Raw genomic sequence first — 72,089 nt, 5'->3', positions numbered from 1 at the left:
TAGCAGATCGACATCTCCATGACACATGACAAGTTGGAATCACAACAGAGGCAAGTATGGTGTACTGGTGAGTTTATTTTTAAACATGTGTGAGGAAAGTGCACAGGATGGTGGGTGCTGTACATTGGTTTTGGAATCCAAAGTCCACATTAGAGTTTAATGTGCTGGTAGATGAAATGTCCAGAGTAAAGTCCACAGTCATCTGCTACATTGGCCTAACATGAACCCTCCATGTCATGTGGGCGAGTTGTGTGCAATTAGACAAGGTGAACGGGTTGCGCACAAGGAACATTGTCCAGAACAGGTTTAGAGGCCCTGGGGGATGTGCTGGGACATCTGCCTCTCACATGTCCTTCTTCGGACGACCCCTCTTCTTCCTGGGGGGGATCCTCAGGTGCAGGCCTCTGCAGTGCAGGGGACTCTCCGCCAGAGTCCTCCTCCCTCCCTTTGGCGCTGGCAGATGGTGTTGCAACAGATGTTGTGGCCACACAGGGAGGTGTGGACAGGTTTGTGTTGATCTGGCGGAGGCATTGGAGTATGTCCCGATGCCCCGCAGTAAGGGAATCCCACTTGGCCTCCATGCGGGCATGGTGGGCAGCCTACTCCTGTTGCATGTCCTTGAGGATCCCCACTACCTGGCCAAATCCTCCGGTGCTATCCTGGTATGCATCTATGATGCGTGCCAGGTGGGAGTCATCATGCAGTCCAGACCCCTCTGCAAGGCGCGCCCTCTGCCTCCCACCCCTCCCAGTACCCCTATCCACACGGGCAGGACCAGCGGCGGGACGCACAGGTGACACTGGGACCCCTTGGGTGGTGTTGCTGGTGATGTTTGCTGTAGCTTCCGGCGGTCCTGTGTCCCTGTGCTGTGGGTGTTCAGTGGCCTTGGTCTGTCCGTGTTGGCGAGGGTGCCGTGTCGGTTTCCAGATGCTGGAGGCGTGGGTACAGGGGGTGCAGATGTTGATGCTGCTGGTGCTGCATGATGACTCACACCGGAGGGGCCAGGTTGGTCGTCGTCACCTGAAGAGGGCAGAGTCAGAGGGCATAACCAGAGAGCTCAGTGTCCACCAGAGTCTGGGACTGGGAATCCTCTTCATTTGGTGCTGGGTGCCCAGCACCACCTGTGTTTGGAAGAGACACACGATGTGAGTTATGTTTCTACATGCATTGATGGTTCACAAACATGACATTTTCTACTTTACGAACAGATGCCTGCCTGTACACTGCTTTTTCCCAGCTTGTCACGCACAGAGTTTGATATTGTTGTTGCCCATTTCCCAGCATTGCCTTGTGCTCCCCACAACAGAGCCCAGTGTCAGACATCCTGTCAGTCCCTTCCCACTCCCTGTGGGGCGAGTATGGTTTAGTGTGAGCTTTCTGGGCCATGTGGGTGGGTGTAGATTGTCTGTGACTGCAACTCCCATCATGCTCCTGGCTACACCCCCCTTCCCAGCATGCTCATACTTCCTTCCTCTTGATTCTGCTTCCCTGTGAGGGGGTGTGACAGCAATGGCAAGATGGCTGACTGTGTAGTCCTGGTGTTTGTTGGTACCCATTTCCCAGCATGGCCTTGTGCTCCCCACAACAGAGCCCAGTGTCAGACATCCTGTCAGTCCCTTTCCACTCCCTGCGGGGTGAGTATGGTTCAGTTATAACTTGCTGGGCCATGTGGGTGGGTGTAGATTGTCTGTGGCTGCAACTCCCATCATGCTCCTGGCTACACCCCCTTCCCAGCATGCCCATACTTCCTTCCTCTTGACTCTGCTTCCCTGTGAGGGGGTGTGACAGCAATGGCAAGATGGCTGACTGTGAAATCCTGGTGTTTGTTGGTACCCATTTCCCAGCATGGCCTTGTGCTCCCCACAACAGAGCCCAGTGTCAGACATCCTGTCAGTCCCTTTTCACTCCCTGCGGGGTGAGTATGGTTCAGTTATAACTTACTGGGCCATGTGGGTGGGTGTAGATTGTCTGTGACTGCAACTCCCATCATGCTCCTGGCTACACCCCCTTCCCAGCATGCCCATACTTCCTTCCTCTTGACTCTGCTTCCCTGTGAGGGGGTGTGACAGCAATGGTAAGATGGCTGACTGTGAAATCCTGGTGTTTGTTTGGCTACAAGTCCAAAGAGAGCCCCTGTGCTTCACACAGCAGCACCCAGTATGGTGTATCTTTTGCTGATATTTCACAGAGGTGTGGGTCAATGCATTCTACCCGGTGAGTTGTGTGGAGTTTGTGTTGAGGGGTGTGTGTGTCTCCACATGCTGGTAAGTATGGTCAGAGCTGTCAGTCCTCCTTCCCACCCGGCCAGACATCCCACCATGAAACGTGCTTCCATTGTGGGGCGTGCAAGTTGTCTTTCAGGATGTCAGTCAGTGGTGTCCTGCTTCTGATTTGTGCACATGCCCTAGCAGGGCCTTGTGCTTCCCACAGCAGGAGCCAGTGCCAGCCATCTTGTCAGTCATTTTCCACTCCCTGTGATGTGGGCATGTTTCAGAGAGGTCTTGATGGGTCAATCAGGAGGGGGAGCATTATCTGTGACTACAGGCCCCATCATGCTTTTGGATACGCTCACTTCACCTGCATCCCCACAATTCCTTTCTGTCAGTCAGCTGCACTGTGAGGTAGTGTGTTTGTGGTGGCAAACTGTCTGGCAGTGTCTATTTAGCTTTGTGCCACTGCCTTGCTCTATATGTTTGCAGGTTGGTGCATGTCATGACACAGTTCCAAGTCACTAGGAGATGGCAGGCATTGTGTTTGTCTGACTGGCATACACATCTTGGTATGATCATCTATTGGTTAGTGTAGCTTTGCTTGCGGTGCATGGTTCCACTGTCCCCTTGCCACACAATCTTGGGTATGTTGTTTGTGCACTCACCAGGCTCTGGTATGTCTGGTAGCCCATGGACGCTCTCTGGTGGTAGGCTATCCCGCACCTTCTCCTCCCAGGTCCTGAAGTAGAATGGTTTTGCAGGAGGGCCACCGCCGGTGCACTGACTCAGGGCGTGATTTTTTTTGATGAGTTTCTTGACCCTCCTGCGCATGTCATACCACCTGTTCTGGATATCGTCCTTTGTGCGCCTTGCTGGTGCTTGAGCGTTCACCTTGTCCACAATACTCGCATACATCTTTGTTTTCTGTGACATGGGGGTCCTTTGGACCAATGTACCAAACAAATGTGGCTCTACTCTGATGATCTCGTCTACCAGCACTTCTAACTCACTATCTATGAACTTTGGATTCTTCTTTGGGGGCATGGTGATGGGTGGTGGTGGTGAAGGATGTGTGTGTGAGGGTGCAAGTGAGGGTGGGTTGGTGTTGGTTTTGCTGGCTGTATGTGTGTGTTCTTTTGGATGAGGTGCTGATGGTGTGTGGGTTGTGTGATGGGTGAGTTATGAGTGTGTCTGTGGTTGATGTGTAATGGTGTTTGCTGCTGGCTGTGTCTCCTGTTTGCAAGGGATGATGGTAGTGATTGTAGTCCTTTATATAGTTGGAGTTGTGGGTGTGTCTTTGTCCCAGTTTTTTTTTCTTTGATATTTATTGGCTTGTTTGGTCCTTTTTTTGTCTTTTTTCCTTTGGGATTTTGTAGGCATGAAAGAGACGTTCATCTGCTGGAAACGGATGCTGATGTTGGCTCGTGCAGGCTTCTCCACCTCGTTCACGCTGCCTATCTTCTGTGTTTCATACGCGTCGGTCGCGAAGGTCTTTATTGCTTGTGGGCCCGGTTGTCTGTGCGTGTCGGTCATGCGGCTTGGTCTCCGTGCGAGTCGGTCTGGGTTTACACGCATTGCATCGTACTGCGCGGATTGGACATCGCGGGTACGGGTCGGTCGGGTTCATTCCAGGTTCGTGTCGGTCGGTGAAATTTGCGTCGGTTTTCCGTCCGGATCACTATTTTCCCTACGGCTCGGTCGTACAGCTTGTATTCCGTACGTGTCGATTGTAATTCACACGCGTTGCATCGTACTGCACGGGTCGTACGGCGCTGGTCCGTGTTGGTCGGTATCCGGTCCGGGTCTGTGTCAGTCTGCAATCTCATTGTCATCTCCATACGAGAATTCATTTTGTCACTGATTATTTTATGAAGACGCTTGAGGAACAATTACATTGCCAAAATTACACGTACAAAAGTTAACTGGAGACATTACTTCATGGTCCATTACACAGCAGTAATGCTAAGTATGCAAAATACATTCACCTAATGAAGTAGCACTCACTAATTAAGCATTAGAAAGTACTCCAGTTGGCTAGCTCTTTTTTATATAACTTTTGGCCCTGGGATTCTTGGGGTCAAATTAGGCTCAGCAAAGTGGCGCACGCCCCCTTCTATTTACAATTTGGACCAAGGGATGCAGTTTCCAGGGCATAATTAGGCGCAAGGATAGGGGCCACATGCCTCCTTCCCTTTATTAATTACTTGGGCTCAGGGGATGGGATCCCCAGGGCCAGTTAAGGCTTGGAAGGGGGGCCGCATGCCCGCTCCCCTATTAATTGGTACTGGCCCCAGGGCATGGGGTCCCTGGGCCCAATAAAGGGTTGAGGAGGTGGCTGCATATCCCCTCCTTTTAATATATATATTTTTTGGCCCTAAGGGATGGAGTCGCCGGAGCCCGAAGGCTAACCCTATACTGCGCATGCCAAAGAATGTGTGTGATGTGTGGTTGGCAGCCTGCTGGGGGTTGGGCCACAGGACCTGGTGGCAGACCAACACACTTACACAGCATGGGGTTGGCTGCCTGCGCTGAAACATATTCAGGAGCAAGTAAAAGAATTAGAGAAGGAACTGGCTACCATGGACTTATCTACTGAAATGAAAACATTCAAGGAAGATTTAGAAAAGCAGATAGATAAACATGAGGAAACTGTACAAGTACATAAACAAACAAAATTCCAAAGAGACAATTAGGATTATATTGAAGGTCGTATCTTAACATATGCCAGGAAATTCAATGCCCTGAAATATCAAGGCAAACTGGATACCACAACAAATGTGTCAGGAAGCTTATCGTTGTTAACAGACACAGACCTAAGTGAAGGAGAACCAGAAACAACAGGAGAAAGAGTAAAACACACTTTTTTAGGCAAAATGAGATTAGCTGTACAACAACAACAATGGGAGAAAAATATGGGCCCCCCCATATAGACACCCAGAGGAAGAGGTTGTGGATGGAGTTGTGGAAGAGGAGCAAGACAAGAAGAGGAAAAAGAAACAAAGGACAAAGAAAAACTGTGTGTGTACGACCCGTACACTCACCCGCGTACGTATGGAGCGTACCCCCCATCCCACCAGTGTAAGTACGACCCGTACCCACACCCGCATACGTATGGAGCGTACCCCCAACCCCAACAGTGTAAGTACGACCCGTACCCTCACCCGCGTACGTATAGAGCGTACCCCCACCCCAATAGTGTCAGTACGACACGTCCCCCCACCCGCGTATGCAAGGAGCGTACCCCCCATGCCAACAGTGTAAGTACGACACGTCCCCCCACCCGCGTATGCAAGGAGCGTACCCCCCATGCCAACAGTGTAAGTACGACACGACCCCCACCCGCGTACGTATGGAGCCGACTCCCACCCCAACAGTGTAAGTACGAACCGTACCCCCATGGAGCGAACCCAAACACGTGTATGTACTAAGCGTACAGATTGTTAAATAGGAGGGGTGTGTGCCTATCACTCCCAGCAGTGCCCAGAGGCAGGAGGGGTGTGTGCAGAGTCCTCCCAGCAGAGCCCAGAGACAGGAGGGGTGGGTGCAGAGTCCTCCCAGCAGTGCCCAGAGACAGGAGGGGTGTGTGCCTATCACTCACAGCAGTGCCCAGAGGCAGGAGGGGTGGGTGCAGAGTCCTCCCAGCAGTGCCCAGAGACAGGAGGGGTGTGTGCATAGTCCTCCCAGCAGTGCCCAGAGACAGGAGGGGTGGGTGCAGAGTCCTCCCAGCAGTGTCCAGACACAGGAGGGGTGGGTGCCTAACACTCACAGCAGTGTCCATGAAACGCAAAGGGTGGAGTAGCCACAGATATCATGCCCACAAATGTCAGTCAGGTGCACAAAGACCCTGCAGTACATGTACCACATGTGTGCGAGGCTGGGAGTATACGCATGCATAGCGCAGAAAATAAAACATGTCCACATGAAGTCATGTCAATAGTCCACACACACAAGTACTATGACTACCAAGGATGCCACGAATGATGCAGGTGGAGACATCGCTCAGCATGCATGTGCAAAGTAGAAGGAGTCCGTCACACACCCAGCTGATGTAGACACAGCTCAGCACCACATATTGGGAACACCCTGCAGGGAAGATGTCAGGGTACACAGAGGAAGGAATACACCGTGGTACAATTCCACCATGCAGCAACTGCGTACATGGACAGAGAAACCTAGCTAACACCGTGTGATGGCACACAGATACCAGGGTCCCCCCTATGACCAGCACACTACTACATTTCCCACACAACCAACACATGATCACCACCCATAATCATGTAGCATCCCCACCAACAGCAATATCAGAAAAGCAGTAGTGTTCAAAGGAAACAAAAATGGCTTTAATCAGCATTTTCTTAAAGTGTTTGTTCTTAGAAAGTTCAATAGTAACAAAGCCCATAGGGCAGTCCAGAAGTCACAGCTGGATGGGGGACACAGTGGGATGCGTGTCCCCTAGCTTGCCTGCACAGTTACAAGTCATCGTCTTCCACAGGGGTGAGGGCATCATGTGGGGGGGAAGGAACAGGCACCGCAGGGACAGGAGGGCAAAGGGTAGGCGAATTGGGTGCAGGGAGGGAGGACTCCACCACAGGGGGTGGGGCAGGGCCAAAGGTGGATTCTAGGAGCGCGCTGCACACCTTGGCAAGGTCCTCCGGGGACTCCCCTGCACCCGAAGGAACCACAGGCCCCAAGGAGGGGGGGGGGTCAGAGGGATGGGTCGCAGCACCACTGGGGGTGGGTGTGGACAGGGGGGGGACTCAAGCACCCTGACCGGGGACTTCCTTGACCGCTTGCGGGGTGGTATCAATGTGGGGCTCAGGGATAGAGCGGCCATGAACGAGTCTTTGGGGGAGATGTGGCCAGGAGAGCTGAGGGGAGGGGATTTGGAGGGAGTGGATTGGGTGGAATGCGGACTCCCACTCTGGCTGCGTGTCACACGTTTTCCCCCCGACCCAGTGGGTGTGCCTACTACACCCTGTGTGTGCGTGTCAGGAGGTGTGCGGCGGACCTTCCCTGCTGGTGTGGTGCCTGTGTGTGTTGTGGTGGGTGCATGCTGATGTCTGGGTGTATGTGGGACAGGTATGGGAGTGGGAAGTGTGGAAGGGGCAGGGGTAGGGGGTGGGACGTAGCGCTGCAGGAGACCCACTGCTGCAGTCAGTGTCGAGTCTATCGACCTCAGCAAGTTGCGTTGGTCAGGCTGCGATGAATGAATGCCCTCCAAGTATGCCTCCATGTTGTTGAGGACCTGGCTGTGGGCATGGAGGACATTAAGGATCGCAGTCTGACCAACCTGCAACTGCCGCTGGATGTCCACAGACTCGGCATTGGCGGCAGCAGTGGAGACAGGGGCAGGGGGTGCGGTGCCTGGCAGGAAGGAGACATGCGGTGACTGGGGACGCTGGGAAGGGACACGAGCACGTGGGAGGCGGCTGATGCCAATGGAGGGGGCGGTGCGAGATGTAGGGCTGCTGTCAGATGGTGGTGCAGCCACCGCCCACTCGGAGAGATCATCCTCGAACCCATCAGCTTCATACTCTGTTGTGCCAGTCGACAGGTCCCCGGGTTCACTCTCCTCCGCCTCAGGCCCACTCGATGTGCCAGCCGCGATTTCACCGCTGGCACTGGTGCTCGGTCCCTCTGCGCCGTCTGTGTCCATGTCTCCCTCCGTGTCCCCCGACGATGCTGTGGGCAGGGTGAAGAGACAGAAATTAATCATACACCTGTATACATATGTCACATGAGTCCAATCTACTTAGGTTACAGTGCATAGCCTGAAACAAAAGAAGAGTTACAACTACTAAACAAGGTACATATGTAGGCCCTGCAAGACACAGTTGTTTGACCCACCATGCCACCGGAAAACTATGGAGAGCATGACAAAATAGCAAATGAGATGACATGGAATGTTGACTGAGGAGCAAGGCCCTGGGGACAATCCAGCACTGCATCTGCACCACACAGCGTGGCAGGAAATAGGGATGAGCAGGGACCATAGGCAGGTACTAGAGGCACATGCAGCATAGGTAATACTGATAACATGCCCACCCTGACTGGCACACTGCACCTTGAGTGTATGTCCAGGCAAACATCACACACTGGCCAGTCCTAGCAAGGAGATTTCAGGTCTTGACATGTCGGCCATGCCCGCACCACCCACCCCCTACATGAGACAAATCTATGGAGACACAGGAAGCACGTACATCTCTTAGTCTGGGTGAAATACACATGGGATGTGAAAATTCTATATTGGACACAAAATACCCAAGGTGCGCCTGTCCAAATAAGCATGTACAAATGGGCATCATGAGATGATTGTAACAAGACACACAGGCAATGGCCACCGTGAGTATGTACTGGGAAAATCAGGTCAGGCTGGACAGTGGACACTTGTACTACATTTCACGTCAATATACATGGTGCCAGGGGACACTGGCACAGAGCACAACCTATGCTGTAGACACAGAGATTGTCGACATTTTCGGATTACACACATGAGACCTAGGAAAAGATGCCCCTGGGGACAGTAGTGGCCACACAACTCCATGCTCCTGAATGGGAATGACTGCAACACACGCTAACATCCCTGCACTATGCGTACCGCACACTCATGCACATCATGTCACAGGCCACCACATAGGACATGCGTGCTGGAAGGCCTCGCACTTGAGAGATTAACTCCCATGTCTGGACTCAGCATTAGTGCCAACTGACATGGAACCCACAAGTCCAGAACGGGACAGGGCACAGGCAAGGTCCCAATACCTGTTACACACCACCCCCACACATGATGCTGCAGGCATAGAACACGTGGAGAAGGTGCCAGGCTACATAACCTTGTGACGGAGTGACTACACACAGACCAGGGAACACATTGCAATGAGGGGAAGGGAGGCAGGAGAGCACTGCAACACTGTGGGTAACAGGATCCGCACAGCACCATAAAACCCTGGCAGTGTACCCATGGAACAGTGCACGTACAAATGCTGGTGAAACACAACAAACACACATGTACCTACCCCCTTGCTGCTGCTGCATCTCCTGTAGGCGCCTGTCCAAGTCTGGAAAGACCACCGCCAGCACACGCTTGTGGATGTGGGAGAGACGGCGGCGCCCGCGGTTCTTATGGCTCTCAGGTGAGTCCCCCAGCAGGACCCATGCGATCCTCTGCGTCCAGCACTGGATATCCTGCCAGCGTTTCCTCTCCTGGGACAGGTGCCATCTCCGACCATCCGCACTCCTCACGGCGCTGACGGCGTCCAGCCATATCTGCTCCTTGGCAGAGGCGTCTACCTGTGAGGATGAACAAGTGACACTACATCAATACACCTAGCACATGTCACAGAGACACAGATTAGAACACATTTGCTGTTTACAACAAGGCATAGTATGCATCCAACGCATTGGACCTTTGTCATAGGGACATGATCCTCTGGGGAAGGCCAAAAGCAGTACGTGCCATTGAAAGGACACAGGTGGAATGAGGGCAACTACACAATCAATGATCCAGGCTCACACTGTGCATCACACCCACCCCTCCTGTCTCTGGGCACTGCTGGGAGTGATAGGCACCCACCCCTCCTGTCTCTGGGCACTGCTGGGAGGACTCTGCACCCACCCCTCCTGTCTCTGGGCACTGCTGGGAGGACTCTGCACCCACCCCTCCTGTCTCTGGGCACTGCTGGGAGTGATAGGCACCCACCCCTCCTGTGTCTGGGCACTGGTGGGAGGACTCTGCACCCACCCCTCCTGTCTCTGGGCACTGCTGGGAGGACTCTGCACCCACCCCTCCTGTCTCTGGGCACTGCTGGGAGGACTCTGCACCCACCCCTCCTGTCTCTGGGCACTGCTGGGAGTGGTAGGCACCCACCCCTCCTGTCTCTGGGCACTGCTGGGAGTGGTAGGCACCCACCCCTCCTGTCTCTGGGCACTGCTGGGGGGACTCTGCACCCACCCCTCCTGTCTCTGGGCACTGCTGGGAGTGATAGGCACCCACCCCTCCTGTCTCTGGGCACTGCTGGGAGGACTCTGCACACACCCCTCCTGTCTCTGGGCACTGCTGGGAGGACTCTGCACACACCCCTCCTGTCTCTGGGCACTGCTGGGAGACATCAGGCATTCCCACCCCTGGGACCCACCCTACAGTACATGGCATGTGGGTCACACCTGGACACAATGCCAGAAGTCACAGTCACGAAAAAGGGGCACAGTCTGTGCCAGTGGACACTGCACTCACCTGATAACCTGGTCACCCATACAGCATGGGGTACTGTGGGAGGATCACATCCACCAAAGCCATGTTCTCCTCCAGGGTGAATGGCTGTGACCTCTCCACAGCCCTTGACATGGTTCCAGGGAATCAGTAGCAGCAGCTGGGTCGTGGAATACAGAGATGTGCAGGCAAGTGCTCCCTCATGGGACCTGGCTGCCTTATATCTGCCTTGCTGGCCCATTTCATTCACAGGAGTGCAGAGTGATTGGTCACTCACATTTGCATCCTATGTTTCCTCCAATCCCTTCAAACCTAGCAGTCAGTGGGTTCTTATTCTGTTTTTTTCGTCAGCATGATGTCAACCCCACAAACACATTGCAACAATGTAGATTCATTCCAACTGACTTCTGCTGTGCACCTTCCAGAACAAATTCAAACTTAAAACTTGGTCTCCATGACAACCAGCATGCATGTAGGCCTTAATACTTGTCCCCCATGTGTCCCCTATGTAATTTGGAGCTTCACACACAGGTACGGTGCGTTCCGGGGCCCTAGGGCACCCCAAATGCATAGCAACGGCCCGTACACACGCCTGTACGCTCCCTATCACTATGGGTGTCCTCGCGTATGCGTACTCGTAGTGGTACGGCTCGTACACACGCCTGTACGGTCCCCATCACTATGGGTGTCCTCGCGTATGCGTACCCATAGTGATAGTGAGCGTACAGGCGTGTGTACGGTCCGTACCACTACGAGTACGCATACGCGAGGACACCCATAGTGATAGGGAGCGTACAGGCGTGTGTACGAGCCGTACCACTACGAGTACGCATACGCGAGGACACCCATAGTGATGGGGACCGTACAGGCGTGTGTAGGAGCCGTACCACTATGGGTGTCCTCGCGTATGCTTACTCGTAGTGGTACGGACCGTACACACGCCTGTACGCTCACAATCACGATGGGTACACATACGGCAGCACTCCCATAGTGATACGCGAAGGTACACAGGCCCTCTTAGCAGTAGTACGGTGTTTTTCACACATCACAGTGGTGACAGGCAGCACACAGGAAGGGATAGGGCTGACATACTTGTCCATGGATGGACATCAAGGCATTGTCTGGCCAGTACTACATGTGTGGGGCACAGGTGTGAAAGGGTGTGATGTGGCACAATACTCCTGAGTGGAGAAGGCACCAGATGTATGATGAGATGTGTACATATGTAATGTGCGACGGTGCAATGTGTGCCAGGCATGCCCTTGACTCCTTTGACATGTGTGCATGTCATACTGCACACTTGGCATGAGCGTCACTGGCATGGCATGGACACCAACTCACGGAAGTGTCCCCTGAGGCCTGGTACAGGGGTTACCACACCTGACATGTCACTACCCACGGTGCACGATGTGACTATGTCATGTATGTGTGGGGGGTTCACATTAGGTAGATGTTTGAGCTCCCTCAAAAGCTGCAGCCGTTGCAGCAACCAACATGTGTCTGTGTGTAGATGGCCATGGCACACTGTTACGCACACCAGGCCACATGTGGTCTCGGATGTGAGGTGCGTATGTATGCATGGGACACGGATTTGCATAACAAGGACATGTCTGCATCCTCTCTATGAATGTGTGGTGAGTCATCACATGTGCACCTTCATGGCAAGGTGTGTGGGCTGTCCTAGTGTAATGTCATGTGACCTGTGGCTCTAGTGTTCCGCTACCAGTCTCTGCAATCGACATCCTACTACTGCTGATGTGTGGGTGTATGTCACTCCTGTCTTGCGTCTGGCTGTTCACTTGCACTGGGACACAGCTAATCCCATGCCATGGCATGTGGAGGTTCTCAATCTGCGTGTGTCGCTGGGTCTTGGGAGGAGTGTCACCTGCCAGCCATACGTGTCCAGGGCATGTGGCACATACCTCACTCCATCTCACTCCTGCCTGTTCTAGGTAAGATCACTGAACGGATGGTGCATCTGGAGCTAAAAACATATGTGGAGAACCATAACATCTTACATCCCCAGCAATCTGGGTTTCGCCGTGGCCACTCCACCGAAACGGCCCTGATAGAACTCTCTGACTCCATCAAGTTCCTGCAGGATGAGGGAAAGCAGGCCGTCCTCATCCTGCTCGATCTAACAGCAGCATTTGACACTATCTCTCATGTCATCTTGAATGACAGGCTGCGAGAGATTGGCGTGACAGATACGGCTCTGGCATGGGTTACATCCTTCTTGTCCAATAGGTCCCAATCTGTATCTTTGAGTCACTACCTATCCAGCGAAAAAACCATTACATCTGGTGTACCGCAGGGATCCATATTAAGCCCACATCTTTTCAACATCTATATGGCACCCCTCCTCGCTGTGATAGAGTCACACGGGATCCTCGTCACGTCATATGCTGACGACACTCAATTGGTCGTCTCCATTGACAAAAACAGCACGGATACAGAATTGCGTTTTCAGAAATATCTCACTGAGGTATTTCAGTGGTTAAACAAAAACCACTTGAAGTTCAACAGTGAGAAAACTGAAATCATACCATTAGGCCAGGATCTACTTTTCTGCCCGAGGGATTGGTGGCCCAAAGACTCTGAGGCTCCTCCCAGTGCTGTGTCTTCCGCGCGCAATCTGGGCGTACAATTTGATGCTACCTTATCTTTTGATGATCATGTTAGGATCACGGCTGGCTGCTGCTTCGGTCTTATTAAATCTCTAAAGAAATTTTTCGACTTCCTCCCCATTGCCTCCAGGAAATCGGTCGTGGTCGCACTGATACTCTCCAGACTCGATTATTGCAATGGGTTGATGGCAGGAGTGAAGAAGTCCACTTTGAAGAAGTTACAAAGTGTCCAACACGCGGCGGCACGGTTAGTGTTAAAACTTCCTAGGAAATCTTCAGCCTCAACTGCATTAAATTCTCTGCACTGGTTGCCACTGCATAAGAGAATCCTTTTTAAACTCTTACTCACAGTTTTCAAATCTTTGAAAAATACAGGTCCTAAATACCTTGTTAATCGTTTTATTCATTATGATCCTGTACGATGTCTGCGATCCTCAGGGGCCAATCTTGCTAAGATCCCGAGGTATAAATATAAAACTAGGGGCGGAAAAACGTTCACAGTCCTAGCAGCAAGGGCTTGGAATAATCTACCCGTAAATCTTAGACTGATTGGGTCTGAGTGCCCTTTTAGGACACAACTGAAGACCTGGGTCTATCAGCAATCTGATACCTATGTGTTGGCAGCTATCTAGATCTTTTCACCACACATCCCTTATACGCATGCTCAGCGCCAAGATGCTCCTTCCAGAGCGAAAGTTGCGCTTTACAAATATCCAAATAACAATAACAATGTAGCATATGTGTATAGACAGATTAACATGTGCTCAGGGCAAATTATTTGTTGTTTTGGTGCACTCACTCCTCCTTGTCATTTCCAATTTCCTGCAGAGCGCGGCCTCTTCCCCGAGCAATTCCGGACTTGGCTGACATGCGGGAGAATGATCGTATCCGGTGCTACCGCTTCCCCCAACGGTTGATTCTGGAGTTGACGGCGAGACTGGCACCACACCTGCAACCGCTGCACAGGTATCCTACGGCACTGACACCCAAGCTGAAGGTAATGGCAGCCCTACATTTTCTAGCCACGGGTACCTTTCAAAATACCATAGCTCATGTTGGTGGCATGTCCCAGAGCATGTTCTGCCGTGTGCTGCATGATTTCTTAGAGGCCATGTTGATTCACCTGGATGAGTTTATCCATTTCCCAACCCCTGAAATGTTGACTGTGGACAAGCGTGGATTCTATGCCCTGGGAGGGATGCCCCATGTCATTGGGTCCATAGATGGGACACATGTAGCTTTGGTACCACCACACGCACAGGAGGTAGCGTTCCGCAATCGCAAGCACTACCACTCCATCAATGCCCTTGTGGTGTGTCTGTCCAACATGGTGATTTCACATGTCTGTGCTCGTTTCCCAGGATCAGCACACGATGCCTACATCATGAGGCGTAGCAGGATGCCTGAAATGATGACGCAGCTGCGCAACGAACGAGCATGTGTTGTTGGTGGGTACACTCTGTCTGTCCTGTATTTAGCGTTGACTTCCAGCACGACCGCTTCTCCTGTTCTAACGATGTCCATGTGCTTCCCATGTAGGGGACGCTGGCTATCCCAACATGCCATGGCTGATCACACCTCTCCGCAACCCCATCACGCCGGCCCAGCTCCGCTACAACACCGACCATGGCCTGACAAGGCGAGTGATAGAGAGGACGTTTGGCCTGCTGAAGAGCCGATTCAGGTGCCTACACAAGACCGGCGGCGCACTCCCATATGCCCCGGCGAAGGTCTGCAAAATCTTCATGGTCTGCTGCATGCTGCACAACATGGCAGTTGAGAAAGCTGTGCCACTCATCCTGGATCAAGATGACGAGGACCATCCACCCGTGGAGGACGAAGGGCTTGGCAATGGGGCTAGTGATGTGGAGGATGTGGAGCCGCAAGAGGACATCCGGACTCGGCTCATACGCGACTTCTTTGCTTAGTGGTGAGTACCAGTGTCTGAGTATGCACGCATTGGTCCCCGTGTGGCATGTGTTGTGATTTGTGTCTCCACCTGCATGTATGCCACGTGAGTCAGAGGTGTGTGTGGGTGTGTCACTGGAGTGATGGTGCCAGTGATGGTTGTATTTCCCCAGTCATAATTGTGACCTAGCATGTTGTCATCCATACATGTGTCGAGTAAATGCACATGCAAGTGGCTGTGCTTCTTGTGTCTGACTGCTTGTGTGTCTCTCTTCCCCAGGTACTTGAGCATGCCGTCTGCTGATTGCATTGTTGTGGCACTGCTATTCCTCATGGACACGTCATCGTGTGCTGACTCAGCGTTACAGGCACGGACAAGTTTGGAAGTCTCCTTAGGGTAAGGGATGCATCAGGGGTGTATTGGGTGTGGCAGTTGTTCACGATGTATGCACACTTGTTAAATGGTAGCGGCAGTCGTAGTCGATAACCTTTCAAGTATTGCCCGGCGGTAATCACCTCTTATACCATTCGATGCTAAACCAATAAAGAGGCAGGCGCCGGAGACTGGAAGGCAGGAAACAAAGTTTTATTCCGTCGGAGTGGAACTCATCAGATCAGACAGCGAGGTATCGTCACGAGGTGCTCTAACTGCATCTCTGAGGCCTGGCCTCTTATACACAGGTTTATGACTTTATTGCAGGTTTATCATACATGACACATTTTTGAGATCGCTTTGATACATGAAAGAACATCCTCACAATCCCCACTTCAAGCTCGTTCCCACACATATCTACAGTGGAAGTCCCCACCCCACCCACAGTAGGAGATGGCTATCACACAGCTGGACATTCCGCCAATTCCCGGGGGTGTGTGCGACCGGTCGGGTCTCAGGGGGTGGGGGGCCTTGATCTACTGTAATCCCTTTGATGTGGGGTGTTTCCCTTACAGTAGGGGCAATAAACTGCATCCGCAGGGCTAGGTGATGGCCTGGGATCGGTTCGGACAATGGGGCGCAGAGGAAGGGGGTTATCAAAGAGATGCATGACCATGTATGGGATGTCGGTCAGGCGTGGGATGTGGTTCCATGGCAGGGTCGTGCAGAAGGAGAGGGTTTATGGCCCGTGTATGAGAGAGCGGGGGTGGCCGGCGCGCGGGGGAATGCTTGCAGCGCCAGGGGGACGCGCTGGCGATCGGCAATGAGCAGGGAGAGACCAGGGTGCCTAAAATGGCTGCCGTGCGCTTTCCTGTGTGTCGCGCTGGGGAGAGACAAGATGGCGCAGATAATGTTCAGTTCGCAAGCTAAATTTCCACAGTCCTCCCTTTTAACATATCTCGCCAGCTTGTTTAGTTCGGATCTATCCCCATAATACTACGAACTTCCACCTCATACAAAGCTTTCATTCGCTCCGCTTCAAAGTTCAAAGTCTTAGGGCAGATGCAGTTCATAAAAAGCGAACATAAAGGTGGCAGACACTGAATCCCCAAGCAACATCCACATAGTATCACAATTGGTATTAGGATAAATGAAAACAGCCTCCATCCCCAACTTCTAATAGTGTCCCAAAACCAACTTCCCAGTGACCATTCTTCTTGCTCCTGATGAACCTCTGCGGAAAGTCTGTGGAGGTGTTCAATTGCTTTGTAGACTGAGGGTGAGTTATCCGGTACGTAGGTACAACAGCTGGACCCAATGATGCGGCATGCTCCTCCACGATCAGCCAGAACCACATCTAGAACGAGGCGGTTCTGAAGAGCCACCAGGCGGACGGCCTGAAGCTCGGCGGTGTTGTTGGCGAGGATGCCAGCCGTAATGTTCATCGCCGTTTCGACTGCCTGGGTTAAGTGGCGGATGGCACGGCTGTTTGCCATTGGACCCCAGAGTGGAACAAGACCTTTTACTGCGTCCATGAACTGTGCTCCGGTGGAGTCGGCTTGCGCAATGTCTTTGGCACGTTTCTGTCGGTGATGGTTTGCTGGAGCCACATATGTCGGAGGAAGGACAAAAGCGATGTAGCAGGTGCCTCCCCAACCTTTCGGAAGCCAGGTGTAGGCCTTAGTACCACAGACGAAGTACATATTCGGGGAGGCAACAAAGGAGGGTGGATCAACTGAGTCCAATGTTCGGGTGATGAGGCAGGAGCTGTGGCCCACCAGCTGCGCCCCCAGGCCTTCGAGGCACACAAGTCCAGTGATGTTGATGACGGATAGGGCCACTGTTAGGGTGGCGGCCGTTCGTTTCCGGAGGTAAGAGAAGGTGGGTCTGGCTGGGTTGTTAAACACCTGCAATTCAACTCGTTCTTTGGCAGGGATGTCCATGTGAAAGGAAGTGTTTGATCTCAGAGGACAGAAGGGGGCAGAAGTTTTTCCAGTTTTGTTCAGCCAGAACCCATGGTAGAAGTGTGACACAGTTTTGCCGGAAGTGGCATTGTCCTTGTAGCTTTCCTGCAGGAGGATTAGCCAGGCGAGGCAGGAACCATGGACCGAAAAAGGTGAAGGGATGAAAGGGATAGAGTGTCCGGTGGCATGTGGTAGCAATCCAGAGATCCAGCAATTAGTGGCATTGGAGGCAAGATTGTGTTGGTGGAGCAACTGCACAAAAGAGTTATTCCAGAACTCCTTACGCCTTTCTCGGAGTTGGGGTGAAAGTGAGATCAGATGGTGTTCTTTCATGGTGGTAGGTGGAACGGTGGTCAGCAAAATCTTATGGGCGGGTGCGCTCTCCTCCATGATCCAGAAGGTGACCATGAGGAGAAGGCAAAAGAGAAGGGTAATGAAAAGTGCAATAGTCTTTGAGCTGTGCATTTTGTCAGTCTTTGGGATTTTGTAGTGGATCTTTGGGCGTCCGGTTGCTTCCATCATATTCATGTCGGATGCTTCCATCACCTTCAAGGGACTCGGTAGCGGGCAGAACCACAGACTTTGTTTAGTTTCTCTCCTGGTGGCCTTTGAGGTGGCTAGGCAACCGCTCTTGAGATTTCAACTTAGTTTGTGGTCTGCTTAGCCGAAGTTCCCTCCTTTCGTCGTAGGTTATACCCTTCTTTGGATGGGACAGTGGGATCGGGATATTTCGTTAATTCAAGTGTCTCTGTATCCGGGCAGTGGCTCAGGGATGGTCGGTCTTTGTCCAGTAGTTTCTCTTGGGCGGTGATGTTGTCCGTGGTCGTCAGGGTCGATGATACCTTCTTGCAGTGGTGTGCATGCAGCCAATTGCGCTTCCCCTCCACACGAAGAGCTGTTCGGGTGGTGATCAGGACTTGCAGAGGGCCCGTCCACCGGGGCTCCAGACTCTTGGTGCGCTGGAAGTTATGCACTAAGACAAAGTCACCCGGTTGGATGTCGTGCCCGGGGCCTCTGGAAACGTCGGGAATGGCTTGCAGCACCTGCTGATGGATAACAGACAACGTTTTAGTTAGGTTGTACAAATAGTCAGACATGAGGACGTCCGGGACGTCGTGGATGGATGTTGGTTTCGGTGCAGTCCAAAGGTTCATGGGCCGCCCGAAGACGACCTCGTAGGGGGTTAAGTGGTGTTTGGTGGGGGTGGAACGCATTGATAGCAATGCTAGCGGGAGAGCGTCTGGCCATTTCAGTCCTGTGGTGGCAACTATTTTTGCTATCTTAAGCTTCAATGTGGCATTATGTCGCTCAACCAAGCCTGCAGATTGGGGATGGAAGACCGCATGGAACTTCTGTTTTACACCCAGCCCCTTTAAGATGAGTTGAATAACCTCGGCTACAAAGTGGGGGCCGTTGTCGCTCCACAAAATTCGACAAAGGCCGTACCGGGGGAAGAATTCTTTCAGTAGTACTTTTGCGGTAGTCATAGCGGTGTTGTCGCGGGTTGGGTAGGCTTCCACCCACTTGCTGAAGGCGCACACAACGACAAGTACGTACTTCAAACCTTGGCACCTTTCTAACTGGACGTAGTCCATTTGTAGGACTTCAAAGGGGTGATTGGGAACCCCAAACCCTCCCCGGGGTACAGCAGTTCCTTTCCCAGGGTTGTGTTGGAGGCAGACCAGGCATTGTTGGACCAGACGTTTGGCTGAGTCTGAAATTTTGTCGTTGTGCCAGACTTTGGAGATGAGTTCGATCATGGGAGCAAACCCTATGTGTGCGGGGGAGTGTGCCATGGTCAGCATGGGGATCAAGTATGAGTCAGGTAGCAACCATTTGTTCGAGTCTTTAGTTCGCCAGCAACCGTCATCGTCCTTCAATCCCACCCGTGCCCATTCAGTTAATTCGTGTGGTGAGCTGGCTAATTGGATGTCCCTAATCGTTTCCCTAGCATCCTTCCATTTCTCAGTTTGTGACCTGGTTACGTACATACGGGTCGTGGACCTATTCTCGGCTGTGGTTCGGGCAGTAATGTCAGCTAGTGCATTTCCCTGTCCTATATTGTCTGTCACTTTCTTGTGTGCCTGGCATTTGATCACAGCCAGCCGTGTGGGGAGGAGGACTGCTTCGGTCAGGGCAGAGACTAGATCTCCATGCAGGATGGGTGTGCCATGGGAAGTCAAGAATCCCCTCTCCTTCCAAAGGAGCCCAAAGTGGTGAACTACCCCGAAGGCGTATTGGCTGTCTGTGTAAATGTTTGCGGTTGTCCCTGCTGCCAGGATGCATGCTCGTGTGAGAGCAATCAGTTCAGCCGCCTGTGCGGATCGCTGTGTGATGCGGGCTGTCTCAACAACTGTTCGGGCTGTGGTGACTGCATAGGCAGCGGACGTGGTGCCATCGGGGAGCTTGATGCATGAGCCATCCACCCATAGTTCTCCGTCAGGGTCCGGGAAGGCAGTATCTCGAAGGTCAACCCTACTCTTGGTCTGTTCGTCGGTGAGAGTCACGCAGTCATGTATGGGGGGCGCATTGGGGTCAGTGTCAGGGAGAGGTAGTAGAGTGGCTGGATTCAGAGTGGTGCATCGTTTCAATGTGATGTGGGGTGCAAGCAGAGTCAGTTCATAGCCAGTCAGTCGTGCGCTAGTCAGGTGTTGAGTCTTGGTCTGGTTCAGGAGGGTGTCAACCGCATGGGGTACCAATACAGTGAGGGGGTTCGAGAGCACGATCCCCTCACTTTGCCGGATAGAGACAGCAGCGGCGGCTACTGCTCGAAGGCAGGCGGGCAATGCTCTGGCTACAGGGTCAAGAGTGGCAGAGAAGTAGGCACAAGGGCGTTGTTTAGGACCTATGGACTGGGTTAGGACAGACAACGCGCATCCCTCCCTTTCGTGGGTGTAGAGGGAGAAAGGTTTAGTGTAGTCTGGGGTTCCTAGGACTGGGGCCGAGCAGAGGGCGTCTCGTAATTCTTTGAAGGAGGATTGGCATTCGGGTGTCCAGGGGAGGGGGAAGGGGACATCTTTAGCCAACAGGGAAAGCAGAGGTTTTACAATAAGACTGAAGTTTGGCAACCACTGTCGACAAAAGGAGGTGAGGCCTACTAGAGACCGCACTTGCTTCTGAGTTTTGGGAACAGGGGTTTCTAGGATGGTCTGAATTCGGTCAGGGGTAAGTTTCCTCCCATCCTTGGATAGGAGGTGGCCTAGGTATGTCACTTGGGGTTGGCAGAACTGTAACTTCTTCCTGGAGACCTTGTGACCGTTCTCCGCGAGTAAGTGGAGGAGGTGAAGGGTGGCCGTGACAGCAAGTGGGGTGGTGTCGGCCGCCAAAAGAATGTCGTCGACGTACTGTATTAACACCACTCCATCGGGTAATTGGACTGTATCTAGTTGTCTCTTGAGGGCTTGGCTATAAATGCTGGGACTCTCAGTGTAGCCTTGGGGTGCCCTACAGAATCTGTACGACCGGGCTTTCAAAGTGAAGCCGAACAGGTAGCGGCTGTCTGGGTGGATGGGGATGGAGAAGAATGCGTTCTTGAGATCAATAACAGTAAAGGTGGTGGCAGTGGACGGAATTAGGGTGAGGATGGTGGTGATGTCTGAGACCACGGGGTACTGAGGTATGACTACTTTGTTAACTTCTCGTAAGTCAACAATGAAGCGGTATGCTTTCTCATCTCCCTCGCCTTGCTTCTTTGCAATGGGTAGGATAGGGCTGTTGCAAACATTACTGACTACTTCTTCTACTACTCCTGCATTGACTAGGGACTGGATGATTTCCACCAATGCCTTCTCACCTTCGGGCGATATTCGATACTGTGGAAGCTTTGGTAGCACTGCGTCCGGTCGGACGGTTATGTGTACTGGGTCGATCACCATGAGCCCTACATCTGAGTCGGTTTTAGCCCATATATGTGAGGGTAACGTGTCGAGTAGGGACAGGTTAGCATCAGTTATAGAGAGCATACGTCGTGTGTGACAAGGTCTGAACAGATCTGGGTTATCGTGCAGGATGACTCGAACTCCGTCTGGGGAACATCTGATGGTAGTTTGGAAATGTTTTAGCAAATCGAGTCCCATAATAGCATCGGGGGTGTTGGAGGAGAGCAGAAAGGTCGTGTCAGTGGCGTTATCTTCTAAGTCAAAGGAGATTGGTGCTGATAAGGGGTTAGTGGAGTGCGTTCCATCGAAGCCTATTGAGGTTACGTGTGAGCCAGACAAGGGTGCCCTAGGAATCAGTCGTTTAGATAACGCACTACGTGTCGCCCCAGTATCTACCAGGAATGGAGACTTTGTGCCCAAGACCTTAGCAGTGACGTAAGGACCTTGCTGGTCAACACGGAGTTCGACTGGATCCCTCCCTTGCCCCTGGCGGTCCTATGCGAAGTCATGGGTGCTTTCGTAGTCGGACTGCTGACACTGGTTTTGTCGGGGGCGATCAAAGGTGTTTGGTCTGCCTGGTCTGTCGTTGATGGCGTCGTTCGTGTACCCTCGTCCCTGTCCTCTATTTCTGGGGTCATATGCTGTGTCTCTGGGGTCCCTATTTTTGTTCATTTCCAGAAGGACCGGGCACTGGGATTTCCAGTGTCCGAACCCTCTACAGAACGCACATTGGTTCCCATCTAAGTCTCTCCGTCCATTGTAGGGTGCAGGTGTATGGTCTCTAGGGGGTAGCTTTCTAGAGGCGGTTGGTTGGTAATTCCCTTTTGGGGGTTCCCTTCCTATGGTCACCCCTTGCAACTGTGCTATCATTACCCTCTCCTTCAGTTCCTTTTTCTTCCTCTCTGACGCCCTATCGTTCTCATTCTTTTGGTTTTCGTAGTATTGGGCCATCTGGAGGATTGCTGCGGGTTTGGAGGCTGCCCAACTACTCTTGCTGGTCTGTAGCTTCTGGGAGACTTCTTGTGACAGACCCTTCACATAATTCTGGACAAAGAGGTGATGTCCGGTTGCGGTGGTCATGTCCTGGCCACTATAATCGGAAAACACGGTCTCGAATCGAGAGAAGTATTCAGACACATCCTCCTGGGGTTTCTGGCGACAAGCCGTCACTATCGACCAGTCTACCTTTCTTTCTGGGATTAAAGTCTTCAACTTCTGTACAATCTTGTCTGGGAGCTCCAATATGGCTTTCGGGGGTTTCTGTCCCGGTTCTCGCTGTTTGTCTATGGTATCAAGTTGTACCCAAGTATATCCGAACGGCTCAGCGTGGTCAACTTTCCGGATTTGCTTCCACACATCAGCCGGCAGACATAACCCGAAGAACAAGTCGATATCTGCTAAGGTCATTATTGTTGAACCTAAGGCTGTACCTAGTTCGGTGTAGAAGGCAGTCGGGTTCTTTCTTAAGTCGGGTAGGGTTTTTCTAAAGGTCAAAATGTCTTGTCGGTCCCATGGCTGGTAGACCCAATTATATACAACCCTTCCCTTCGCATCTTGGTGGTTGATGTCGTCATGTGTTCCCTGACCTCGTGGGGAAACCCAGTAGGGGGCGGCCTCTTTGATGGGCATCATGGTATCAGCCCTTCCTGCCTGGGGCTTAGTCGCTATGGGGGTTTCTGCTTTGGATGTCTGTCTGTGCTCTTTAAGGTGCCGGTAGACCTCAAGTGTACGAGTGAAGAGGTCCATCACATCGCCCTCTCCTTCTTCCCCAATGTCTACCTTCCTATATAGGGCCGCTAAGCCTTCGGGACCTTTATCGTGGTACCTATCCTCATATGTATTCAGGGCGTGATAACAAAGTCGTACGACAAAGTGTCGTCTGCGGTTGTCGGCATACGAGTTATACACATCTGTTATATACTCCTCACTTTCCTTTCGCTCCACCAGTGTCCTTACTATCTTGTCGATTCCTGCTCGTTCATCCTTTGTTAGTCGATTCATTCTGGTGGAATCTTTCTTTCTCATCTCAGGGTCATCCAACGTTATTGCCAACGTTGTGTTCAGTACAAGAGGCTCGGCCGGTGCGGAGGCCGTGAGGACCGAGGCCCCTGTACTGCTTTCGCTTGTGTTTGGGGGTTGTGGGTGTTGCACTACCGGTTGGGAGGGTGCGTATGGAGGGGGCATGTAAATGATCGGGGGACCTAATAGCAATTCGTCATTCGTTCGTTGCTTAGAAGACAACTCAGGGTAGAGCATAGAGGGGGTCCTAACAGGGTACTGGCCTGATGTTTCAGGCTCCTGTCTTAGTTTAGCTTCCCTTCTCTCCTTTATTTCTTCTTCTAACTTTATAGCGGCAAGGTGAGCTGCCTTTCGTAATTCCTTTTCTGCTTTTACTTCTTCCCTCTTTTTCCGTTGTGTTGCTTCTTTGCGCCACATGCCGATACTGTCAAGCATAGTAGGCGTCGTTTTATTACTACGCAGAGCTATTTCTAGCATTTCTATTTTATAGTCGTCGAAGGATCCCATCAGTGGCCACTGACTCTCGGGGTCCTTCTTTGTATATTTATGCCATAGCTTGCTATAAGCTACGGCGACTGTGGGTGTTCAGCTGTGGGTGTTCAGCTGTGAGCCGACGCTTGTGTGCCAGTTCCATGGCTCTCACGCATTTGTGCTGCAGAAGGGGGGTGCCAGTGTTGGACCCACATGTTACTCCACATGAAGTGTTCATGTGTACTTCAAGTTGCCTCTGCAATCCCGAAAACATGACTAATAAAGGTGTCCCTAGGCCTCCAAGGTGCCTCTTCTCAGTCAATGCTGGTGTGTTGCCACGGTGCATCCAGAATGCCTGGCATGGTTTTCCGTGATAGTGGCTATGTGTCTATGTGTCGAGTAGCAAGATGTAAGCTGTGTGTGTGGGATGTGACTGTGTATCGTGCATGGTGTCCATGACTGTGTGGGTATTGTGACATGTGCCATCCCCATGCATCCAACGTTGGCCAGGCCCCCATTAGGTGCATCCACCGGACTCAAGCTTGCAGGACATGGTTCTGCCACCTGTCTACACACACCTGGGTGCCCCCCAGGACACTGGACATGATCCCTGACCTCTGCGCATGAATGTTGCTGTACTCAATATGTCTGTCAGCACGGTTGTGCGGCCACCCCCTCAGCTGGTTGGGCCCATCACGGGTGTGTATGTGCTCCATGTCTGTCTTGCCTAATACACTGTGACCCGTGTGTCCTGTGCCAGACTCATGCCCCAGGGTGTGGATGGTTGAAGTCAATAGAGAACTCAGGCATGGTTAGACTTTACAAGACACATGTAAGGTAATAATGCAAAAGGTAGGCATCTTCTCTTAATGGTGTAACTTTTTATTTTGGTGGGGGGGGGGTATGACATGAGGGGCTTTCCGGGTGTTTGGAATCCAAAGTTCAGTAGGGGAGTTGGTGTCCTTGCCATTGGAAATCCTCAGAGTCCATGCCACAGTCTTTGTCAACATTGGTCAGACAGTGACCAGCAAGGCCATGTGGCAGAGAATGTCTTTTGATGCTGTAATGCTGTTGCTCCAGTGGGCCAGGTGCCAGGCCAGGTGTCCTGGGAGATGGTGATGTAGCGCCGACCCTCACGGTCTTTTCCGTGGACGACCCGCCCTCCTGCGGGGACCCTCAGAAGCAGGCCGTGACGACGTCTGGGATGCTCCATCGGATGTTTCCTCCTCCTCCTGATCCCTCCCTGTGGGTGGTGATGTTCTCCGCCTTCTGGCACAGGGAGGGTTGCCCATGTTGTCGGCCATCCGACGGAGTGTATCGTGAATTCCCGTGTACGCCGTCACAAGCTCAGCCTGTCCGTCCTCCATCCTCCGTTGGTGTTGCAGTAGACAGGCATGTAGCTCCGCATGTTGCTGGGCCTGCTGGGTCTTGATCCCCTCGAGGACGGACACAACCTGGGCCAGGCCCGTGGTGTCCTGCCGGTATGTGTCCAGGATGTTTCGGACATGGGAAAATACCGGGTCCCCAGCCAACTGGTCAGGATGGCGCCTCCGCCGTCCTCCACTCCCACCACCCCTGCCCACTTGCACCTGGCCTGCCCTTGTGGGCACATCGGGTCTCTGGGACCCCTGAGGGGTGGCATTGGCGTTGTCGCCTGCCTCCTCCTGGGTGTCCGGGACACCGTGTCCCTCCTGGCCAGCCTGGCTGCTTTGTGGTGGTGGGGCAGGGATCCTGGGTGTCTCCTGGGATGTGGCAGGAGTGGGGGTGGTGGTTGGCCCCGTTGTACCTGACGCAGGTGCTGCAGGTCGTTGGACACCAGAGGGGCCAGGTTGGTCGGGGTCGTCCACAGAGTGGTGAGAGTCGTCGCTGCCGGTGGGATCGGCCTCCCGCAGAGCCGGGTCCTGTGAGTCTTCCCCCCCAGTGTTGGGGGGTGAACCACGAGGTTGACCTGTGTGTGAGAGAGACAATGTTAATTTTGGTCCATGCAACATCCATGTTTCTTCAGTTTCTAAGTTGGAACATTTCCTCTGGGAATTTGGATCTGTCTGGCATTCCACTCACAGTGCACTTGTGCATGGGTGTGTCCCTTGGGCACAGGTTTGGCGCCTTTAACTATGTGTGGCACAGTCTTACTTGCTGCGTCAAGTGTGACTGCAGTCAGCAGTGGAGTGGGCAGGTGTGGCGAGCCGTGCATTGGCGCCTTCCGTGTTGCACTGTACGTGGGCACATGAAGTAGTTACACACACTTCAATGATGCATGTAGCTGTTGTTGTGCTCGTGCACAGGTTGTGACATGGCCCTGTGTTTAGCCATGGAGGAGAGGGGGGGTGCTGGCACTGGCCACCCTTGTCTACATGCACGCAGTCCACCTGCTGACGAGCAGACATTCCCACACAGCAAAGGACTGATTTGCTCTCCCTGTGTCTCCCTCCCTCTCTGTCCCCCTCTCCCTCCCTCTCTGTCCCCCTCTCCCTCCCTCTGTGTGTCAGCCTCCTCCCTCTGTCCGTCTCCCTGTGTCTCCCTCCCTCTCTGTCCCCCTCTCCCTCCTTCTCTGTCCCCCTTTCCCTCCCTCTGTGTGTCAGCCTCTGTCACCTCAGCCCAGCTTCCTGGGCACACACTGTTAGCAGATCTTTGAATGGCCCTTGGCTTGTTGATGTGAGTTTGTTTCTGATCTCCAGGCACCCATTGGGTGTAGTGTGTGTCTCTGCGCTGCTGCTGTGGTGGTGTGTGCTGCCACTCTTTCACAATGTTGGCTGTTCATTAGCTGCTGTCATGTGCAAAACAGTCCCTTCACCCCCATGTGTTGATGCAAGGCGTCCGCCATTTGCTGGCAAGTCTTTCCTGTGTGGGGACACAGTGTTTGTCTGGCTGTGACCTAGGCCATATGGGCAGAGGGCATTGTTGTCTGTTTCTGAGTTGCACTATGTGAATTTTGGGGCCCACCCTCCCGCCATCCGGGTTACCGTGTCATGTGTTGGTGTCTTCTGTGGCCTGTGACTTGACATTGTCCAGCTGGGTGCATGGGGCATGGTGGCGGCAGTGGCATGTGCGTGTTCATGGAGTGTGGTTGAGTCATGCGATAGCTTGGGGTGGTTGCGTGCCTGTTTGTGATTTTGGTTGTGGATGACGTTCCCCCCATGTGAGGTGCGTTGTTTGTGTACTCACCCGGGTCTCGGAGTCCTCCTAATCTCTCCACTGTCTCCACCGGCAGTATGGCCATCACCCTCTCCTCCCAGGGATGGTAGTGTACGGGTCTGCGGGACGGCCCTCCTCCAGTGGCGTTGGCCTGGTTGTGTTCATCCAGCATCTTGGCTCGGACCCTCCTTCGCAGATCGTACCACCTGGCTTGGCATTCCTGCTTGTTCCTTCTGGTGTCCGCAACAGCATTCACAGCATCGACGATGTTCTGCCACATGGCTGTTTTTTCTGACATGCTGGTCTGTCTGACCAAGGTTCCAAAGAGCTGTGGCTCGACTCTGAGGATTTCATCGACAAGGACCTCCAACTCTCGGTTACTGAACTTTGGATTCTTGTTAGTGGGCATGGTGAGGGGTGTGGGTGTGGATGGTGGGGGGGGGGTGTGTGGATGGTTGTGGGTGTGTGTGTGTGGTTGTGCAGGTGTGTGTGTGAATGTGATGAGGGTGTGTTTGAGAAGGTGGTTGTGTGAAGTTGTGCAAGTGTAAGGTGTGGTGAAGCTTGTAGTTTGGTGCTGTAGGTTGTCTGTGGGGTCTGGCAGCAGTGAGTCTGTTGCAAAGGCTCATGGTTTGTGTGTGTGGGCCCTTTTTATTGGTCCATTGGTGGGTGTGGCTGTGTTTGAACTTTGGGTGGGTGTGTTATAAGGAGTGGTGGTGTTTTGGGCCTCTGTTTGTTTTTGGCTATTGCAGGTCAGTGAATGTGTTGTTGTGGTAGTTGTTGGACACGTTTTGTGGCTTTGTGCCATTCGAATGGTGTATTATTGTGTCGTTTTGGTTTTTCCTGGTTGTGTACGTGCGTTTTTTGGCGTGTATACGGTGTGTACATGGGCCTTTTTGTTGTACAGTGCTGTCCTTGTGTGTGGCTTGGTACGAGTCGTACTATCGGTTGTGATGTTGGGGCCTGGGGTGCGCTCCGTCCTTAGGATGTTGTGGTGTGGGTACGCTCCATGCATACGCGGGTGGGGGTACGACTCGAACGTACAGGGGTGTACATACACGGTGGTACGACACGTACAGGGGTGGGGGTAGGACTCGAACGTACAGGGGTGTACATACACGGTGGTACGACACGTACAGGGGTGGGGGTACGACTCTGACGTACACGGGTGTAGGTACACGGGGGTACGACACGTACAGGGGTGGGGGTACGACTCGAACGTACTGGGGTGTACATACACGGTGGTACGACACGTACAGGGGTGGGGGTACGACTCTGACGTACATGGGTGTAGGTACACGGGGGTACGACACGTACAAGGGTGGGGGTAGGACTCGAACGTACAGGGGTGTACATACACGGTGGTACGACACGTACAGGGGTGGGGGTACGACTCTGAAGTACACGGGTGTAGGTACACGGGGGTACGACACGTACAGGGGTGGGGGTACGACTCGAACGTACTGGGGTGTACATACACGGTGGTACGACACGTACAGGGGTGGGGGTACGACTCTGACGTACATGGGTGTAGGTACACGGGGGTACGACACGTACAAGGGTGGGGGTAGGACTCGAACGTACAGGGGTGTACATACACGGTGGTACGACACGTACAGGGGTGGGGGTACGACTCTGACGTACACGGGTGTAGGTACACGGGGGTACGACACGTACACGGGTGGGGGTACGACTCTGACATACACGGGTGTAGGTACACGGGGGTACGACACGTACAGGGGTGGGGGTACGACTCGAACGTACAGGGGTGTACATACACGGTGGTACGAAACGTACAGGGGTGGGGGTACGACTCGAACGTACAGGGGTGTACGTACACGGTGGTACGACACGTACAGGGGTGGGGGTACGACTCGAACGTACTGGGGTGTACATACACGGTGGTACGACACGTACAGGGGTGGGGGTACAACTCTGACGTACACGGGTGTAGGTACAAGGGGGTACGACACGTACAGGGGTGGGGGTACGACTCGAACATACAGGGGTGTACATACACAGTGGTACGACACGTACGGGGGTGGGGGTACGACTCTGACGTACACGGGTGTAGGTACACGGGGGTACGACACGTACACGGGTGGGGGTACGACTCTGACGTACACGGGTGTAGGTACACGGGGGTACGACACGTACAGGGGTGGGGGTACGACTCAAACGTACAGGGGTGTACATACACGGTGGTACGACACGTACAGGGGTGGGGGTACGACTCGAACGTACAGGGGTGTACGTACACGGTGGTATGACATGTACAGGGGTGGGGGTACGACTCGAACGTACTGGGGTGTACATACACGGTGGTACGACACGTACAGGGGTGGGGGTACGATTCTGACGTACACGGGTGTAGGTACAAGGGGGTACGACACGTACAGGGGTGGGGGTAGGACTCGAACGTACAGGGGTGTACATACACGGTGGTACGACACGTACAGGGGTGGGGGTACGACTCTGACGTACATGGGTGTAGGTACATGGGGGTACGACACGTACAGGGGTGGGGGTACGACTCGAACGTACTGGGGTGTACATACACGGTGGTACGACACGTACAGGGGTGGGGGTACGACTCTGACGTACACGGGTGTAGGTACACGGGGGTACGACACGTACAGGGGTGGGGGTACGACTCGAACGTACTGGGGTGTACATACACGGTGGTATGACACGTACAGGGGTGGGGGTACGACTCTGACGTACATGGGTGTAGGTACACGGGGGTACGACACGTACAAGGGTGGGGGTAGGACTCGAACGTACAGGGGTGTACATACACGGTGGTACGACACGTACAGGGGTGGGGGTACGACTCTGACGTACACGGGTGTAGGTACACGGGGGTACGACACGTACAGGGGTGGGGGTACGACTCGAACGTACTGGGGTGTACATACACGGTGGTACGACACATACAGGGGTGGGGGTACGACTCTGACGTACATGGGTGTAGGTACACGGGGGTACGACACGTACAAGGGTGGGGGTAGGACTCGAACGTACAGGGGTGTACATACACGGTGGTACGACACGTACAGGGGTGGGGGTACGACTCTGACGTACACGGGTGTAGGTACACGGGGGTACGACACGTACACGGGTGGGGGTACGACTCTGACATACACGGGTGTAGGTACAAGGGGGGACGACACGTACAGGGGTGGGGGTACGACTCGAACGTACAGGGGTGTACATACACGGTGGTACGACACGTACAGGGGTGGGGGTACGACTCGAACGTACAGGGGTGTACGTACACGGTGGTACGACACGTACAGGGGTGGGGGTACGACTCGAACGTACTGGGGTGTACATACATGGTGGTACGACACGTACAGGGGTGGGGGTACGCCTCTGACGTACACGGGTGTAGGTACAAGGGGGTACGACACGTACAGGGGTGGGGGTACGACTCGAACATACAGGGGTGTACATACACAGTGGTACGACACGTACAGGGGTGGGGGTACGACTCTGACGTACACGGGTGTAGGTACACGGGGGTACGACACGTACACGGGTGGGGGTACGACTCTGACGTACACGGGTGTAGGTACACGGGGGTACGACACGTACAGGGGTGGGGGTACGACTCAAACGTACAGGGGTGTACATACACGGTGGTACGACACGTACAGGGGTGGGGGTAGGACTCGAACGTACAGGGGTGTACATACACGGTGGTACGACACGTACAGGGGTGGGGGTACGACTCTGACGTACACGGGTGTAGGTACACGGGGTTACGACACGTACAGGGGTGGGGGTACGACTCGAACGTACTGGGGTGTACATACACGGTGGTACGACACGTACAGGGGTGGGGGTACGATTCTGACGTACACGGGTGTAGGTACAAGGGGGTACGACACGTACAGGGGTGGGGGTAGGACTCGAACGTACAGGGGTGTACATACACGGTGGTACGACACGTACAGGGGTGGGGGTACGACTCTGACGTACATGGGTGTAGGTACATGGGGGTACGACACGTACAGGGGTGGGGGTACGACTCGAACGTACTGGGGTGTACATACACGGTGGTACGGCACGTACAGGGGTGGGGGTACGACTCTGACGTACACGGGTGTAGGTACACGGGGGTACGACACGTACACGGGTGGGGGTACGACTCTGACGTACACGGGTGTAGGTACACGGGGGTACGACATGTACAGGGGTGGGGGTACGAGTCGAACGTACAGGGGTGTACGTACACGGTGGTACGACACGTACAGGGGTGGGGGTACGACTCGAACGTACTGGGGTGTACATACACGGTGGTACGACACGTACAGGGGTGGGGGTACGACTCTGACGTACACGGGTGTAGGTACAGGGGGGTATGACACGTACAGGGGTGGGGGTAGGACTCGAACGTACAGGGGTGTACATACACGGTGGTACGACACGTACAGGGGTGGGGGTACGACTCTGACATACACGGGTGTAGGTACACGGGGGTACGACACGTACACGGGTGGGGGTACGACTCTGACGTACACGGGTGTAGGTACACGGGGGTACGACACGTACAGGGGTGGGGGTACGACTCTGACGTACACGGGTGTAGGTACACGGGGGTACGACACGTACACGGGTGGGGGTAGGACTCGAACGTACAGGGGTGTACATACACGGTGGTACGACACGTACAGGGGTGGGGGTACGACTCTGACGTACACGGGTGTAGGTACACGGGGGTACGACACGTACACTGGTGGGGGTACGACTCTGACGTACACGGGTGTAGGTACACGGGGGTATGACACGTACAGGGGTGGGGGTACGACTCTGACGTACACGGGTGTAGGTACACAGGGGTACGACACGTACAGGGGTGGGGGTAGGACTCGAACGTACAGGGGTGTACATACACGGTGGTACGACACATACAGGGGTGGGGGTACGACTCTGACGTACACGGGTGTAGGTACACGGGGGTACGACACGTACATGGGTGGGGGTACGACTCTGCCGTACACGGGTGTAGGTACACGGGGGTACGACACGTACACGGGTGGGGGTACGATTCGAACGTACAGGGGTGTACATACACGGTGGTACGACACGTACAGGGGTGGGGGTAGGACTCTGATGTACACGGGTGTAGGTACAAGGGGGTACGACACGTACAGGGGTGGGGGTAGGACTCGAACGTACAGGGGTGTACATACACGGTGGTACGACACGTACAGGGGTGGGGGTACGACTCTGACGTACACGAGTGTAGGTACACGGGGGTACGACACATACACGGGTGGGGGTACGACTCTGACGTACACGGGTGTAGGTACACAGGGGTATGACACGTACAGGGGTGGGGGTACGACTCTGACGTACACGGGTGTAGGTACACGGGGGTACGACACGTACAAGGGTGGGGGTAGGACTCGAACGTACAGGGGTGTACATACACGGTGGTACGACATGTACAGGGGTGGGGGTACGACTCTGACGTACACGGGTGTAGGTACACGGGGGTACGACACGTACATGGGTGGGGGTACGACTCTGACGTACACGGGTGTAGGTACACAGGGGTACGACACGTACACGGGTGGGGGTACGACTCGAACGTACAGGGGTGTACATACACGGGTGGGGGTTCGACACGTACACGGGTGTACATACAGGGGGGGTGTACATTCACGGGGAGTACGACTCGAACGTATGGGTGCTGGGGGGAGTGTTGGGCGCGTATGCGGGCACATGTCTCCATGGTTGCAATGGTTTTTACCATACGGTTGTGACCTCGGACGCACAGGTTGGATCGTGATTCCTCGGTCGGACTTCACTTTTCACATTTGTACGGTAAATCGTCCGAGGACGTGTCGGACACATTTTCCGACCCAAGGACGTGTGGGGAATGATTCCCAATGCGGTTCGTATGGACTTTTTACCATGCGAATCGTGATTGCCAGTTTGTACGGCACTTGTACGATTCGTACGGTAAAAAGACCGGATACGAGTCGTACGGGGGAATTTTTTACAGGATCGTAATTGGCACCTAAGTCTAGATGATAAAGTTAAAACCTAGGTAACAGATGAACCTAATAGACGAAGAAGAACTAAAATATTTAACAATAAACCATCCAGTAACAGTGACGATTTACTTCCTTCCAAAAATTTACAAACACCCAACCAAACCACAAGGAAGACCAATGAGATCAGCTAAAGATTCTCTACTATAACCGGTTGCGAACTATATTGATTTCTTGCACATGCCACATGTCCAAGCTCTTAATTCGTATTTGAAATATATTAGAGACCTATTAAGACAGCTACAAGAGATCCCATGGCAAGAAACCTACAACCTTATCGCAATGGATTTCACTATATACAAATATTGACAATGAAATTGATATAAATGCTTGCAATTATTTCTTAAACAAAAGGAATATACAATTTTGCGCTCAGAACAAAATGCTATTGGACATGATTAGACTCTGCTTAACACAAAATGTATTTGTGTTTGAGAACGAACTATACAAACAAGTGAAAGGGATGGCTCTGGGTTTTTCATTCAGCCCAAGCTATGCATGCCTCACCATGGGTTGGTGGGAACAACAATTGGCATGAAAACCAGAAAATGACAAATATGTGAACAAGACCATTATGTGGCTCTGCTATATAGATCATTTATTTATTATCTGGGACAGAACTGAAGAAGAATTCGCTCAATATTATAAACGTCTTAACTCCACTAAGACACACTTGAAATTTACATATGAAATCATTAAATCAAATGTGACCTTCCTGGATACAGAAATCTATATTAAAGACAATAGAATTCATATCACCCTTCACAGAAAAGAAACTGCAACGAATGCAGTTCTCTATGCTGAACATTTTCATCAATCAACCCTAATAGACAGCATACCTTATGGGGAATTTCTAAGGATTTGCAGAATTTGCTCACAGGATGAAGAACTGGCGAAACAACCAAAGATTCAGAAAAAGAGGCTATAAGCAACAAATAATCAAGGAAGGTCTACACATGATGCAAAAGAAATCTAGAGCAGACTTCTTGAAGAAAAAGGAACAAGATACAAAAAAAGAAGAACCTGATGTAATTTGTCTTTCTCAACTGAAGCAAAAGGTATCAAACAAATCCTGAGAAAAAATTGGAACATATTACAATTGGATCAGACAGTGGCTAAATTACTAGGCCATCACCTCAACATTACTTTTCGAAGAGCAAGAAATCTAAAGGATGATTTGATGCACAGTTGTTTTGAAGCAAAAGAGAAGAAAATAATGAATTGGTTAAAACAAACAGGGTTTTTCAAATGTAACAATTGCAAGGTATGCCAAATATCTGTGAATACAGAACAAATAACAATGGCGAAAAATAAAAAATGGACAATCAGCCAAAACATCACATGCAAAAGCCAATATGTGGTATATATCATGGAATGCCCATGTGAACTAAAGTATGTAGGGAGCACCGTTTGCGAAATGAAAAAGAGAATTTTGGTACATGTAAAGGCAACCATAAACAAGGACCGCAGCAATGCTACGGCACAACATATAGAACTTCACCATGAAGGGGACTGGACAAAACTCAGGTTTAATGGAATTGAGAGAATAGACCCACAGGATCGAGGGGGCGATTGAGGATGAAATTTGAGACAGAAAAAGTCTCAGCATATACTGGACCTGCGCACCCTCACATCTCTGGGAGATGCGTCACGTTGTAAAGCCCTGCGCCAGCAGTAGGTGTACCTGTGCAGGGGGGGGCGTTCCGTCGCAGGAACGCCTCCTAAAAGTGGCTGAGTGAAATATACAAGATTTCACTCAGTCACTTTTGAGCCCATGCTGCGTCAAAACCCTGTGCCTGCTTGAAGCAGGCGTAAGGATTGACACAGCAGTGTAATGATAGGGCACCCCCGAGCCTTGCTGGAGCTGCGTCGCGCTTGCGACGCAACTCCAGCAATGCGCCGCCTTTCCGACAGGAGATGCGTCACGCATCTGCCCATCTGAGTGCCACGGTGCACCGCATTGTAAATGCGGCGCATCAATGGTGGCGCACGGGTGGGCAGATGCGTCGCAACTCTTCTGGCGCATCTCTGCTGATTAGCAGAGATGCGCCAGACGTCATAAATCTGCCCCTCGCTTTCTAATGCAGTCCAGGCATATTTTTTGTTGCATCAGTAAAAAAAGTCATAGTTCCTGGTTTTTGGGTTTCATGTGATTTTCATGTTTTTTTCACTCTATGGGGCAGATTTACAAGCCCCTTGCATCACTTTTGCACCGTTGTTGTGTCACTTTTGTGACGCAGCGGCAGCGTAAAAGTTGCGGCCCATTTACAACGTGACGCATCTAGGGAGATGCATCACGTTGTGAAGCCCTGCACCACATTAAACCTGCGTCAGGTTTAATGTATGCAGGGTGGGCGTTCCGTCGCAGGAAGCCCCGTAAAAGTGACGCAGTGAAATCTACAAGATTTCACTGAGTCACTTTTACGTCCATGCTGCGTCAAAACCCTGCGCCTGCTTGAAGGAGGCGTAAGAATTGACGCAGCATGTTAGGCATAGGGTGGCCCTGAGCATTGCTGGAGTTGCGTCGTGCTTGCGACAAGACTCCAGCAATGCGTGACTTTTCCGTCAACAGATGCGTCAGAATTTCTGACGCATCTGTCAATCCTTGCGCCATGGTGCGCCGTATTGTAAATACGGCGCATCCATGGTGACGCAAGGATTTGGCATGTTGGTGCAGGGAAAGTGACGCATCTCTACAGATGCGTCACTTTCTTGTACATCTGCCCCTTAGTTTTCGCCTGCAGTAGACTGGCATGAGTTGAAAACGTCATCAGATGATTGTAAACCTAATGTGTACTGCGGCCCCTGGAGAATTACTGCTTGACTCAGACAGAAAGAGTCTCAGCATATACTGGACCTGCGCACCCTCATATCTCAGGGAGATGCGTCACGTTGTAAAGCCCTGCGCCAGCAGTAGGCGTACCTGTGCAGGGGGGGGCGTTCCGTCGCAGGAACGCCTCCTAAAAGTGGCTGAGTGAAATCTACAAGATTTCACTCAGTCACTTTTGAGCCCATGCTGCGTCAAAACCCTGCGCCTGCTTGAAGCAGGCGTAAGGATTGACACAGCAGTGTAATGATAGGGCACCCCCGAGCCTTGCTGGAGCTGCGTCGCGCTTGCGGCGCAACTCCAGCAATGCGCCGCCTTTCCGACAGGAGATGCGTCACGCATCTGCCCATCCGAGTGCCACGGTGCACCGCATTGTAAATGCGGCGCATCAATGGTGGCGCACGGGTGGGCAGATGCGTCGCAACTCTTCTGGCGCATCTCTGCTGATTAGCAGAGATGCGCCAGACGTCATAAATCTGCCCCTCGCTTTCTAATGCAGTCCAGGCATATTTTTTGTTGCATCAGTAAAAAAAGTCATAGTTCCTGGTTTTTGGGTTTCATGTGATTTTCATGTTTTTTTCACTCTATGGGGCAGATTTACAAGCCCCTTGCATCACTTTTGCACCGTTGTTGTGTCACTTTTGTGACGCAGCGGCAGCGTAAAAGTTGCGGCCCATTTATAACGTGACGCATCTAGGGAGATGCATCACGTTGTGAAGCCCTGCACCACATTAAACCTGCGTCAGGTTTAATGTATGCAGGGTGGGCGTTCCGTCGCAGGAAGCCCCGTAAAAGTGACGCAGTGAAATCTACAAGATTTCACTGAGTCACTTTTACGTCCATGCTGCGTCAAAACCCTGCGCCTGCTTGAAGGAGGCGTAAGAATTGACGCAGCATGTTAGGCATAGGGTGGCCCTGAGCATTGCTGGAGTTGCGTCGTGCTTGCGACAAGACTCCAGCAATGCGTGACTTTTCCGTCAACAGATGCGTCAGAATTTCTGACGCATCTGTCAATCCTTGCGCCATGGTGCGCCGTATTGTAAATACGGCGCATACATGGTGACGCAAGGATTTGGCATGTTGGTGCAGGGAAAGTGACGCATCTCTACAGATGCGTCACTTTCTTGTACATCTGCCCCTTAGTTTTCGCCTGCAGTAGACTGGCATGAGTTGAAAACGTCATCAGATGATTGTAAACCTAATGTGTACTGCGGCCCCTGGAGAATTACTGCTTGACTCAGACAGAAAGAGTCTCAGCATATACTGGACCTGCGCACCCTCACATCTCAGGGAGATGCGTCACGTTGTAAAGCCCTGCGCCAGCAGTAGGCGTACCTGTGCAGGGGGGGGCGTTCCGTCGCAGGAACGCCTCCTAAAAGTGGCTGAGTGAAATCTACAAGATTTCACTCAGTCACTTTTGAGCCCATGCTGCGTCAAAACCCTGCGCCTGCTTGAAGCAGGCGTAAGGATTGACACAGCAGTGTAATGATAGGGCACCCCCGAGCCTTGCTGGAGCTGCGTCGCGCTTGCGACGCAACTCCAGCAATGCGCCGCCTTTCCGACAGGAGATGCGTCACGCATCTGCACATCCGAGTGCCACGGTGCACCGCATTGTAAATGCGGCGCATCAATGGTGGCGCACGGGTGGGCAGATGCGTCGCAACTCTTCTGGCGCATCTCTGCTGATTAGCAGAGATGCGCCAGACGTCATAAATCTGCCCCTCGCTTTCTAATGCAGTCCAGGCATATTTTTTGTTGCATCAGCAAAAAAAGTCATAGTTCCTGGTTTTTGGGTTTCATGTGATTTTCATGTTTTTTTCACTCTATGGGGCAGATTTACAAGCCCCTTGCATCACTTTTGCACCGTTGTTGTGTCACTTTTGTGACGCAGCGGCAGCGTAAAAGTTGCGGCCCATTTACAACGTGACGCATCTAGGGAGATGCGTCACGTTGTGAAGCCCTGCGCCACATTAAACCTGCGTCAGGTTTAATGTATGCAGGGTGGGCGTTCCGTCGCAGGAAGCCCCGTAAAAGTGACGCAGTGAAATCTACAAGATTTCACTGAGTCACTTTTACGTCCATGCTGCGTCAAAACCCTGCGCCTGCTTGAAGGAGGCGTAAGAATTGACGCAGCATGTTAGGCATAGGGTGGCCCTGAGCATTGCTGGAGTTGCGTCGTGCTTGCGACAAGACTCCAGCAATGCGTGACTTTTCCGTCAACAGATGCGTCAGAATTTCTGATGCATCTGTCAATCCTTGCGCCATGGTGCGCCGTATTGTAAATACGGCGCATCCATGGTGACGCAAGGATTTGGCATGTTGGTGCAGGGAAAGTGACGCATCTCTACAGATGCGTCACTTTCTTGTACATCTGCCCCTTAGTTTTCGCCTGCAGTAGACTGGCATGAGTTGAAAACGTCTTCAGATGATTGTAAACCTAATGTGTACTGCGGCCCCTGGAGAATTACTGCTTGACTCAGACAGAAAGAGTCTCAGCATATACTGGACCTGCGCACCCTCACATCTCAGGGAGATGCGTCACGTTGTAAAGCCCTGCGCCAGCAGTAGGCGTACCTGTGCAGGGGGGGGCGTTCCGTCGCAGGAACGCCTCCTAAAAGTGGCTGAGTAAAATCTACAAGATTTCACTCAGTCACTTTTGAGCCCATGCTGCGTCAAAACCCTGCGCCTGCTTGAAGCAGGCGTAAGGATTGACACAGCAGTGTAATGATAGGGCACCCCCGAGCCTTGCTGGAGCTGCGTCGCGCTTGCGACACAACTCCAGCAATGCGCCGCCTTTCCGACAGGAGATGCGTCACGCATCTGCCCATCCGAGTGCCACGGTGCACCGCATTGTAAATGCGGCGCATCAATGGTGGCGCACGGGTGGGCAGATGCGTCGCAACTCTTCTGGCGCATCTCTGCTGATTAGCAGAGATGCGCCAGACATCATAAATCTGCCCCTCGCTTTCTAATGCAGTCCAGGCATATTTTTTGTTGCATCAGCAAAAAAAGTCATAGTTCCTGGTTTTTGGGTTTCATGTGATTTTCATGTTTTTTTCACTCTATGGGGCAGATTTACAAGCCCCTTGCATCACTTTTGCACCGTTGTTGTGTCACTTTTGTGACGCAGCGGCAGCGTAAAAGTTGCGGCCCATTTACAACGTGACGCATCTAGGGAGATGCGTCACATTGTGAAGCCCTGCACCACATTAAACCTGCGTCAGGTTTAATGTATGCAGGGTGGGCGTTCCGTCGCAGGAATCCCTGTAAAAGTGACGCAGTGAAATCTACAAGATTTCACTGAGTCACTTTTACGTCCATGCTGCGTCAAAACCCTGCGCCTGCTTGAAGGAGGCGTAAGAATTGACGCAGCATGTTAGGCATAGGGTGGCCCTGAGCATTGCTGGAGTTGCGTCGTGCTTGCGACAAGACTCCAGCAATGCGTGACTTTTCCGTCAACAGATGCATAAGAATTTCTGACGCATCTGTCAATCCTTGCGCCATGGTGCGCCGTATTGTAAATACGGCGCATCCATGGTGACGCAAGGATTTGGCATGTTGGTGCAGGGAAAGTGACGCATCTCTACAGATGCGTCACTTTCTTGTACATCTGTCCCTTAGTTTTCGCCTGCAGTAGACTGGCATGAGTTGAAAACGTCTTGAGATGATTGTAAACCTAATGTGTACTGCGGCCCATGGAGAATTACTGCTTGACTCAGTTCTTGTGTAATTCTTGAGAAAACTTTACACATGAATTATGCACCCCGTGTCCACTTTTCAAGGGGACATCGGCAAAACATTTTGGGTAATAAGCATAATTTTCACAAAATGTATACGCATCAAGCAAGGAAAACATTTTGTATTATCCTTAATTTTTCCTTCTATCACTCTACTTGTCTTTGGTGCTTAAGCCACCTCTTGTCTTCCTTTGTGAGGACATAAACAAACAAAACCGTATAGCATTGCTGGTCCAAAGATTCTTGCCATAAATTAAACTGTGATCTGTTCTGTCTCTTCGAACAGCAAGATTTTCGTCCATTTTTACATTTCTGGCTTGAATCACTTTTTTCAGTTTTCATTGGTTCAAAATCAATTTGCTATACCTCTTTACCTATCAACATCCCACCTAAAACAGTGAAAAGAAAATTGTTGACATATCAGGTGGCAGAATACTGAACAAATCATGAAACCTGCACGATTCTCGGGAATTCTGGCATTCCCGCGTTTGATTACTTAAAGAGCAGCAGCCAAGTCAGTGGAAATTACCTGACTTAAATTAGAGAAACTACCTAACAGGCAATTCATGACCCTGAAGCTTGAGTTTGAGTCAGGGGTGTAACGCAAGCCCTCTGAAGACCCTGCGGCGCCAGTGGGCGCCCTATTTAGCCAAGGACATTGAATCTCTGTAACATTTAAGATATTCAGGGGCCCTGATCCTATTGTGCAGAGGGGCCCCTTGAGTTTGAGTTACGGACGTGAATGCTAATTCATGGGTCTCATAGGTAACTGAGTTAAATGGCACTAGCTGTTCCTCACTGATGAGGCAAAAAAATGTAAAAACAGTGTTGGGGTTGCTTATGCACTAATATGCAGAAGGAGGTCACATAGCATTTTGGGATGGAGTGTCACTTTTTGCAAAGGGGCCGGAGTGATTTGGATGTTGTTTGTCACATCTGTAGTGTCACAGTGAGGCAAAAAATTATGGACTGAAATGCAGACCAGAGTAATTACCAGGCGCCTCAATAGAAGCAGAGGCCAATAGCTGATTCCTTACGCCCTAGGTGATGCAGAACAAGGCAATGGAAAGATCTCGAACTGATGACTGGAAGAGGCCTCTGTCACGCATCTGTTGTTGTTCCATGGCTCAGGCAGATACTCACTGTTCAGCTGGGCTATGAAGCTCACTGACAGACTGGTACTTCTCGGGAAGACACTGTCTCTGTCTTCTCCTCAGGGCAGGCATCAATATCTCCTTTCACAGGACCATCAAAGCAGTGGTTTCCCATGAGTCTTTGGGTATTTTACCCTTGGAACTGAGTATTCTCCAAATTTTCTGTTCTCGCCCCCGGCTCTGGAACTCCCTCCCACTTGATATCAGCACGACATCTTGCTTCATTAAATTTGGACAATTTTTTAAGACATGGCTCCTCAAACAAGCATATGACTGAAAGAGCGAGCAGTGTGTAATGGCTCTGTTATATATCGCCAAGAAACCGTTCAGTGGACGGGCGCTTTATATAAATGCTAGTAACATAACCTATTCTCTGCTACATTTGTGTGCATCTCCACCTTGAACGTCGAAAAATTCCTGAGACAACATACTGGTGATGGGACTCCATATTTATGGTCAGGCAGAGTAATGAGCTGTTCAGCAACTCTTGAATTCTGTGGGGTTTTCCAATCCCAGACGCAGGGGGAACAGCACAGTCACACAACCAGTGAACGCAGGCTCATGAATAACTATTGTTTCTACTGGTCCATTTTTATCTGATCCAGAAAGAATGCATATAAATGCCAGAAAAGCGTCCAAAAGCTTTAGGTATGCAGATCTGGATAGAAACAGGGAACTCTTTGACAGAGGCACTGCCGGTACTTCGAAGGGTCCATTTGACAAATACTCCCACCTAAAGGAACAACTGTACTAGGAAGTTCAGGGGCTGGTGGTCTTACACAGGAACACGCTGGAACGCGCTGGCTCACAGGACAGAGGTACCCATGGTAGCCTTCCTCAAAGCTAAGCACCATGTTCAACAGTCATCAGGCATTATACTAACGCATTTTAATGCTGGTGTCCGCATCACTGCACTAAAATACGTTAGACATGCTTTCTATAGCTCCTGGGGCCTACTTCATTTAGAGCAATGCTCTATTCACATAAAGCAGCAAGCGCGCCCTGTGAATCAGCTGTCCAGCAGCAAATAACATTATCAGCTCCTCACTGATTCAGCCGTGCCGGGACGGAATTTTTATATCGCTGGTGCCAATTTAAAATGAGATTTGGGTATGTTTTAAGTGGCCTCCTATTTTTGTACGGACCTTAAAATCCCGAAAACAGAGGTGATGTTAAGGTTGCACCTCTAGCCCGGAATTTAAACAGAATATCGAGAAAAAAAATATCCCCATGCAAAAATATCAAGTCTAAAATATTTGATTAGGTAATATCATCAGCAAGAATATCGATATCTAGAATATCGATTTTAAGGTAAGTAATATCAATTTTTAAAATATAGAAATCATTATTATCGATTGCAAAAATATTGGGCCTCATTACGATGTCTGTTGGAAACCATTCTGAGCGACTCCTAGTTGGAATCGTTTCCGAGTGACCCAGGTCAGGGGAGTCTGACCGACCAATTACGATGTTTCCGAACACCGTACGGTCAGACTCCCATTGACTTCAATGAGAACCTGTGTTCTGACAGACAACACAGGCTCTGCAGGGTGCAGAAAACCTTGCACCCTGTGGCGGGCACCCCATGGAGCCTGCCACACTGTGCATGGTTGGAGAGAGGGTTCCCATGGGCATCAACTGGAGGTCTTGGTGAAGGGGGCCTGCTACGGGCCCCCAAAATCAGTTTCTGGCAGCCGTTTTGTTTCGGACACAGAGGTGCCGATTACGATCCGGTAAAAACCGGGTACGAACCGTCGGTCGGAGCGTATTCTCCGTCCGACTCGTACTCGGTTGTAAAATATTACGAACATGGAATTACGAATCGCACGGAAACACCATTTCCTTACGAATCGTAAAAAACACCGACCGACGAAAATATGCATACGAATGTGATCCGGGAATGCTGCGACGTGACGTCGGGACGCTCCAGGCAGCGTTTCACGACCCAGGAAGTACGATTCGAACCGACAGCAGTCCGGACGGCGATATTTTTACGGCACCCAAAAAGTGCCGGAAAAGCGAAGTACGGCGCGAAACGACCAGAGTAGGTGGCCTGGTAAGCGCCGTACCCCCCCCCAGCCCCCGCATGTACGCGCCGTACCCCCCCCAGCCCCCGCATGTACGCGCCGTACCCCCCCCCAGCCCCCGCATGTACGCGCCGTACCCCCCCAGCCCCCGCATGTACGCGCCGTACCCCCCCCAGCCCCCGCATGTATGCGCCGTACCCCCCCCAGCCCCCGCATGTACACGCCGTACCCCCCCCAGCCCCCGCATGTACGCGTCGAACCCCCCCGTGTATGTACACCCGAGTACGCGTCGAACCCCCCCGTGTATGTACACCTGAGTACGTTCGAGTCGTACCCCCACCCGTGTATGTACGGTGCGTACCCCCAGCGCTTAGCGCTGGGGGTACGCACCGTACATACACGGGTGGGGGTACGCCTCGAACGTACTCGGGTGTACATACACGGGGGGGGTACGACTCGAACGTACTCGGGTGTACATACACGGGGGGTTCGACGCGTACTCGGGTGTACATACACGGGGGGTACGACTCGAACGTACTCGGGTGTACATACACGGGTGGTTCGACGCGTACATGCGGGGGCTGGGGGGGTACGGCGCGTACATGCGGGGGCTGGGGGGGGGTACGGCGCGTACATGCGGGGGCTGGGGGGGGTACGGCGCGTACATGCGGGGGCTGGGGGGGGGTACGGCGCGTACATGCGGGGGCTGGGGGGGGGTACGGCACGTACCGGGCACCTGTTTGGACGTCTCCATGGTTGTTATAGGAGTTCGGTGCGGACGGTCTTTTAACCATACGGTTGTACATTCGGACGCCCGGGACGGATCGTGATTCCCCGGTCGGACTTCGCTTTTCACGTTTGTACGGTAAATCGTCCGAGGACGTGTCGGACACTTTTTCCGACCCGAGGACGTGTGGGGAATTATTCCCAATGCGACTCGTATGGGCTTTTTACCATGCGAATCGTGATTGCCAGTTTGTACGGCACTTGTACGATTCGTACGGTAAAAAGTCCGGATACGAGTCGTACGGGGATTTTTTTTACCGGATCGTAATTGGCACCAGAGACTTGGAAAGGCTGTCCAAATCTGACATCGTACTACATTGGTCAGAAACGCGGTCCATAGACCTGTACAGTTCGGGTCCGACTGACTCAGAGTCTCCAAATGCCGGTCGGAACCGTAATCGAAAAAAATCGGAGTTGGTCGAAGCATAGGTTCTGACACGGGTTAGGAGGATCCGAGTCCCGTTCAGAGCCTTTCCAACCAGCATGTTAATCAGCCCCATAGTGGTTTAAAATATTGTTTTTTAATCAGTGTTATGTATTTTAGTATATATTTAAAACGTATGTGATATAATTTTTTTGTATAAGTATTGTTTATGTTTTTTAATATATTTGTTACATTTTTATAAGTTATTAAATTTAATTATAATTACATTTTTTATTTTTAGTTACATAGCGGGTTGTGGGTTTATAGGGGAGGAGGGTGGGAAGTCATTTAATTTTGATATATTAATGATTATTTTTTTGTTTAATATAATTTTTATAATCAATATATTTAATTGTTTTAATTGTGCTTTATATTTTGTTTGGTAAATGTTATGGGTGGGGCTATGGGTTTTATATGGGTTAAGGGTGGGAAGTAATTAATTTTTAATTAATTAATAATTGGTTGTCAAGTCATACTAATTAATTAATTGATAGTTAATTGTGCTTATTGTGTAATTAATTTTTTTTTAAGTGCGGGTTGTGGGGTTTATAGGGATAAAGGGTGGGAAGTAATTTTATTTAATTCATTAACAATTATTTGATAATTAATATTAACTCATTAATTGATGATGAATAATGTTAATTGTTTTTAAGTGAATGATTTGGGTTTATAGGTGTAAACGGTGGGGAGTAAATTAATGTTAATGAATGTATATTTAGTTGTTAAATACTATTAGTTATTTAGTTGAAAAATAATTTTAATTGTGTAATTATTTTTTTTTAAGTTTAATTTTAGGTGTAGGTTTTGGGCATTATAGGGGTAAAGGGTGGGAAGTTAATTACTTTTAATGAATTATGATTAGTTTTTAAATTAATAATATCTGCGTAGTTGATAATTAATTATGTTAATTGTGCAATTATTCTTTTTGTTTTTAGAGTTTAGATGTGGGTTGTGTGTTTTGTAGGGTTATGGTGTGGGAAGTAAATTGATATTAATCAATTGATAATTATTTATGTAATTATTATTAATTATTAATTTAATAATTATTTGTTTCAATATTTTTGGGGGTTTTTTGTTAAATGTTATGAGTGTGTTGTGTATGGAAAGTGCTGGATAGCGGAAGGGTAACATTTACTATTCGCACTCCAAAAAATGCAACAGTAAGGAAAGTGTTGGATAGCGGAGGGGTAAAATTTACTATACTAACTCCAGCCAGTTCAACATTAAAAACAAACAAAATATCTTCAACAAAATAAAATTATAAATAACTATATATATATATATATATATATATATATATATATATATATATATATATATATATATATACATTGTTGGAAATATATATATATATATATAAAATTCAGTGAAAAAACCATAGGTTTCACGCATGTTATAGTTAGCTGGACATTTTACTCGTAAATAAACAAATGAAATTCCCCCGTTATAGTTAGTTCAGCTAACTATAACTCGCGCGCCCGCAATGCACTGCTGATGACGTCACATATTACATCACTCATGACATGGTCAGTGACATCACTCATGACATCACTGATGACATCTCAAATGACATCACTGATGACATCACTGATGACATCATCCTTGTGATAGAGTGGCAGACCTCCTCTCACCCTAATATATCCTTTGATACACACATTCAAAAATAGAGACTAAAATGTTCAAAACAATGGATATACCAATATCAGTTACAACAACCTATTCAGTAATTCTAAGATCCACATACACATCCACTCATTCACCAACAGTCCTATACAGTCACTCATACATGTACTCACTCATCATATGTGCTCATGCACCTATACATCCTGTTACAAAATGCCACTCATCCATAGAGTTACTCACACACATAGTCACTCATGCTAATAAGGAATCAAACATACATTTACTTGCATATACAGTTATACACACACCACCACACTTACTTCTATGGAAACTTACACATACTTAGTCTTTTAAACATTCACTTATATAACCACATACTTATTCATACAGGAACCCTTTCAATCTCTCTCTCTCACATATACTCACTTATATACACCAATAGTCACATATACTAGTTTAAAACATATGTAGTTACTCATAAAGACACTATTGAGACAGTCATTCACTCACTAACACACCCGTACACACACTCATCCACCCATAGAGTCCTGCACACATGCTGTCTTCAACACATACAAACAGTGAGTCACTCATTCATGCACCTATGCACTACGTAATACCCCCCACCGAACCATGCAGACACTCAGACTGATACTCAAAAAACCAACTAACACCTTTACAGACACCCATGTAGCTACTCACCAACCCATGCAGCCACTTATACACAAAGTGAGAAACTGATACAGATATTTACATATTTAAACATTACTCACTAAGCCATGTATTCACTAAGATACACTTAATCAGTCAGTTACACAATCAATTTTTCAAAAACAAATCATCCATTTAGACACTTATATACCCATTTATTCTTCCATCGACCTGGAGATATACATATATAAAACATATGTAATTTTCAGAAAAACACACATTCACTGGATGATGTCATCAGTGATGTCATCAGTGATGTCATTTGAGATGTCATCAGTGATGTCATGAGTGATGTCACTGACCATGTCATGAGTGATGTAATATGTGACGTCATCAGCAGTGCATTGCAGGCGCGCGAGTTATAGTTAGCTGAACTAACTATAACGGGGGAATTTCATTGGTTTTTTATGAGTAAAATGTCCAGCTAACTATAACATGTGTGACACCTATGGTTTTTTCACTGAATTTGCAAGGTTTTTTAAATGCTAATTCCTAACTATAACGTGTGTGAAACCTATGGTTTTTTCAGTGAATTTGCAAGGTTTTTTAAATGCTAATTCCTAACTATAACGTGTGTGAAACCTATGGTTTTTTCAGTGAATTTGCAAGGTTTTTTAAATGCTAATTTCTAACTATAACGTGTGTGAAACCCATGGTTTTTTCAGTGAATTTGTATGGTTTTTTAAATGCTAATTCTTACCTATAACATATGTGATTCCGATAGTTTTTTTATTGATTTTGTATGATTTTTTTATTATAAATTTTTATATTAAATGTGTTTTTTTTTTTAAAAAAAACAAGTTTTTTTAAAAATTTTTTATTCTCTTAAAATACTATGTTTTTTAAAAAAAAAATCTGCAATATATCAATTTTTCTCTTTTTTTTTTACCAAACAGGTAAGATATATTAGTATAACATAGAAAATATTTTTTTTTTTTTTTTTTTAGTGCGCGTACGGTAAGCGTACGGTAAGCGTACGGTTTACGCAATGTTCGTAATTTATCTACTCTGTTTGCGTATAGTTACGCAATTTGCGTAGCCGTGCGTACTGCGCGTGGGGCGCGTAGGCGTGTACGCTACACGCGCACGTTACGCGGAAGTGTTGTGGAGTGACTGTTTTGCGCATGCGCGCGAGCGCGTGTCTTTTTTACGCGCATGCGTACTTTTACCGTAAGCGCACCGTAAGCGCACCGTAAGCGTAACGTACGCGCACGGTGGGTCATGTGATCATGAAACACAACTTTTGATTGGTTGAAACTACTTTCAGTTCTAGAACTCTCCTACACCACACCCATTCCCCTCATTTCTGCTTGTGATCCCTTTGGAGAAGGAGCTGAGTTGTCTTTGTGATACGATGGCAGAACAGCAGACCTCTTCAGAGAGTGAGGCTAGCAGCACTACCTTGAGGCAGAGAAGGAGGAAACAAAAGAGCTCTTTCATATGGGAGTATTTTTCTTTTCCAGAGGGCAAGAAAAAGGTAAATGCACCTTTAGTGACTTGTAAGCTGTGTGACCGTGTACTTTCAAGAGGGAATCCTAACAAGAAGTATTCCTTCGGGAATCACACTATGTTGAGACACCTTCATGATGTACATGGTAGGACATATGCTCGACATACTGGAGGAAACCCTTCAGTAAGTCAACCAAGCACATCCACAGCAGCTCAGCCGGGTCCATCATCTGCAAGGCCGAGTCCATCTTCGGCAGGTCACCTGAGCCCTTCATCTGTGGGGGGAGCATCTCCTTTTTCTGGTCCTCTGGAAACTAACCCTCGGTTTGCGAGGGTTACAATGCGGTGTGCCCATTGTCATGGTCTAATTTGTCATAGGGAGACCAGTGTTGCCCTAGTTAACAATAAAATAGACCAGCACATTTGTCCTACCGACTAATATTCCCATTCTTTCTTTCCTCTGTCCCTGTACGAACACAACGGCTCTTTTAAGAGCCAACCTTACCTTTCAACTTTTTTTTATATATTTTTTTAAACTTTTTTTTGATTTTTTTTTTACCGTACGCGTACGGTGCGCGTAATTTTTTGTTTTTTAATTAAAAAAACACTAAAAATCAATTATCACATTACAAGGTCCTTGAGAGATTACAATGAAAAACTGAAAATGTGATTGTGGAGAAGTGGAAAAAAGGGACCATAAAATTTCTGACTTACCATACCCACTCAAAAAATTATTTATTAATTAAAATTTAATTATAATTGCTATAAAAATGGTTCAAGTTTTCGTAAATTTTCTTTCTCAATCTGAAAAAAAAGAAAAAAGTATTAATATTTAATAAAACATTTTATAATACAGTACACATATTTACATATTTTCCAAAAACATTTTTTTGCCTTTTTTTTGCTGTTTTCAGAATATATTGCATTTCACTATAAATCGCTGGGTGACTGACTACACTCCAGCAAGGGCAACCAGCCTTAGTGATGGTAAATGTATTTGCATTACTGACTGCAACCTCAAACCCCACTCGGTTGTGAATACTGTGCTTGATACCACAGGATAAGCAGCTGGCTGTGTGCTAAAAGTCTGCTTCTGCATAAAAAAATAGCTCCCCCTTTCCATCTAATGCAAATGTAAAATCACCAGAGCAATACCAAAAAGCTTTCTGAGACCAGCAACATGTGTAACCTGGGTGACTGACTACACTCCAGCAAGGGCAACCAGCCTTAGTGATGCTGAATGTATTTGCATTACTGACTGGAACCTCAAACCCTAAAAGTATTCCTTATTTATACCAGTCACCTTAATTTATCGCAAAAACATAGTCCATATTATTTTACATGTTCCTCACATTTAAATTTCTCCCAAAACACAAAATAATAAACACAACTTCAACAAAAGGAATTCCAATTCTATTATTCATTTCTTAATTTACCATATACATCCCCTCTCAAACTCTTAACTCACCTTTAAAATTAGTTAGTTGTGAAAGAAATGTGGCACTCAAACAGCAGATTATCAGAGCCAGGATCTCTGTTCTGTACACCTCTCTCCTCTCAGCAGAACCAGATAATGGCAAAGGTTCCCTCTCTTTTTCCACACATATACATGTAAGTTTCAAATCTCAGTGCTTCCCCCTTTTTTTCAAATGTAATCACACATTTCTATTGGTTGAAAACCAACCCTTTTCCAAAAGTACCCTTCCCCCAACTTGACTTCTGCCTAGTACCCTTCCCCCAACTTGACTTCTGCCTGCTACCATAGCAACAGCTCTTGAAACACTGCTGTGTAGAGTTAGGTCAGAAGTTCACCAAACAATGTTTCATTTCCAAAGAGCAGGAGTGCTTGACTTTTCAAACCTAACAGCAAATCCATAGTACTGTTCTTTGGTAACACATTTTTCTGTACCAATACAAAACATGCTTCTATAAATTTACACATACAGCCTAGTTTTTAGTGTAGAATGGTATGAAACAGCCAATGAGTTCATTTTATTTTTAAAAAATATGTATGCCTCCATTTCCAAACTGTCTTTCATTTCTTTTTCCCATTCTACTGAAATACACCTCCTGAGTGCATCCAGTTCTCCTTGGAAGATGTTCACAGTGTGGATTGTAGGACACAGCTATGTCTTCTGGAGTGAAAAGTATGCAGAGAAAAAAGGTATGGTGAGAGACCTTGCTTTGCCAAATGTAGACATTAAATGGATTGGTCAGAGAGGGTTAAAGTGGCACCAATTGATGCCATTGGTGAAATCCTTCATGTAAATCCAACACCCTGACCTCATAATAGTGCACTGTGGTGGCAATGACCTAGGCACTTTGACTGGGGTAGGCCTGGAAATGCTTATGAAGGAGACCTTTGCACAACTGTTTTCACTTTTCCCTAAAACTGCCTTAGTGTATTCTAACATATGCCAAAGGCAAAAATGGAACTGGTCCAATCATTTTTGTCCGCAGATTGACAAAGCAAGGAAGCACGTCAACAAATCTGTTTCTGCTTTCCTCCGTGACTATGGTATGGGTTCCATTTACCACAACAACTTGCGTTACGACATGCAAGACATTTATAGAGGAGATGGTGTACACTTCAATGATGAAGGGAACAGAGTCTTCCTCTTGAACCTTAGACTCTGCATCGGTACTTACTTGTAGGTACCACTAAAAAATCACTTAATAAACACAACGGCTCTTTTTAGAGCCCCCTAATATCTAAACACTTAAATCTGCATTTCATTTCATTTTTTTTTTTTTTTTTGACCGTACGCGTACGGTGAGCTTACCGTACGCGTACCCCGCGATTTTTTTAAAAATTAATAAATGTTTTTTTTGTACTTTTCTGTCCTTCTTTGACCCCCTTTCAAATGTTAGGGGGTCTGTAACTCTCTTCCTTGCCCCCTTTTCAAGTTATCTCCCTTTTTTTTCTGACTGAAACACACGAAATGGCGGCCGCCGCTTCCTGGTTTCGACCGATTCGAATGTTTACTAAGATCTATCAGCCAATCAGAATCGCGCTCGCGCACGTCACCGTACGCGTACGGTAAGCGCACCGTAAGCGCACCGTAAGCTGGCTCAGATATATATATTGATTTAAAGGCTATTTTCTCAGGAACTACTGAACAGATTTACACCAGACCTACAAAAGGCACTTCCTTGACCTGAGGACTACCTCTCTGCCAAATTTCAAGGAACTCTGTTCAGCCGTTCGGGCTGTAGCTGTGTCTAAAGGTCCTATGGAAAAATGCATGGGAAAAACGCGTTTTGGGACCCCCCTTTTATCTCAGCCCCCGCTTGACGAATCCCCCCGAGACTTTCAGGGTAGGAGCGGAGCGTAGCGCCTCACCTATTTTGAAAATTTCGCGAGGATTCGTCGTCCGGCGCCAAAGTTATTCAAAATAGAATGTTGCGCTTTTCCTATGGAAACAGGGTCCTAACTATAACTACCTACTGGCGACCGCCAGTAGGTAATATATATATATATATATATATATATATATATATATATATATATATATATATATATATATGTTGAAAAATAAAATAATAATATATTAAATATTAAAAAAAAATTAAAAACATGTTACTATGTTAAATACATATCACAAATGCCTACAACTATTATTATAAATAAATAAAAATATTTTCATACAAATAAATATTTGTATTTAGAAAATATTTATTAACAAAAACATTATTTATTACATACATTTAGTTTAGTTACTTCTTTCCCTATAACACCACAAAACGCACAACCTGTATGTAACTTTTGTTTTACCCAATTAATATAAATATTTATCAACAAACTAATTTTCATTAATTAAATCATAGTTATTAATAATTATAATTAATGTACTTCCCACATTATACCCCCACAAAAATTATAATGAATTATAAACATGGGGGTATAATGTGGGAAGTACATTAATTATAATTATTAACAATTATGATTTAATTAATGAAAATTAGTTTGTTAATAATTATGTAATTCACTATCCAGGGACAATCCCGGCAATTGCACTGCCAGCCCTGCCAAGTGTGACACAACTTCCGTTAGTAACTCATTTTAAGTCACTGAAGAAATGCTTAACTGTGTTGGAAATCTGACTATGAGGTAGCAGTGTTCGTAGAGAGTTGAAGTCTTATTTTCCTTTTTTTTATTTATGCACCCCACACACCCAAAATCAGGGGAATTATATATTTCTCCATTCCAAATTTTATTTACTCCAAAAACTGGTTAGTGGTCTAGCTATGCATATGGTTGGCCACTTCAATTGCAAGTTAGTGCTCTATAGTCCTGCATCTATTGGCTGATGGCATAGTTCTGTATTTTTAGGTTAGCGATCTAGACAGTTCTGTAATGATTGGCCACTCCCCTGCCTGGTATAAACTTGTGCCTTGTTTCATGGTAACGCTTCCTTTATGTTAATGAGTGATTCCGATGAGTGCTGATTCTTAATTTATTCTCCCAAAGCACTGGCCTTGAGATTTGGCGATTTGTATGCGGCGTTCATATTGTGGCACCCAGCAGAGCGCTACAGCCTACACACGGCCTTGCCGAGAATGCTTGCGACGTTCGCACAGTATAAATAACAAATGGTCCCAGACTTATTTTGAGAGCACCAAGTCAGAGACTTTTAGAATTTAAATACAGTTATTTGCTTGAATCAATCAGGGAAAGGGAATTACTACAAAACAAAACATCATTTTTAAATATCCACCAGAAAAAGGAAAAGAAAAGCACCCACTGTTTTTGTAGGAAACTTTGTATTTTATATTCTTCAAAAGTACCCAGGAAGTAAACACATTACTAACTATATGTCAATTGAAAAGGATGCTCAGAGAAAGGGGTGCAAAGGAGTAGTGCTTGTGTGGTAGTGCCTTGCGGAGAATGCTTGCGACGTTCACACAGGCAGGAGGAGCACGGGAGGAAGGGGCAGGTGAAGGCACATAGATTGCACCCGAGCAATACCTCTGAAACGTCCACACAGGCGGGAGCACTGGACCGCCGGAGGCACGCAAGGAATGTAAAAGGTACACACAAGGATGCACGATTACACTAATAGCAAATAAAACAATAAAGCAAAAAAATAAAACTATGTGGGTTAAGCGCTTAAAGTCAGTTCAAAGGTATAGTGCAAGTTTTGACTCACCAGTAGCGCAGAGGGTTAATTGCGCCTGCTGCAAATAATGTGTATCATGCATATCACAGAAGCTAATGTTCAAGTAGGTTGAGTTAAATAATGCTAATTATGTGGGTTGGGTGGAGTGAGCAGGGCATTGGGGCAGTAGGTGTGGCAAAGTTTCAAGTAAGTAATTGATAGCTGTGATGCAAAGTGTCCCTGGGATTGTTTTTTTATGTTGACAACTATGATTTAATGCAAGTGAGTACTCATTTCACACCTCACATATTGGACTCCAGCCCACATTCATTCAACTTGTTTACTGTATTTTAAGCTTAATGTAACCTTTTAAGTGACTGCTATTTCCAGTATCATGACCTCGGTTTCCAACACCTGCTGTAAAGAAGGTACTGAATTAACTAATATAAACTACATTAATCCTCTAAAAAGAATGAGGAGTAAAGAAGACAGATTCAAAATGTTTGACACACTACCTTGAGTGGCTACTGAGGGGAATGTAAGGTCATTAGGTAGATTCTGGCTAGGAGCAGTCTTAACTTATTCAATCAATCAATTTCTTTATTTCAGCCAATAAATTACCATAAAAGCACATACAAAACATTCACAAAGCATAATACATTTAAAACAGGCAGTAATATCCAAAAACTAAATAATTTAAAACCATTGTTTGTAAATAAGACACATAATACTGTATGAAAGGTGGGAATTGCACACGATTACATAAAATTATTTTAAACAACATTGAGTTTAACACTACAGCCAATTGTAAAGATAGGCCCACTCTCAGACATATTTCCTGCGTACGTATAAACTGCAAATAGATTAAGGCAGCTCTACAGTTTTTATTTGTGCCCTCTGGATCGCTGGAATCAGTAGGCCCTTGGACAATTCTTTATAAAATTTGCAGAAGAAAACAAAGTGCATCAAGGTTTGATCAGATGTTTCATCATAAGGAAAGCATCAGATAGTAGTGATGTCCCCCTGACCAAGTGGGAAACACAGTTTGTATCTGACTGAGCTCAGACAGAATCTGGTAATGAGTGATCTCTCCCAAGCATGGTTAATCCACTTATGGTTCAATGCCAGGACATGTTTGAATCATCGTATAGCTTCTAATGGTAACAGAGATAGACATAGCCTGCTCCCTATCCCTGGCCCGCTTTCTCAGAAAATTGTCTTTTACCCACAGCTTATCCTCCTTCTTAATAGGTAGGGTTGGTAAAGAGGCTATGTCTTCCTAAGCTAGTGAAATTTGCCTGGATATTTCTAATCCATGGTATCAAAGATCCCATGGAGCATGCCAAGTAATCCTCAATTACATCTCTGCTGAGGAGAGCCTGAACATTAGGGGGCCTGAACATTACATCAGATGTAACACCGAAGCAAAAGAAGAGCCAGTTGTATACAATCTTCCACATAGTCTAAACCGAGCTCCTCGTGCATCATAAAGTGATGACAACTAGGAGCAACCCCCAATAATCATTGGAACACCATATTTTCATCACTCTTTAAACTGTCCATTTTGCAGCTACCCCAAATCCCAACACTATGGGGCCGATTCCGATTTCGGACGGACTCAGGTCAGTCCAACATCGGTCAGGAGCCATAACCGACCGACCTGCTGTCGTCGGTTACGGCCCTGCAAGTACGATGGTTTGGTTGCACTCGTATACTTCACAATGTAAGCATGCATTCTGAGCGGAATGCATGCTTGCATTGTGAAAAGCAGGGGTGCAGTTAATCCCTGCACCCTGTGGCCGGCACCCCAAGGTGCCTGCCACCGGGTGCAGGGATCCAGAGAGGGGCACCATAGGTGCCCCCAGGCCACCATTCGGCAGCCTCGCACCCATGGGGGCCCTACTGGGGGCCCCCGAAGACAGTTTCCGACTGCTTTTTCGTGCCGGAGAGACCGGCACGAAAAGGCAGTGAAAAACTGCCATCGTACTCCCTCGGTGGTAAAGAGGCGGCCGGGGGAGTACTGAGGGATTTCCGGACGGCGGACGGGCTTTCCGAGCCTGTTGTCAGCCATCCGGAAATCTGAGTCAGATTCCTTTCCGACCGAGCCCATCGGAATGGCTCGGTTGGAAAGGAATCCAGCCGACACGTTCCGATTCGGTCAGAAGGGCTCCAACCATCGCTCGGAGCCCTTCCGGCCGAAATCAAAATTGGCCCCTATATGTTAAAGACAGGGACATTCCTGTGCTTGTAAATCAGGACAAGCGGGGGAATGGGCATATTCCTCAAGTAAGACAAGACATTCAAGATGGAGCCAGAGAGGCATGTGAAAAGCTGGTACTCCTGTTAGCCACACATGTAGACCAACTGAGGTTTTCATCAAAGGTAACTCCTAGATAGGGAAAACAGCACACTCTCTTGATATGTTTTCCTTAATTCCAAATGTTCGATTCTTCACATTCTCTGGGCCACAAACCATAACAAAAGATTTGGATCTGTTCGTTTCCAGATTAAGCTACTCCATGAAGGCCACAAAGCCATCAAGGAGGGCCTTACGACCATTGGGGGTTCTAGCTAGCAAAATAGCGTTGTCATTATAAAGGAGAACAGGCACTGGTTTATGCTTAATTATTGGGATATCAGCTCCTATGCCTTGCAAGGAAGACCCTAACTTGTTAATGTACAGTAGAAAAAGAATCGTTGCCAGCAAACACCCCTAGCGGTCACCACACCGGTGTGTAAAGGGTTCTGAGCATTTACCATTATTCCCAAATCTCACTGTGGCAGATAATGTGTAGCGCCCTCAGAAACTGTACTAGACCTTCTCCACCCCCATTGTGGTCATAATCTCCCAGAACTTGGATCTGTCAATGATATCAAATATATTAGCTAGATTCATTAAGGCGAGATGGATAGAACACCCCTTAAGCAGTTTATTCTTGCTAATTATAAGGTGCAAGTTGAGGCATTGTTTGATGGTACACAGTGTAGGTTGGAAGCCATACTGAACTCCTGACAGGACATAGTTATCATTATTAGAAAGTTCCAGTATATCCAAAATTATGCATTCCACAATCTTCACTGAAGAATCCAGGAGTGAGATAGGATGGTAGCAGGCGGGATCCTTCCCATTCCTTTTTTAAAAACTGTGACAATAGTTGCTGACCTCCAAGGCTCCGGAAACCCGGCCACACAAGAAGAATTCAAAAGGTTCATAAGCAGTAGGGGTATAGAAACAATATTCTTCTTGAATATGTCCATTGGGACCCCATCATGGCCAGGGAGAAAGAGGTTTCAACAGGAAAGTTTAGTGGTACGGAGTTGGCCCCTCTGTGTTCACCATCCTTCAGGTCATATACGTGCTGAAAATGGTTCACCCAGTCCTCTGGAGTTATATTGCAGTTAAGAGCCTGCCTAGGTGCATCGGCCAGGGAACAGTATTGGCCAATTTCCAAAAGAACCTATAATCTTTTAGAGCACTAGCCTGGACCAACCTATCCCAGTGCTCACTCCTCACACCAGCTTTCTTCACAGCCAGAGCCTGTGTATATTCCATCCTACAATTAGTAATTTCCTCAAAGCAAGATGTGATTTCCTGCAGGTCTACCTGCAAGCTTTCTCAAACCAAGGGGTGACCCTCAGGTCATTGGCCTTCGCCTGTTTTTGTGAGGATCATTTTCATAGAAGATCCCAGGGACACAAAGGCATCAACTACTACTTATCTGTCAACTTCTAAGGAGAGGGAGTTTAAGATGCTGATCTGGTTCCCAACCATAAGCTTAGCAAAAACGTATGTGTTAGCATCGTGCCCCAAAGCAATCTACTCAAATTATCCTTAACCACTATCAGTGAGTTGACCCGCAAAAACTCTCTTTTGCCTTTAGCAGGATGATTAAAAGAATGGTGAAGGAGGTTCTGTTCACTAAATGCGGTTGAGATTACCCCATCACCTACAATTCTTGGGGACAAATTTCATGTAACAAAAATGTTGTCTATGATTGAATACTGACCTCTGCCAATGAATGTGGCTAACTTGACAATATCATGGTCTAAGGACTCCAGGGCATTACACAGGCTATAGTTAACAAGCATAGGAAGTAGCATGGCACCCCTAATGTCTCAATTTAGACATGGATTTTGACATCATGGTATTTCAAAAGGGAAACAACATTTACAATGCAGTAATTACATTGCGCTACCTTTACAACGCAATCTTTACAACGCAACATCCTTTACAACACATGCCATTACAACACAACCATTACATCGCATGTCACTGCAACGCATGTGATTACAACACATGTCACTACAATGCATGCCATTACAACGCAATATAAGGTAAGTAATAGGGAATAGTAATTTTTTACCCCTACACTATCCAACACTTACCCTACTGCTGCACTCACTGGAGTGTGAATTGTAATTTCTACCCCTACACTATCCAACACTTACCCTGCTGTTGCACTCACTGGAGTGGGAATAGTACTTTTTACCCCTACACTATACGATACTTACCCTACTGTTGCACTCACCGGAGTGGCAATGGTGATTTTTACCCCTGCATTATCCAACACTTACCCTACTGTTGCCCTAAAAGTAATATGCGTTGTAATGGTATGCGTTGTAATGGTATGCGCTGTAATGGAATGCGTAGTAAATGTAGTTTCTAAAAATGCATTGTGATGGTATGCGTCATTATAAATATTCACAATGAAGAGTCAATAATTTGATGGACATTTTAGGAGAAATGCCTGAAAAATTATGCTTCCTGTGTTGATACATAATATGAAATAGTTACTGGTGACCTTAAACCAGAGCAGAAGACCAGACTGGCCCGCCCTGATTCTAAAAGCAGGGCATGTTGGACAAAGACTACAAAACTTTGCAGAAGACGTCCTCTGTGGCCCATGTCTCCTGCAGCAGGAGAATATCAAACTGCTGGACCAGATTTAGCCAAATCTGAATCCCCATCACAAAGCAGCAGCCCCTCCTCTTCCTCTGGCGCACTCAGGCACAATGGGCAATGTAATCTGCTCGCTCCTCCTGCCATGAAAAGTAGTCTTGACTCAAAACTGTAACTCGCCAAGATACAAGGCAAATAGAACATGAGAGGCCCCCTTTTTAAGAATCACACTCTTAGATGCTCAGTGAGCCTACCTGTATGACTAAGGTGAATTATCCCTGACGTCAACAACAGTGGTATCAACATGAAGACAATTTTTTTTCGGTGAGAGAACGTTTATCGTTTCTGGATATTGACAATGCTGAAAACATTTTGGACATGATGGACCTAGTACAGAAAACTGGGCCTAATGATTGCTCTATTATTGCAAGGAGTAATATCTCCTTGATTAGGGAATTTAACTTGTCTTGAGATTTGTCAGGATCTGGGGACACTTTGCTTGCCTGCATTTTGGTCAATTGCACCCTTGCTTTGCCACTGTGGTTGCTTCGTGTAGTTGGCTCCTCTAGGTTCTCAGATGTTGCTTCTTTTTGACATGGTTGGTTAATAGACCACGACACCACATCACGCCCTCACGGCACTTGAGATGACTTTAAGTGTTTCACTGGCACACACTGTCTGCTCATACTGCTCCTGCTCATACAAGATCCTCCTTGAGGGGTCCACTGTGCTCACTTTCAAAGAAAAAGTTGCATCTGCCATAACATCAAGGGGAATGGAATGGGAATGGATAAAGTTTCAGAGGGGGTTTCAGCAAACCAAAAAATAAAATGCAATCTGCCACAGTCAATATGTTCAGCCACAATTGTGTGTCAATAGCAGAGCAACTGCTCTGCCAGTGATAATACTGAATTCCCAAGAGTACTGGAAATGATACTGTTGCAAAGTCATCCGGTGCCCAGGACACCCCCCAACTTTTTTGCTGACTGGTGCTGGTGGTAACAGACACTGACTGACAATGGGCTCTGCCTAACCAGGCCCAGGGCCAGTGCTATGCTGAAAGAGGCACTTAGAATACAGTGAAAACACCTATATACACTAGAGTGCACTATGGGTTAGGGTACCCTTATGATTGGCATGACCTTCCCTTTAAGACCCTAGTGCAAAATAGGGTAGGGGGATGAAACTACCTTTAAGTTTGTAGTATTTAATAGGGCATGGCAGTTTAGTGGCCAGTAGCCCTTTCTGCACTCGCATGTGGTGGGCACTGCTAAAGCCTGAGATCAGTTTAAAAGAGGCCCTGTGTTGCAGGACTGCTTTGAAAAATGCAAATTGTGCCCAAACTCGACTTTGGTGTTTGGGGCACTGGATGACTTTGGGGCACTTAAAAACTGTAAACTACAATGTTTGGTCATATTAGGTGGCCCCAGGGTCTCTCCTAGGTATTTATAAGGAGGACCCTTATCAAATGAGTTTTATATGCCTTGGGTTTGTGAAATTGTAAATTTCACTACGCACATTAGGTAAAGTGCTTCCCAAAATCAACTTTTGTACTAGGAGCACTGTGGAGTGACGTTCTGCAATATGTTTACATATTCAGAACCCCTAAAGTCTCTTCTAGCTATCCCAAGGGTGTGGGGGTCCTGTAGATATAGGCAGGGCCCTTATAAAAGATGTTTTATAAACCCTGGTGTTGGAGAAATGGCCCAATTCATTTTTCCCATTGCAAATCCCATGCCACATAGGTTAACATGGAAAGAAGTTATTAACTAATAATTCCTGCTAGGAGCATCATAAAAACACCTGGTATTGTTGAATTTCTCCTAAAGCGTGCAGACAAGTAGTTTTAAGAGTTTCTTGACTGTAAGCCAAAATTCAGCCTTCCAATGATCTGTCCTGATTGGTCAGAGTTCAGTGGATTAGCCATGCTCCTTTGATGAGGTGATAAATAGCCCCTGGGGTTAGACAGCTCTTCTGGGAGGGCAGGTTTCTGCTACTTAGGAATGCCAGAGCAGGGGGTGGTAAACCATATTCTTCAATGGAAGAAGGAGACAGGCAGAAGAAGTCAGTTTCAATTTACACCTCTCCTCTTTGAACCCAGCCAGATGGTGAGATTAAGGAAGGAATGAACACAGGAAAGGGGGAGAAACTATGAAGATTAACCATCCTGGGGGTGTGTTTAACCAGCTCTTCTCTCTCTGCCGGAAAATCAGCCATTATGACTTTTGGAGAAATGCTGTACTCTGGGAGAAAATAGGGACACACTTTGGAGGATGTGGTCATACCCTGGGGTCTTGCACTGCACTTCATTGGACAGCAGTGCCCTCCTGCTTGACCCAGAGAACATGGAATAAGTATTTGAGTCGGGCAGAGCCTCTCATATCTGCTGCTTGAAACTTAAGAGAGAAGAAGGGTCCATGCTGAGCAGTTTGATTGGCACCAACTAGGCCCTGCACTCTGAAAATTGCGCCTGCTGCACAACCTGAACTACAGCCCTTTGGACCTAACTTGCTTCAAAAGGACTAAGAGTAGACTCCCTGCAAGTCACAGCTTAACAGAGCTCACCTGGAACATCACCACCAAGAATCTTCAGCCTGGCATACTACCAGTGGATTTTTAAGGGTTTTGTCCAAGGGGATTGTGGGAACTGAAGTCCCAAAATTTCAAGGACCATCTTGGAGCTTCCAGATCCTTGGAGTAAGTTTTGTACACTTTGGGACCCTTTGGGAAACTGCTGTAAGAAGTTCCAGAAGTTTGGAGAAGTTTGGAGCACCTTTGGAAAAAAGCTCCATAAGTGGACCTACTCGCCCTGGCTAGTCAAGCCGGAGACCCTTAACCGCGAGCCGGCCTGCTGTCTAGGTTCATCCTGCTGAAAAGCTCCAGAGGTCCGACTTTCAGAATTTGACAGGGAGTAGACAGGAACCCAAGCCAGTGAACCCCCACAGAATCTGGCCTGGTGGAGATCATCGAGGGACCCGCCAGAAAAAGCTCCATAACGTAGGAAAGGTGACTGGGACGAACGGCGAGTTCCTAGCCACCAACCTTTACCGCGAGCCGGCCTGGATCCCTGGTTCATCACGCTGTGAAGCTCCGGAGGTCGGACTTCCATAAGTTTGACCAGGAGCTTGTAGCAAGCCAAGCCGGCGAACCCTCACCGAATCCGGACTGGCTGAGAGCTATGAGGGATCCCATGAAGAAAAGCTCCAGAAAAGTTTCTTCGTCAGAAATAAAAACTTTGACTGATACCTACTATGAGGATTAGCCATGCATGGCTCCATTGCGGTCGGCCTGAAGCTTTGTCTTTGACCCGGTCAAGCATGACCAATAGGCGCATTAGGTTTCACTGTGCTATATAGTGCTAAATCTTTACAAATTCATATCTTTGCTTTAATACATTGGATTTTTTCACTTTGGTGTCATTTTAAAGATACAAATATTTTCTATTGTTATAAACTAGTGTTGGATCTTTATTGTAAGTTGTGTTTAAATTATTTACTGAATAGGTGTTTTTAAATGCTTTACATACCTGTCTTTGAAGTTAAGCCTTCCCTATTTGCAGCCAAGCTACCAAGCGTTGAGCATGGGAATACTTTTCAAGGACCTATACTGAGCCCTATATTGTGCCTGTGGCCTTATTACCAGTCATTTGTCACTACTAATAACCCACTTTCCAACAGTTGCCCAATGATATTGCATTATTGCATTAAACCACTTTACATGCCTATCAACTCTGTTTAGTTAAAAATTGATGCTGCATTGCTTTTTAACGCAGTGTTGCAACTGTGTTATGGGCCCTAATGGAACCAAGGAACATGGGCCAACCTGCCCCCTTCCTTGGGAGAAAAAAACAGACACAACTGAGGTGGAGCAGACCTCTGACCAGTGACGGGCCGTGGTGCAACTGCACTTTTTGCATTAGTGATAGCTTGTTTTGATGGTTTTATTATGGATCACAACTCTCTTGATTATTATTCCTGTTTGCCTAGCCCATCTACAGTTGAAGGTCAGACATATGAGTGTGTAATGACATAGTATATATATATAGTATATATATAGTTGAAGGCATCCGCATCTGCCGAAACACGTTGACCGTCCTTTTCACGTTTGCACTAATGGTGTTGAAGAAAATAAAGTACCTCTGATGAGAAAATTACCGTAGACTCTCTCTGTGCCGTGGAGACTCTGGTTCATTGGTGGGGACCATGCAGGGTTTTTTGCTGAAGATATATATATATATATATATATTACCTACTGGCGGTCGCCAGTAGGTAGTTATAGTTAGGACCAAGTTTCCATAGGAAGAGCATTTTTTGTTTTGCTTATACCTTTGGTGTCGTTTGATGAATCTTCATGAAATTTTCCAAACAAATTCTCCTATGTGGGAAGTTTGGGGGTGATTCGTGAAGGCGGGGCTGAGAAAAAAGGGTGTTCCCAAAATGTGTTTTCTCCATGTTAATTCCAATGGAAACTTTAGACAAGGCTACAGGTCGAACGGGTGAACGGAGTTACCCCAAATTTGGCAGGGAGAAGGGTCTTGGTCTACAAAGCACGCTTTTGTTTATTTGGTGCAAATCCGTTTAGTAGTTTTTGAGAAATATCGAAATTTACAGATATCGATATTTGGGAATTCTGCCATCTGATTGGCTGAGACGTTACGAGCACGAGCTTGCTGCTTATTGGTTGTGAACGTTGCGAGCGGTTGCAACTAGGAAGTGTTGGCCGCCATTTTGTGATTCTGTCAAAGCGAGTAAGGGGAAAAAAGGGCAAAAAAAAGTGGGAAAGAGGAGGGTAGGAGCACTGTAACCTCTGTGGGGTGTTTAGGGTGTGCTATATACGGGGTGTGAAGCGAAGTATTCACCCCTAGCGGTGTGAAAGTGCTGGGCTACGGAAATTAGGTGAGGTATTGCCTAAAGTCTGATGCTGCTAAGGTGAGCTGGTGCGGGAGTTGGGGATTAAAGCGTTAGCCCAAATTGTGTGTCTTATGCTGTGAAGTCATGTGCCGTGGCCGCTGCACTACACCTGTGGAAGTAGTGTCAGCATGTGTTTATACCTACCAGGACGAACTACTGACCCTTACTGGTCTGAAAGTCCTGGGGTACGTAAAATATGTGAGGTATTGTGTACAGTCTCATGGTGCTAGGCTGAGCTGCTGCCGGACTTGGGGATGAAAGCGTGAGTCCAAACAGTGTGTCAAATGCTGTGAAGTCATGTGCTCTGGCCGCTGTGCCACATCTGTCCAAGTAGTGTCAGTATGTAGTTATACCTACTCGGAAGAACTTTTGTTTCGAACATTGTAACTTGTGTATGGTGCTCAGGGGGTGTTATACAGGGAGTGCGAAGGTAAATTTGCGCGTATCAAATCAATTCGGTATTTGTAAAGTGCGAATTACTCACTCCTACGGGTCTGATGGCGCTGGGGGCGTAAGCTGAGCTGCTGACAGACTCGGGGTAAAGCCGGTGAACTACTGACCCCTACTGGTCTGAAAGTGCTGGGTACAGAAACTAAGTAAGGTATTGCCTAGAGTGTCATGCTGCTAAGTTGAGCTGCTGCTGGACTCGGGTATGTAACCGTGAGCCTGTGTTTGCTATGCTGTGAAATCATGTGCTCTGGGCTCTATTCCACACTTGTCCAACTTGTATATGGTGCTTAGGTGGTGTTGTACAGGGAGTGCGAAGGTAAATCAATACGGTATTTGTAAAGCGCAAACTACTCACCCCTATGGGGGAGTAGAGGTGGTGATCAAAGCAAGAGCTCTGTGCTGCAAAGTCAGGTGGTCTGGCCACTGCGTCACAGCTGTGTGGAGAATACATTTTGGCAAGGGTCCAGGAGTTGCCGTTACCTGGCCCTAAAATAGCGGGGCTAAGTTGTCAGTTATAGGGTGGCTCTAAAAAGAGCCCTTGTGTTGATTAGTTGGAGCTACATATAAGTGCGGATGCACAGCTTCAAGTTATTCAGGAAAACTCGATTTCCGTGATCTGTGAAGTGTGCTCCATCACTTCTGTAGATATCAGTCATATCAAAACGTAGGTTTTGTGGTCTCTGAGGTATGCAGAGACAGCTTTGTTGAGTTTCTTCCTAGATTTTTCAATCTGAGGACAAAATTGTTTTGCCCATTTCCACTTCTGTCTTTGGCATATATTGGAATTTACAAATACAGTTTTAGGGAAAAGTAACATCAATTGTCCAAAGGTGTCCTTCATAAGCATTTCCAAACCTACCCCAGCCAATGTGCCTAGGTCGTTTCCACCACAGTGCACAATCATGAGGTCAGGGTGTTGGAGATGCAAACAGGTTTTAACCAAAGGCAACAATTGGTGCCACTTCAATCCTCTCTGTGCAAACCATTTAATGTCCACATTTTGTAAACCTAGTTCTAAGTCAATACGTCTCTGTTCTGCATACCTCTTGTACCAGACAATATAGCTATGTCCTACGATCCACACTAGCATTTTGAAGGTATGGCTGGAAGGTATGGAAAGATGTCTGTAGCTCATGCAGTTCCTTGGTAGAATAAGAGATATGTTTAAATGTGGGGAACTACTTTTTATTGCCATACAAAACGATATGTGATTGGGAGACGAAAAGCATTCTTTTTTAAAAGTAGGGTGCACATTCGTTTTGTGGAAAAGCATCTTTGTGATTGGTTACGAAAAAGCAGTTTCAACGTGGAGTACATATCATAGGATAAAAGTTGTCTTCACCACACCTGCTACTTGCATTTGGAAGGCACTGTTCGAACTTAAAACAATCGTGAACTTTTAACCTGCACGTGCCGTTAAATGTTCGAGAAAATGTTGCAAAAACATATGGTTACGTTTAAAAATATTGCTGAACTTTTAACCTGCATGTGTTGTAGAATGTGCTAGAAAGTGTGTTATACGTTGCACTTCTGACTTCTATGTTTTGTTGAATATTTAAAAAAACTGTTTATGTGGAAAATTAAAAAGAAACCAAGAGAGAGAAGTTTTGAAACCTAAAAGAATCAAGGAACTATTCTAATTTGTTCTTTACATGTATTTATGTGTGGAGCAACAAAATTATAGACAGAACAGCACCAGGAAGAGGAAGAAGCAGGGAGTTGGGGACAGGGGAGATGGGCAGAATGGCAGACATGCACAATTATGTATAGCACAAGTATAGACAAACAATGGCCAAAATGAAACACACCAACAAGGAGCACAAGTCACACAACTCGCCAACATCACACCAGGGAACGAGCGTAGAAGTGAAAACCACGCTGCATTCATAGAGGATGTGTACAAAGGCGGGTCGTAGGTGTTGTGGGATGTCTGCGACCATGGTCATCATGGATGAGATGCCCAGCACGTGGCACATTGCAAGTTCACTGTCTGTTACATTGCAAACAGCTCCTCCCCCCTCCCACATGCTCCTACACTTTTGTACGGTGCGCTGTTGTATCTCGTGCCCTCGTACGGCACACCATTGTAATGCCTATTTGCGCATGTGCTGCTGCATTCCAACTACACCATCACAGTGTCGTTTGGAGGGGTGGTGCATGCCACTTTACAACATCGACTGCTGCGGCAGGCCACACCAGAACACAGAGACACACTTACCGTACTTCCTGTACACGGAGATGTCCCTGACACCCCGTTCCCGTTGTCGGATAGGCACACCCCTGCGCTGACCTGTGTACTCCCGACCAACACACGCTGGTTGTGCTTGTAGGAGGATGCATGCATAGCTACATGTCCAGGCTCACTGCCAACGCTGAGGTGATAGCACACTGTGGTGATGTTGCAGGGCTGGTGCCTATCATGCTAACACAATGACCAGAGGGACACACTTGCTCAGATGCGGGTTTGGGGGGCATTGGCGGTCCCGGAGTTGTTCCGAAGAGTCTTGTGGCCCTCATGGGTATCCCTGTATCATGCTCATTTATTCTATGGCACCTGTGGGTGTTCTGGTGTGGCTCTTGGCTGTGTTCTCTTTCATGGTGCAGGTAGTTGTCCTGCTTAACACCATCAGAAAGCAGGTACAAAATCTCTGGTGCTAATGTGGCTTATCGCCGGAATTTGTTTCGCATTGCAGTTGGTGTGAAAGTTGTGATATGATTTTTTGCGTGTGCAGGACAATATACGAACTGGGCAGTGTATCTCGTCAAGATCCAGCACCTGACACCCCATTCCCAATCAATATAAATACAATGAGGTTTCGTAAATGATTTTGTGTGTACACTGTGTGTGCAGCCACTACATCAGTGCAATTCAATACAGGATATTAGTATTTAGAATAAATCGCAAAGGTGCACCTCGTGTCTTTTTGCACGGGAACGGCTAGTCTGCATTTCATTATCAGCACTTTAATGGAAGTAAAGTTGGGAAAATATAACACACTATTCAGAAGTTGGTGGAAACTGCAGACATCACCAGTATTCCCATGATAAGTCCTCCAAAATGTAAGACCATGGTGGACTTCATCAAATAACAGTAATAAGAACAAGAAAGAGTTACACAGCAGTTAAGAAAACAACCAGAAAAGTTATAAAAAAAAAATTTCAAACTTTCTTTTTTTATTAACATATATCAACAATAAAGTAATAAACAACATTTATCAATAAAAAAAAACTAAATAACAAGGTGGAACACTGCTGTGGGGACCATGGATGTGGCCGACAGAGCCTGGAAAATAAAGCACAAAATAAGGACGTGTGTAATGTGCAGAACAAAGGAGAGAGACATAGAGAAAAAGAGAAGGTAAAAAAAGCCAGAGGGTAAAAGAGAGGGAAGGAAAGAAAGGGAGTGAGAAAGGGAGAAGGAAGAGAGAGAGTTAGAGAGATAGAAGCAAAAGAAGGAAGAGAGAGAGAGAGAGGGAGAGAGAGAGAGAGAGAGGGGGGAGAGAAAGGGGAAGAGAGAGAGGGGGAGAGAGAGAGAGAGAGAGAGAAAGAGAGGAGGATAGAGAGAGAGAGAGAGAGAGAGACACTGCTGCCCCTGCGCATCCATGAGCAAATAATTACCTGGTGCCACTGGAGTGTACAGCAGTGGGCACTCCACTTGCCCATCAAAACACATCCCAGATATGTCTCTGAGTCCTGAGTAATGAATGGCGGAGACCACATCAGGTGCTTGGCGGATCGCACAGATGTCACTGAGTCATGAATGGCGGAGACCACATCATCTTCTCCATGGCCCGGCAGCTCTCACACATGTCGCTGAGTCCTGAGTCATCAATGGCAGAGACCACATCAGCTTTTGGGGCCGCTAATCCTGTGGAAGTTAAGTTCACGCTACGTGGTGGTAGGCCCCTGATGGTCATATGAGCTTCGGGTGGCACTAACCCTGCGCATCTGAAGTCCGCGCCAAGGGGGTGGTAGGCCCCTGAGGACTATACAGATTAGGGTGCCAGTAACCTTCTGCGCACGTTTTGAAAGACTCTTTATGGTTCAGACACGCGGAGCATCCGGCATCTAGTCAGCACCGGCAATAAACGATGTGACATTGTCGATCTATTATATTTGCGTGGTCACATGGCCTGTGAGCATGCGCCGGATGGGAGTGGTGTGTGGGTAAAGCTGCCCTCAGGGAGTGGGCGGGAGATGTGGAGAACTAGACCACTGACCTGCACAGGAACAGCGAGTACGCCTGCAACAGGTAGGTATGTGGGGCCATCATCAGGACGTAATCTGAGTGGTGTGGCGTGGCGTGGTGTATGACGGAACAGGGCAGGGATAGCTACAATGGCGCTAATGGCTCGTAGTACTGCGTCTGTGAGTGGATTGGCGGGCCGCAGCTGTCCCTCTGCGAGCCTGGGTGTTAACTGTTCATAACTCACACTACATAAGTATTGAAAAATCATTTTGTGATTCAGTCCGCCAGCTGGCATTTGTCGGAGGTATTTGTGAAAACATATCGGAGTTCTTTCTGTTATAGATACCCCTTTGACGCTGCCTCTCCCCACATCAGCAGGTAATGCACCCTCTTCCCACATTACCATCATACCCCCAACAACCTTCTTGGGCCCGGAAGTGTCCCTGTGCGGTTGGACAAAGAAGAGTCTTAGACATGTATAGATTTACATATAAAAAAAAATATTTAAAGAAAAGAACAACAAATAAGACTGAAGGGAGTCTGGTGCTGTGGTCGCTGCCACGAAGTTGGGGTGACTGCAATTCAGGATTCAGGCCACAGTTACACATGTGGGATCGTTTTGTGTTAAAGACGGTTAGTGGGACCACGTGTCGCCGGCCTTGCATATCGAAATATGCCTCACAAATCGAAGGGAATATGTTGTGTGGTTGCTGCCTCGGACTTGGAGTCACTGCCATTCAGGACTCAGGACACAGTTGCACATGTGAGATCGGCTTCTGTTAAAGAGGGTTAGTGGTACCAGAAGTATTGAGAGTATATGAGCCTGTGATGATGCTTGGTGTGGACGGGCCACACTGGGAGCAATGTGTCTTGGCTATAGGACTGCGTCATGTGGGATCACGACTCTATCTGAATTGTGAGGCCTGCTGATCGTAGTTTAGGCCAGAGGTAGTGGTGAGCAAGGGCCCACAGCCACGTGCATACGTTGGTGGCCTCACCGGCCTGCGTAGTGCAGGTTCAGTGGCACCACTTGTCGCCAGCCTTCAATATGAAAATACTCCTCACTAATCGAAGGGAGTGTGGTGGTGTAGTCGCTGCCATGAAGTTTTGGGTCAGTGTATATGGAAATATGTCTAACTGATCAAAGAGAGTTTGCTGCTGTGGTGGCTGCCATGGAAATCGGCTTATGTTGGACTGTGTTAGTTGGCACCACGTGCCCAAAATTCAAATTGCGAGGTCTGCTGCCCGCACTGTAGACTGCTGAGTGTTCGTTTGTACATGAAAATGAATTTAGTGATTGTACTAAAGGTATAACTGATATAAAAAATGTACAAGAAGAAAGGATACTAAAAGGATATTATGTAGATTTGAGGCATGTAATAGTTACTTGCCTAGTGGACTCTGTAGTTGATGAATGCAGAAATAATTTCCATTGGGAGCCCTAGTGCGTGCAGTGTAGGTGTATGATGAAAAGATGAAATAAGTATAGAATTCACTGACGAAGTGTTGTATTTTCTGAGTACAATCTTGTTGTTAGAAATTAGCATTTAAAAATGGAATTGCGAACTGTACTGCCTGCAGCGTAGACTCCTATTCCATTTTAGTTTTCATTTGAAGATTAATTTGGTCATTGTAGTAAAGCTATTACTGATATAAAAAAAGTTCTTGAAGCAAGGATACTAAAAGGATAATATGTAGGGTGTAGGTCTGTGATACTTAGTTGCCTACTGGAGTCTGTAGTTGCATATGGAAATACCCCTCATTGATCAAAGGGAGTGTGGTGGTACGGAGTTGGGATCACTGCCATCCAGGACTCAGGACATAGTTACACATGTGGGACTGGCTTGTGTTGAACAGAGTTATTCGCACCACGTGTCGCCGCCGTCGCATATGGAAATATGTCTAACTGATCAAAGGGAGTGTGGTGCTGTGGTCGCTGCCACGGACTTGGGGTCACTGCCATTCAGGACACAGTTACACATGTGGGATCGGCTTGTGTTAAAGAGGGTTAGTGGGACTACGTGTCGCTAGCCTTGCATATCGAAATATGCCTCAGTGATCGAAGGGAGTGTGGTGCTGTGGTCGCTGCCACGGACTTGGGGTGACTGCCATTCAGGACTCAGGCCACAGTTACACATGTGGGATCGACTTGTGTTGAACAGGGTTAGTGATAGTACATCTGCATTCCTAGTTTGATTATTATAATGAGTACGTCGGCAATAAATATAAACATTGTTGGGATTTTCACCAGAAACTACTTTAAACTTTGTTATTTCTCTTTCAAACTTCACAACAGAATTATCTTCCATTTGTTGATCAGCACCCAGACATATCCAACTGTTATTTTCTGTACAGTTCTCTTAACTAGCAAAGAAAAGTAAGTCTATATCATCACAAATTTGTTTTATAACATTTATATTAAAACTCGATTTTATGTCGCAGGAAAACCTAGACTTACCCAGATGGTTCCTGTTGACTTTGAATATAAAGTTGCAGATGTCTATCGATCCGAACATTGGTAGGATCCAATTTCACATCTTCAAAATCTCCGTATTGTAATCATTATTGTACTTCGATGCTTCTGTTCTTTTTAAATTATAAGTATTTTTGGGTGATTTTCGAGTGATGGTATGTCTCATTGCTGACATAAAACTGTTCACTCTTCCTTTGGAAATTACTGGACGTGGAAAGGGAAATCGACAGTTTGTGTAAAATTTATCTTTAGCGTTATCTTTTCGTCGGCAATACTTTCCACATTGATGACTTCGATATGCAAATACGCCACACTAATCGAAGGGAGTCTGGTGCTGTGGTCGCTGGCAAGTTGGGGTCACTGCCATTCAGGACTCAGGACACAGTTCTACATGTGGGATCGGCTTGTGTTGAAGACGGTTAGTGGTACCATTTGTCGCTGGTCGCCCACAGTGTAGGGCAGAGGTAGCGGTGAGCTAGGGTCCACAGCCACGTGCATACATTGGTGAACCAAACAAACCTTGTGTAGTACAGGTTCAGTGGCACCACGTGTCGCCGGTATTCCAAGTGGAAATACCCCTGGTGATCGAAGGGAGTCTGGTGCTGTGGTCGCTGCCATTGAGGACTCAGGACAGAGTTACACATGTGGGATCGGCTTGTGTTGAACAGGGTTAGTTGGCACCACGTGTCACCGGTCTTCCACAGTGCAGGCCGGAGGCAGCGGTCAGCAAAGGCCCACAGGCAGGTGACGTTGACTTGAGCTGCACAGATTGGGAACATTTGGTCTTCTTAACCCATTATAGTCTCTTACACAATTAGCGTCGCTACTAATGTTGAATTGTGAACCATGTAACTCCAGTGTAGGGCGGAGGCAGTGGACAGGATGGGCACACAGCCACGTGGCGTTGAGTTGAGCTGCACAGTTAGTGGCACCTGGAGTACTCAGCGTGTGCACACCCTGCGATGAGACGTGGTCCCGGCAGGCCGCACTGGGAGCAATGTGTTTTGTCGAATGAATTCTGCATTGATAAGGCAACCTGGCAATGACTTATGATGCAGTGAGCTAGTAGTACCTGAAACACACAGCGTTTGCGCACCCTGCGATGATGCGTGGTCTGGGTGGGTCACACTGGGAGCAACGTGTCTTGCGAACTGGACTACGATATTTGCAATCGCCCCTACATCAGAATTGTGAGCCGTGCTGTCCGTAGTGTAGATCGAAGGCAGCAGTCGGTACAGACATAAGTCTGCGGTGCTGTGCCGCTGGGTTCGCAGGGGCCCTGTGTCAAGGAGGCCCGTGGTTATGGCAGCTGTCACGTGCCAGGGTGAGGGCTGCCGTTCTAACAGAGTTGTTGGTCTTCCCACAAGTGAACCACACCTAGTGCCTGGTCTATGTATTCATTCTCCTACGCTGGAGTGGCATACGTTGGAGCAGCCCACTCCGCTTCCGCTTCCAGGGGGGACAAAACAGCTACATGACCGAGATCTTCCCCACTGCCTAAGGCAACATGGTTACGTCCACTGTGCACTACACTACAAGTATCAATAGTATATCTCCACATGGAGAGGTTTGTGCTTTGCATAGTGAGGTCTGTGCAGCACATGAGCGTTACACTTTGCATTGTGTGCTTTCTCAGTGATGGGTGACTTGCGTCCTTCATATATAGTTGGTTGCTTATCTCCCAACATTCAGCTATTTTGTGGCTGAGGGGCATGGCGTTTTGGGAAGGTCCGTTGTTCTGTTTTGTGCTGCCTCGGTGGTAGTAGGGGGGGTATTCCGGGTGGGAGGTTCCGGTGGTGGTGGGGCTGGGTGCTGTGGCGTTGTTGGGTGTTGGAGCTGCATGATCAGTAGCTGTATCACGTGTTGGTCTTTAGATGTGGCTGTGAGTTGGGTCGAAATAACGGAGTAGATAGTCGACCTCCTTACACCAGTTAAAGGTTGATGTTAATTTGTTACTGCTAACTCGGCTTATCGCCTGCTTTTTGGATCGCATTGCAGATTTGGCTGGTCGTTGAAAATATGAGGAAGTGGTGTTTTTGTGTTATTTTTGCACAGGAAAGCCTACTGTGCATTTCATTAGCGTTAGATGTGGCTCTTGTTTGTGGCGATTTTGTTGGTGTAAGGTATTGATGGAAGAGTTGTGAGATTTGCAGTTTTCACCAAGTTGAGAATGGGATGATAATTAAAAAACGCATAAAAAAAGATAGGTTTAATGAACGTTATAAATAGAAATTAGCATTTATAAAATCTTTGAAATTCACTGAAAAAACCATTGGTTTCAGGCATGTTATAGTTAGAAATTAGCATTTAAAAAACCTTTGAAATTCACTGAAAAAATAATAGGTTTCGGGCACGTTATAGTTAGAAATTAGCATTGAAAAAACCTTAGAAATTCACTGAAAAAACCATAGGTTTCAGGGACGTTATAGTTAAGAATTAGCATTTAAAAAAACCTTAGAAATTCACTGAAAAAA

This window comes from Triturus cristatus, chromosome 12 (genome assembly GCF_964204655.1).
Source record: "Triturus cristatus chromosome 12, aTriCri1.1, whole genome shotgun sequence".
In the NCBI taxonomy this organism is placed as follows: Eukaryota; Metazoa; Chordata; class Amphibia; order Caudata; family Salamandridae; genus Triturus; species Triturus cristatus.
This window is presented reverse-complemented; position numbering follows the sequence as displayed.